Here is a 72,089-nt window from a genome sequence, read left to right on the forward strand (position 1 = left end):
AACAAATAATATAGTTATTGTTATGTGACACATTTAACTATATTGCAATAATACAGAAGAATAAATCATAAGATGAATCAAATCTGAAACCATATATATGTCAATAGAATTGTTAAGAGTAATAGAAAGGCATATGTAAAACCAACCATATGAAAAATAACATTAGATTGAATGAATGAATCTATCCAACCTAAAGTTAGAATTGGGACCTAGTGGCAAAGTTCACTGTAAGAGTGTGTGTGCAGAATGTGCAAGGTAGTCAGTTCCAACCTTAGCAACACTATAAAAGGCAAATGTTAAGAGGGAATGATGTTGAAAATGAAGCAGAATATTAAAATGAGACACTCTCCATCTATAGATACATTTAAGAAAAAACTACTATATGAGTGTCTCTTTGGCAAAATTATAATGAGGAGAGAGATTTAGATACAGTGGATATTAGTCCTGTCTTGAACAATGTACCACATTTGAGACAAAATACCCAATTACCATCATCACCTCTAGTGAACAGAAATGTGAGAGAGGGGCTGAGGATGTAGCTCAGTTTTTGGAGTGCTTGACTTGTATGCACAAGGCCCTGGGTTCAATCTCTAGCACCACAAAAAAAAAAAAAAAAAAAGAAAGAAAGAAAGAAAAAGAAATATGGGAGAAGTGATACAAAACAATTGTGGTGATATCCAGGAGCTATAGCCTTTTCAAGTGTTTCATCAGCTGTGATCAAGACACATAAATACCCAATTATCAAAGCTGTCAATTTATCTCAAAAAAACATTTGTCAGCATATTTTACCAACTGCTGATGCTGACAGATGAAATTCACATTAGCTTGTATTTTAGGCAAAATAGGGAGGAATCCAGTAATCTACTTTTAGCTTGAGTGAGATTTTAGCACTTCCTGAATCCTGTCCCAACCCTGACACACTAGGAATAATGCCAGAACTACCAATTGCTCCTAGAAAAAGTTGTGTGTGTATGTGTGTGTATGTGTGTACTGAATGTCTCAACTTTAACATATTGTGTTTACATTACTATGTCCTGAAGTTCCAAGCTCTGGAACAAAAGGTGACTGAGTACCAGAGACTGAGCACTTTATAGAGAACAGTAGTTGATTTACCTAGAATTCCAGGGGCCAGAAATTCCCAGGTGTGGTATCTGGTTCATCTCTGGCTGCAACACAACATGGCAGATGGCTTCCCAGGAAAGGCAAGTGCTAGAGAGAGCTCACTCCAAGGCTAACCCATTAAACCATTAATTCAGGAATGGTTTAATCCACTAATTCAGGAATGGATTAACCCATGCATGAGGGCTCTGTTTCCCAAAGGCCACACCTCTGAACACTATGACAATGGTAAACAAGTTCCCTATACATGAAACTACAGAGCTAAGGTTTGAGAGGAGTCACCAGCTCAGTCTTTCCCTGGAAGTCTGATGACAGCAATACAAATAGCTATTTTTTGTGGAGGACCTGCCACAGGCCAGGTACCCTGTGAAATCCTTGACAGACACATCTCCCTCTCTTTTTTAAAACAATCTCATGATTCATTAAGCAGCTCATTTATTTTTATTGCCCACCTACTGCATGCCAGAAACTTTCCAGGGCTCCAGGCAGACAGCAACAAGTGAAATCAGTCCAAGTCTCTGTTGCCATGGGGTTGCATCCTAGTGGGGGAGAGAGATGATAGATGCATATACATGAAGTCAGGTATTTATGGGGCATGTGGGTAGAAACCAAGAAGGCCAGGGAATCAAGAATGGCAGAACAAAATGTGAGAACTATAGGGTATTCAGAGAGACCTTGGTGAGGGCAAAGAGCAAGAGACTGAGTCCCAGGTCCAGGCAGAGAGAGCAGCAGATGGCCCCTTCTATGGAGGGATACCCAGCAGCTCCAGTGTCTCTTGTTTAATGAGAGGTGATGATCCCACTACATCCCAACATGGCATCTGCTTCCCAGACCAAACAGATATGGGTGGGGGACAGCTAGGACCACATGGGGACAGCAGCTCTGCTTGCAACCCCACACATTAGGCCAATCTCTTAATGCCAGTACCCTGCCTGGAGACTGCCCAGGGTGGCTGAGCTCTTCTGCTCTCTGGGGACAATGGAGTAAGAGCCAGACACACAGACAGGACAGAGAGGACCTTCACAACTTTCGGGTGGTTTCTTTCTCCTTATCCTACCCCAGAGCCTCAGGCCAAACAAAGAGACACTGGAGTGTGATTGTCAGACAGTACTCAAAGAGTGAACAGGGATTCTGCAAAAAGACATAGAGATTTTTGCCATAGGTGACAGGGAGCTCATTGGCTGGAGCTCCAGGCTGCTCTCCAGGACACCAGGACCTGTGTCTGCCCCACAAGGACTTTGTAAATGAGATTTCTGGGATTGGCACCATGTTTCACCAAGAGTGAAAGTGGAGTCTCTCCTTGTGAAGAGATATTTGAGGGCAGGGTTGTAGTTCAGGTGAGACACTGGTCCAGTATGCCTAAGACCCTGGCTTCTGTGCCTAGCACCACTACACAAATTGATAAATAAAGTAATAAAATAGAACTTAGAAATTGGCTTTAAATGTAAAGTTTCTGAAAATGTTCCCAATGGAATTAAAGCCTCCAGGGGCAGCTTGAAAGGTAGATGGTGGGCAGAGCATTCTTCAGCATGAGGATGCCTCTGTTCCAGGCACTCTAGGCAACCCTGATCCAAGGTTTGCAGGGGCCAAGGGGGCAAGATCACCAGGCAGCCACACCCTTTTCTCTCTACCCTGTGCACTGATGGATATGATGATGGGTGTTATGGTTTGGATGTGAGGTGTCTCCCCAAAGCTCCTGGGTTAATGCAGAAATATTAAGAGGTGAAGTGAATGGACTGTGAGAGCTGGAACTTAATCAGTCCATCCCTGTTGAAATGGACAGGCTGGGTGGTAGCTGTTGGCAGGTGGGATGTGGCTGAAGGAGCTGGGCCTTCCTGCAGCTTCTTCCCCTCCCTCTCTGTCTCTGTGCTTCCTGATCCCACCATAAACTGAGCAGATTTCTTCTCCGGGATCCTTCCCCCATGATATCCTCCAGTCTCTCCTCAGGCCTGGAGAAATGAAGTCTGCCATCTATGGACAGGAACCTCTAAAACCTTAAGCTCCTGATAAACTTCCCCTCCTTTAAGTTGTTCTCATTGGGTATTTTGGTCACAGTGATGCAAAAGCCCATGAAAACACTGGGTATGGCACAGCACATCCATGAATGTGTACACATGTAAACACACACACATACACACACACACACACAGAGGATTTTATGCATGGCATGAAGTTTAGTTATTTTTTAAAAAGGTTTAGTGCTTTACAATCAAAATTGGGTGAGGAAGGATTTCTTCTACTGTGTAGACTTCAGAAAGCATATAATTCTACCTTAACAAAACAAGAAGTCTTATTGATCAGGTGTATAAATAAAAGGAAGAACCTTAAAGAGATGATAAAAGTCAGAGTTTGGTGTATAAACCACAGCTGAGAGGGAGATGATTTCCCCTCCATTTCATGTTGGAGTCTGTTTAAAAGGGTGTCTACGGCATATCCAGGTTTTCAGGCATCTCTGGCATAGCTCAGGTGGTGCTGGGTTGTGCACCTGTGGTCCCCGAAGAGAAATACTGTGGAGTCTCCCAGCCCTCTCTTAATGGCCCAGGGAGCAGTGAACAGTCACTGATCTCCAATGAACATTGGCTTTTTCCTCCTTGTGGTGATGACAATTTCCTACATTGGGGATCACATGGCTTCGAGTTAGAATTGCTTCACCCAGCCCACTGAGGCCATTGGACAAGCCATCACTGTGGGGCAAGCACTGGCAAGAATGTGCTTCTGAGTGGCCTCCTCAGATATATCTCCCCTCCTTTTCCTCCTGGGAGTGGTGATGTGGGTGAGCAGTGTGAACCACATGCATGCACTGGCGGGAACCTTGCTAGAGGGCCAGAGAGCAGCAGGGAGCCTACTTCTGGTCTGTTTCAGCTACTTCTCTAGTTGCTATTGTGTTCCTACTTTTTTTTGTTTAGCAATTTATTTTCTACCCAGATCATAACCTGTTGGGTTTATAAGACACTGAAGTTCAACTTGGACCCAGAATGCTACAGTTTTGCATCCCTCTGTGCCTTCCTTGAGTGCACAGGCTGATGGTCTGGACTAGGGTCTTCACTGCTGGCTCTGCAGCTCTCAGGCCTCTGATCCACACCACCTGCCATCAAGCCTCCAGCTTGACCGTGGCTCTTCTCAGACTGCATATTTATGTGAACCAGTGCTTCATGCTGTCTCTCCTCCCTTCTCACCTCCCCTAGTCCTTCTCCTCCTTCGTTCTCCTCTTTCTCCCCCACCCTCACATCGATTCTGATTCTTTGGGGAATTCTGACTCATGTGTGCACCACCACCACCATGCTCGTACACATACACAAAATGTGCATGATAAGGCCCTAAAGGCTAAGAAAATTTCTCTGTCTCTTGTAATGAAACTAATTTATGCCAAAGCTCTATAGTTTGATGGATGTTTTTGAGTCCCTGTGAAGTCCCATACTAAAACACAGGGCATCTAATGTAATGATTTTGTTGGTAAGATAAGTCAGTTCCAGGACACATGCAAATAGATAGGGAGGAAGAAGGTGCAAGCCCCAAAGCAAGAGACAGCTGGCCCAACGTCTGAAGCAGCACGATGTGGGCCACTGATGAAAAGATACACTTTATGCATATAAATATAAAAAATAGATATTAAATATATTAAGATATATTTATGTATAAATGTGTAAATGAAATTATATAATTAGCATCAATATAAAATATATAAATAGATATGTATTTATTATATAGGTCTATATACACACATGCATATACATACATGCACATGCACACATATGGGTGTGTGTGTGTGTGTATATATATATATATATATATAGTCATTAGATCAGGTTTTGCTTGGTTCCAAGGTATTTATTATGATACTAGCTTCCACCTGGGGATTTCTTTCCGGCATTTCTTGGGAAAATGATATAGGTGCATTTTTCTGAATCCCACATTCTAAAAAATTGAGCTTGGGAAGTGAGAGAAATAAGAAAAAGGATTACAGTTTTCCGCTGAGAACAAAAGAGCATCATTTCACACAGAGATGTTGCTCCTCAAAGGGACCCAGTTGTGCAAGAAGAAAAGACAGCAGGGGGCGCCAACAGGCAGAAGTGAATGTCAGTGTCCTGGTTCCAGCCAGGGAAGGAGAGAAGGGGCCACCATGCTGGCTCTCTTTGGGGTTGTGGGCAGCCATGACCACATGATAAACACATATCATAGGCCCTGTCTGCTGCTAAAGGTGACATCTTACAAAGTAAGCACATTAGTTAAAAACCACCCAGCAATACCTGCAGGTGTGTGCCTATGTTTGTATATTCAACCCAGGCTACAGCTCTCTATGAATAGTACCAAACATACATATGTATCGTACTAATTACACAATTTTATTGTCTCTCATAACAAGTTAAGCACACGAAGAGTGTCAGAAGCATTTTAACAGCAATTGGTGATTTAGGTGGGTATTTAGGGGTACCAATTCTAGTCTTTTGTTTCTAAATCCCTAACATCAATATCAGTCTGGAATTTGAATACCAACAATCATACGAAGTAGCATCATTCAGAGAGCAAACAGGGAGATGCAGAGTATCCTTCTCAAGATGGGACATGTCTTCCTCATTCAGTGCAGGAGACTCTAAGTAAGGAAGCCAGGGAAGGCAGGGCAGTTTTGGCAGTGAGGTTGAGACAGAGACACTGTGTGTTTGTGTGAGGCAGAGCTGTAAGGAAGGAAGGAAGGAAGGAAGGAGGGAAGGAAGGACAGAAAGAGTGAAGGAAGAAAGGAAGGAATGAAGGAAGAAAGAAAGGATGAAGGGAAAGAAAGAAGATTAACTCTCTCCAGGGAGCAAGGAAACCCTTTAGAAATTCAACTTTTTTTTTTTTTAAACTTTGAGTGTTTAGGATTACATAACTGCCCTAACATAGCTCTCTTTTTTATAAGAACATTTCACATTAAATAAAAATTTGCCTTGGAGACTACATTTAAAATATGCTAGAAAATTAATCTTATGGACAACATTATATTCTTAGTTGGAGATATTACCTACTGGATTACTGTCCTGGAAAAGACAGGAGTATTAACAATTATTACACCATACAAGGCATTTTCCCTGAAATATGACATTGTCATACACTTGTCCATTCAATTAGTATGTGCAGTCTCAAAATGTGAGTTGTGGTTAAATGGTAAGTAATAGGCAAAGTGCCTACTTTCATATGACTATTTTGATGTTTTACCACAGACAAAACTTAAGTAAAAACATCCAGTATAGAACATAGGCTTAAAACATCAGTTTTCAATTGAGAATATACCCTAGAAGATTTTTTTTAGATATAAATCTATAAATGCTAAACTCTTATCTGGTCACTTCATCTTCTTTCCTTGAGTATTTCACATAATATTTAAAGAACATACAGTCTTAAACATTATGCTTTCACATTGACCATCTTGAATGTCAAGATAAGATTCAACAGATCTTAACTTTATGAACCATATAAATTTATTCACAATCAACTCTGTGAAAACGCTAAGGCTAGACTCTGGAATGAGGACTTCTTTTAGCTACTGTGCATTTTCTATCTTGCATGGTAATTGCTCTCTAATTTAGAAACTGTGTGATTACCAAGATTTTTTTAAAACAATATTCTATAATTAGAAAGTTACATATAATTTCAAATTACTCATAAAAGCATATATTACATAAGTACATCTGAATAAATGAAGCATGTGAGATCACAAAACAAAAACATGGACCTAAAACTCCTCACACAGCTATTAAAAGTGCTCTAATTACAAAGCAAAATAATTGTCTTTTAGGTCCAAAGCATATGTTCTTAAAGTCCTGTAGCTAACAAATGTCTATACCTTGTTTATTCCAAATTTATGCTGTGCATGCATTATTATAATTTTTTGAAGGATCGTGTGTTGATCTAGTGCTTCATTTCAAACAACTCCCTTAAAAGTACAAAGAATTTTTCTTGTAAAATCCGTCACTAATTGTATTAGTAACATGGTTATATGATGATTTTTGAGCCTAAAGGAGAAATTTATTTAGAATTTTAAAATTCTGTGTCACTGAAAAGGAGAAAATATATTAAAGCTGACCTTATTGTGTAGGAAATAGAAATATTCAAAAGAAATTATTTCTAAGTATTTGGTCATTTGAGGTACTGATCTGTGTATAATAAGTAAAACTTAATTGTATTTGCAGATTTATGGAACTATGCTTCAAAATAAATGTGCCTTGAGAGACAATATTAGTATATTTAGCTTCTACATCTATGTCTAGAAAATTTACATAATATCGTAAAATTACATGGTTTGTGTAAAAATGCTATTCACTGTATCTTTATAGTATTTTGAGGAGATTCATGGATTTGGTATATTTGCTTCAAATATATTTTTTCAAAAATAAACAGAACTTGGTCATAAAGCTTTTTGCTTAATATTATATCATTAATTTATGGTGACTTTATTATTCTCTTTCAAACATAACTATATATAAAAATAGTGGATTTTTTTGGTTTTTTTTTTTTTTTTTTTTTTGGTGTCATGTTATCTTCTGTGGGAAGCCATTCTAATACATGATTGGGTGACTCCCGTTAAGGGTCTGAGGCGCTTTGGCTGTGTCGAAGCTTTCCCAGCCCTTTCCTGATGAGAGAGCCCATCCGTGTGGGGGTGTGCCTAACCACTGACCCCGGGGACCCAATCACTGACCCTGACCTTGGAGTGCAGCCCCCCCAACCTTCATTGGATGGAATTCTCCCCTGAATCTCTTGTTCCCCAATAAAAGGCTACTCCAGGCGTGTTCACTCTCTCTCTCTCTCTCCTGCTAGCCCTGAGTAATCCTTGCTGCCCTGCTGGGCGGTTAGAGGAGCGAACCAGAGAGGGGAGCCCTCTCGGACCTAGCAATAGAAATAAGGTAACTGAGTCTGTGTGTTTTATTTCGATCTCTTCTAACTAACTTTATGCCTAGAACCTCATTAATGAAACCATTGCACAGGCCGCGTGGTAGAATCTTCCAAAATTCCTATCCTTTGTGAAAAACAATGATAACTTTGTAGTGCAGAATTACATCCTTATAAAGCCTATTTTATTTTCTCCAATTTTAATCATGGATCTAAATTTATATTAAAATGCATTGAACATTTTTTACTGTGTATTATAAGCCCATAAACTAAACTAACTATTTTACTTAGAGATCTGGATCTTCAAATATATAAGTCTATTTTACCCACAATGAACTAAATTAACAGTCAAAGAGAAACATAAAATGAGATAAACACCTACAATGAAAAGAAGAGGTGATCTCCAGTGACAAAAGACTTCAAAGAATTTCTGGAAAACAGAAAGTCTGGAAGTAAATGAAGGATGCATTTGAGTTCTAACTACGGCTCCCCAGGAGGTAGATTAAGACCATGACTAGGCATCTTGGAAGTCTATAAGTGAGTGTGCTTCAGATCTGCACAATGGAAATAAAGGGAAGGAAGCACGTATGGGCACACAGAATCTGGGGTTGCAGTCTAATCTCAAAGGAGGCTTCTGCTTACTCAAACTGAACTTTTGGGGCTGTCTTGCACTTTCTTTCTTTCTTTCTTTTTTGAGAGATAGAGAAATTTTTTAATATTTATTTTTTAGTTCTTGGTGGACACAACATCTTTGTTTGTATGTGGTGCTGAGGATCAAACCAGGGCCGCACGCATGCCAGGCAAGCATGCTACCGGTTGAACCACATCCCCAGCCCTGTCTTGTACTTTAATATTTGTTCCTACTTGAGACATGGAGTGTGATTTACATGAGTCTCAAACAGCCTTGAAGGGTCATAGCCAGAAAAACTCTCTTCTACTTATGAAAATATTTTGAAAAGACCACTTTCATCAATTGTCTGGAAAATGGATCCTTCAGTACTAATGGTGCCATAAAGAATAGTTCCCTATAATGACACCACAAAAATTCACTTTTCAGTCTAAGTTCTGTACTTAGTTTATGGTCTGGTGAGACTCTATTCCTGAAAAAAAAAACTTATAAGAAGGGAAAACACTGCAATTAATTACACTTTGACAGCTGTGTAGACTGAATGTCAAATTAATGGTCATCTTGTGTCTCTTCTGCTGTGCATTTAAATCCCCTAAATGTATTTCTTTTGGTCTCTATAATTTAGCTAATTGAGTGAAACTCATACTCATCCCCAAATCATTTGAGCCTCCTCACCATAATTTTCTCAAGACACAACTACTGTACTAGTCCTTTTACAATTCCTGTAGGGCAAGGGAGTACTAAAAAATAGAGAATTGGATCTTCTGTTTTCAAATTGAATCATCTGATTTTTATCTCCATTGCAACATTGAATCAATGTCCTTCTGGTAAAAAGAGTGAATTGGCCTAGCTAGGATTGTAATTTCGCCTCATGCTTTATGTTTTCTTAGTACATAGAATTTAGAGTCCTCAGTTGCAGTTTAAATTTTAGTTGGAATCTTGTTAGACATCTTGTTGGAAAAGTGACCTCTTAAATAATTAAGATTTCTAAAACTGGAGGATGCAGAGGCATGGCGTAAGAAAACATAATTGCCAAGTGGGTTTGGAAGTGATCATGAGTGAAGACTCTTCAAATTTGATATTCTGGTTCCTGGATCTATATAGTCTATCTCTTGGTACCAAAACCTGATATAATGATGTGAAATTTAAGAAGTGTTAGGAACACCATCACCTGTTCCAGAATTCTACCAGGCCAGCAGCTTTTTGTTTCTTTTGTAAATGATAATACAGTGGATACCATGGTCATAGACCAATAGTAATATCTTTATTTTTGTTAAGTGTGGTCTGATTCAATTTTAGGCATGATCCATTGGCACTTTATTAGTGGTGCTTGCTTAGCATTTATTGTCTGTAAAGGCAAAATATAAAAAAAAGTTTGGGTTTTTCTGATTAAAATTATTTCTGCATTAAAAGAGGTCCACTTGTTAATTTATTATGAGAGAATGATGAAAAGAATGATGCTGTCACAAGAACCTAGAGATAGACTTCTCTTCCTAGCTGGTTGGATATTTGGAAGAATCATTTGATAGATAAAATGCAGTGACTGGAAACCACTATGGTACTCAGTCCTCATTCATCCTGTGCATCATCCGAGGCTGGATAAAAACAACAAGTTGTCAATTTTGTTGTCTTGTACAATGTCCATGATGTTTGTGCTTTGGTATGTGATAGCATGAAATCCCATAATATTTATACTGCATTGTCTCTCTCAGAGACCAACCTGATTACTGTACCCCCCAAATTTTATACACTTCAAAATTTCCTTCTAGACCCTTGACCAGGTCTTGATCTTCCTATTAGTTTATATACCTTCTTACCTGAGGAAACTTCTTTTTCCATGTGAAATTAAGGAGGAAGTGTGCTGCCAAGTATTCTGCTCTTTGGAAAGAGGTATTTATTTATTTATTTATTTATTTATTTAATCAATCTTTCAAGGTTAACCCTGAAAGATACTGTACAATGGTGTTATTTTATTTCAGTTTACTTCTAAATGAAGCTAACTCATATTTATTTCTAGTAACATTTTGATAAAGGTTGACTAATTTCCTCTTCTATCTGATTCACAAAAGGGACTTTTACCAAAAGAAGGAAATGAATAGGTGTTGTATCACTTCTTTGCTCTGAAATTGATAGGTGTTTTCTGAGAAAGAGTGTAACTTCAGTGATTATCTTCTTGGTTAGTTATTTGCTTAGTTATTGGTCACATTCTACAAGTGTGACCTCAGGTGAAATGCCAAGGAAGATAGAGAATAAAATAAGTAGAAGCTATCAATAGATTATACTTTTGCAACTGAAGTAAGGTTTTTGAAGTACTATATGACTTGCATATCTCTCTGCCTTCCATTTAAAATCAAAATATAAAATTCATCTTTATTTTTTATGTATCACCAATAAACTTCTAAAAATAAAATTTACATCAAGTTTTTTTCTAATCTTATTAATTATTTCTCTATTTTATTCATTATATAATTTTTTATAACTGATTCTAACTTGATAATCTGTGTCATTTCCTGGTTTACAAACATTTATTGATTTTTGATTCTTTTTAGTTATAGTTGGCCTCCAGTGACTAAGGGAAAGACCCCTTCCTGTTTGCTCCTCCCAGCCCTGCTCCAGACTCTCAGCTTCCCAGACCCTCATGCAAGTGGTTGTAAATTCTTCCAGAAGCTTTTTTACTGTCTACTTTTCAGGACTAAAAAAAATCAAAAATTAAAAAAAATTTAAAAGGCAAAATATAGAGGGAGAAAGCAGCAAGATATTTTTTGATAATTAGGCTTTTAAATTTTTTTTAACATTTGTCTGTTTTTAATTGTGAGTCAGCCACTGATAGTTCATCAAAATAACAGTTTCTTTGCTGAGCTCAGGTGACCAAGGAATATTCACACCCTCAGAACAAAATAAAACACACACACAGACACACACACAAAAAAGCACAGAATTATCTTTAACCTAACTTTTTATATGATGTCTCAGATCCCCGTAACTCTGCACACAAGCTTCTGTGTTCAGTTGAATTGTAACTGCTTTTTGTATTTGGGGAGAGTGTGACTATTGAACTTGAAACTTGAGAGTCTTGGTGGTTTCTTGTGAGGTTAAGTGGGTGAGAGGGTGAAAGGAAAGTGGGGGGTTCTTTACGATCATAACATGAAGTTTCCCCCATAGTCTGCTCTCAGGTGCCAGACCTCAAGTTTTTCTACAGTGGTATACTTTGATTATTCTTACTTCCCCTTTACCCATAAGTTTTAACAGCTGTTTATCAAACTGCACTTATTAAGAACAATTTTAAAAATAAAGTTATAGTTCCCCTTACCAGTCTGCACTTATTGCTTATGGTTTCACTCACCTGCTATGCCTGTTTTTGGTGTCTGAAAAACAGACATATTATTTTCCATATTTTATCCTGTTTCCTACATGTACATGCTGGAAAGAAAATCAGGTCTGGAAATATTCCATTTTGATTGAATGCTATAATCAAGAAAATATTTAAATATGATAAATATATATCCAGAATTTCTCAAGTAGCTATGCTTAAAACAAAGAAAATATTCTGAAAAGAAAAACCATGGTCAGCTTCAAGAAAGCAAGAATAGAACCCAAGTACTTATCATTAATGATGGCTTATAGATGATAAATAAATAATAACCTCAAGATTTAAAGGAAAAATAGTATTCAACCTGTATTCTAAACTGAAGCAGACTGTCCATCAATGATAAATAAAAATAGATTTTCATAAATGATAAAATTCTAAAAAGCTATTTTCTGTGCCTCATTTAAAAAAGAGTTACTCAATATAGAAGAAACATAAAACAAAGGGAACAGAGTTTGTGGACAGAAACAATGGCTCTAACTTGAGAGCTCAATAAAGTTATGCTGATTCTGCGGTAGACCTTGAAAATAGTTGTGTTAGCATATCTCAGTCCTACCTTTAAAATGATGGTTTAATAGTAATATTAGCTAGTGAGTAGTCAAGTGATTGAATGTAGTAAAAGATAGAAGATTCTAGTGATATATTTTCCTCACCACACACAAAAAATTGAATATTAGAAAATACAGGAAAAACAAAGTGATGAAAAAGAAAGCAAAAACCCATTAAACAGAAATAATGGAAAGTCAAGTTCTGCATATGAAACCCAGTAAAATGTGCACTTTTTGTCACATTTAATGGAATAGAAGAAAGTAGTATTAATTTTTCTTGATGGTAAGAACATCCCTCCATGAGCAGCATTCATGTCCTGATATTGGATGTCAGAAAGGCTAGTAAATTAGAGAAAAAAAATATTCTTATTTCTGGTGTGTGTTTTGTGATGAAAACTATTTTAAAGTCAAATTTGTGAAAATGCTTACTGGTTTTTAGCCTTCATAAATTTTCTGTTGACAAAGAATGCAACACATAATTATTTCTAAAACAGAATAACTAACTGATGAAGCATGAATGCAGGGACTTGTAACTATTAAAAAATAGAGTGGGTGTGGTGGTCTGTACAGATGCTGATACTCAGAAATAATAGTGTCCAATGTAGATTAAGCATGAAATCACAGAACACATATCATTATGATTACATAAATGATAATCAATTAAACACTAAAGCCTTTTAATATTTGATTCATTAGGCCTGAAGAGAAAGAAGTGGCCCCATAAGCTAAACTGGTTTTCCTCCCTCTCTCATTATAATTGGAAAAAATAATGGAAACACCGAATACACTGTGAAGGGTCTTCTATGTATACATTTCAAGATTATGGTCAATATCAGACAACTAGTAGTAGTTATGGCTAAATTTAGTTGCCTATGAGAACTTTACATTGTTTCAGATAGAGTGGAGGTGGCTGATTTGTGTGTAAATCTTGGAAACTACTGTTCTTATATGGTCCTGGGGATTGAACTCAGGGGTGCTTTATCACTCATATTCACAGTTCTTTGATATTTTATTTTGAGAGCTCTTCTCACTTAGTTAGCAAGGCTGGCCTTGAAGTTGTGATCCTTCTGCCTCAGTCTCTATGATTTTTGAGATTACTGGTATGCACCACCATATCAGGCCTGGGCACTACCTTTTTATTTTTTACGTGCATCTAATAACAAAATAATTTTAATTATTCCTGCCTTTACTTTTATATAAAATATTTCATATTACCTTTCCAAATTGGTTTTCACCCTCACATTCTTTTCTTCAAAAGGCCAATCTTCATGTTGAGTAGTTATACTATTTTTTTTAACCACAACCAAATATACTCATCAGATTCTATTCCGAGTTAGCAAGTCAATTTTACATATGTTTTAGAAAAACAAATTGCCATAAATTTTTCTGGTCATACTCTTAATAGAAGTACCTTCCTCTTAGTCATCATCAAAAGAAAGATAGGAGGAAATTTAGCAAAGTCAAAAGCTAAGATCCAACAGTTAACCAGTTCTTGTTTCAACCAGGTGTTTATGATTTGATGGTTTTTCTTTTAAATTTCTTCTTCTGATTACTCGGATGGCCTTTCCTATGATATTTAATAGTTCCATTTAAAAGCATTAGTTTATGTAAAAAGTGGATACTAAGAGAAATAAATATCTGGAACAAATTAATCATACTCAATATGTTTCTCATGATTATATACAGCTTCCTCCCACAATTTTGGGATTGCAATTCATAGAACTTTAAATGACTTGCATTTCTCACTATATTTTAATAATCAGCACATGCAGAAATAATTCCTCAACAAATTTATATTAAATAAGTAACAATTTAGAGAAAACCAGATATAATTTACACCTGTGAAATTGAAACAATATATTTGGCAGTTTGCCAAAGAATACTTGGCATATTCAAAGAATAAAATAAAGATTTTTACCAGAATTGTTGCTTTCTTTTATGTGATAGGGCACAGTTTATTTTCATGTTGTTTTCAAAAGACATTGACAGTTTCCTTATGAAAAAATAGTTGTTATTCTTTAACATGAATTTTACTTGATTTTTTTTTAAATTTTTAACCCATTTATTTTGCACACTGAGAGGGTATTTGCTGGGGTCAAACACAGTGAGATACTAATTAATCAATTTTATTTTCAATTAATGTTGCAAAATGCATCTCTGACACATTTGCAATTGTTTTCATTTTATATAATAGCATCATGCACATTCAGCATGAGAAGAGGTTGCTCATTAATTTTGGTATCAATAGTGGGTTAGGTACATTGAATAGATGTTGAGAAAATTACATCTATAATGCTGGAATCTCCCAATTCTTTGTTTTCATTTTTCCTGGGGTGCTTCTGCTATTAATATTAGTATGTTAACTTTAATTTGCATTGTCCATACAGTTTCTTAAAACAAAAGACACTTAGAATTGAGTAAATCACATATAGCAAGTTTATTTCATAAACTTATATAAGACTCAATGAAAGACTTCAGCATTATTAATGTATATTTTATCAAAATTCCATTTTATCACAATGTGACACACAGTATTAAAATTTTATAAAGCTAAAAGTTTTTTAACAATGAATGATAGGCACCCTAAGCAAGTATGTAGTTCCAATTATTCATTTACTGAGCTTCATTCATTCATAATATAATAGTTGACAAAAACCACACATCAGAGTGTCTGTTTTTGAAAATATTTTTTGGTGAATTACTAACAATGCAGCATGCAATTTTTATATATCATTGTTTCATCATACCCACAGCTCACTCACATAGTAAGATTGTTATAATATTTAATAATTTGTAGCTACAATAATGAAATACCACATACCATATTGTATAGATTATATAAATGCTCTTATTATTTCTTCATCCTTTTCACAAATATTTATCAGGCACTTACTATATGCTAATTAGAAATAAGTTCATTATAATTATTTCAGATATTTCAAAAAAAACTGCAAGACCTCATTTGAAAAGAGCAATATAGATTTCAGAAGTAACTACTGTTTCTATAGTGAATAATGTGTATGGAAATCTGCAAAGGTCTTGGGCTATGCAAATATATTTGAGATGCATCAGAGAGTACATATGAAAAAACAGTACTATTTATCATGTTATATAAATGAAGTGAAATATCATACCAAAAGGTTAAAAAAATTAACTTTTGGGAAAAAAAGCAAAAGGGTACACTAGTATTTGAAATAAGGTAATAATAATTTTTACTATAATTAGTTGTTTGAGTCTCATTTTACTCTTTAATTATCTATCCACTTTGTTAAGAACTCCTATAGGTGTTAAACCATATAAGGTACATATATTGTGGTGTGAGGTGTTATTGGAAAATATTGGCATTCAGTGAATAATGCCATCAACTTTCTGTGCCGCAGTCTGGCTGGGCACAAAATCACGAGCCACTCACAGCCTTGTAGATCCAAACCTCAATTCTTTATTCCTGAACTCACACCGGCACTCAACACACATTCTGGGGAAATCCACGTTCTCGGCAAAATTCACGTTCTCCACTGAGCTCTGTATCCCCAAAACTCTCTGAATCCTGCGAGAACTCAAGGATCAGGTGTGCCTGAGGCAGCAGGATATGCCCTATTCCCAGCAGGGTACACTTTAAACCTGGAACTGCCCTAAACCCAAGGAGAGCCCTAAACCCGGATCCGCCCTGGTCCTTGAGCAAGGTCACCTTACATGCAATGTCAATGCAAATGACCTGAGTCCAATATGGAGAGTCCTTCCTCTAAGCAACATTGGGTAGGCTGACAAAGAAATTGCCATGTGTCATTCCTACTTGGCAATGGCTCTCAGCATCTCCCCCCTTCTGATTAATTAAACAACAAGCAATGTGGCTTAAGGACCGTGCCTGGTAGGTTGTCCAATTCAACATATGGTTCTTACCCGTCATGGGAAAAACTGACCTCTAGGCGTCAGCCTCCTGTCTTATGATTTGAGTATGTCCCCCAAATGCTCATGTGTTTGGAACTTAGTTTCAAAGGGTGAGAGTTGGAAAATAGTGCAAAGTTTAAGAAGTGAGATCTAGTAAATTGTGGTTAGATCATTGGGGGAGATGCTCTTGGAAAGGGTTAATGGAACTTTCATGGGACACAAGATAGTTCTTATTAAAGCCGGTTGTTACAAAAAGAGCAAGCCTTCTTTCTGAATTTCTCTGACTTCATTTCTCATTATGTTCTCTATACTTCTCAAATGAGCCCTCACCATAATGCCATCTCAAATGTAATACAGGTGAAGGGGCTGTCACAGGAGCTGAGAAGATTCTGGTACAATGCACTTAAATTTTCAGAACTATGTGCTCAAAAATATTTTTATTTACTCATAAGTTGTAGTTGAACACAATACCTTTATTTTATTTATTTATTCATTTTTATGTGGTGCTGAGAATTGAACCCAACTTCTTGCATGTGACAGGTGAGCACTCTACCACTGAGCCACAATGCCAGCCACTCGGAAAATATTTTTATGCATTTATATCTCTTTTTATACATTGGCCTGTTTCTGGCATTTTGTATAGCATTGTAAAACAGACTAAAAAACTTCCGTGTCTTATTTCTAAAGAAGACAGGTGAGACCTTGCAATGTATTATCAAAAAATTCTGTAAAAGCTTTAGAATAAGAAGTGTTATGCATTCACTGAGTGATCTTTTTTTTTTTTAAAGAGAGAGTGAGAGAGGAGAGAGAGAGAGAGAGAGAGAGAGAGAATTTTTAATATTTATTTTTTAGTTCTCGGCAGACACAACATCTTTGTTGGTATGTGGTGCTGAGGATCGAACCCGGGCCGCACGCATGCCAGGCGAGCGCGCTACCGCTGAGCCACATCTCCAGCCCTCACTGAGTGATCTTTAGTGAGTGATTAAATATCTTTGAGTCTAAGGCCTCTTACTATGAGAGTGAGTAGAACATCTAAGATTACAATTTAAAAGCTCTGGGATACTTTAGATGGTAATGGCTTAGCATTTATGATTTTTTTTTTATGTTTCAAAGGTGATATCTTTTATTTCTTATATTACTCCTGGTGCTTAGGTTAATGTATTGCCAGTTACTTTGGGACTCAAATATGTGGAATTAATTTTGTTTAGTAAAGCAAAAGCAAGAGTTGTTCCTTGGAATATAGCAAAGACTCTATGAGAATGTTTTTATTTTTAATGGGAAGAATTGTCTCATTGCTACTGATCAGAGGGAATTTACACCTTGATGACACCCATTAATCAGAAATGGTCTGAATTGACTGGATCAAAACCATTAGAAAACCATGAATAAAGAGGCAGATTAAAAAAATAGGTTCATCTAGCATCATTTTGAGTCTCCTATTAGAGTACAAATTACAATAATTTTTACCAGTGAAAGGACTCAAAAGACATGTAGCTGAATTTTAAGCCTCCTGTTATCACACAAGTCACCATCAATCATAATACCATTGTAGGAAGAGAAATGTAGATCTTCACAGGCAGAAAAATCAAATACAAAAAGTGCAATTTGCCTTACGCAAAAAAAGACCTCGTTATTTATGTCATACTTTTTAGTTCCCAGGTTCTATATCTTTGGGCTCAATATATTCAACCAGAAGAAAGTGGATTTGTTTTATGTTACATAAGTTAAGAACTGGTATAATTAGATTATAGAGAAAACATATTTTGACTTGGGGTTCAGTTGTTTTAAGTATGATGGCTTGCTCAGAAAAGCAATGCAGATTTTGTCCTCCACTTCACCCAAATTGTATGGAAAAATTATTATTTTTTAAATTAAAAGTGGTGGGCTGGGGATGTGGCTCAAGCGGTAGTGCACTCGCCTGGCATGCGTGCGGCCCGGGTTCGATCCCCAGCACCACATACCAATAAAGATGTTGTGTCCACCGAAAAAATAAATAAATAAATAAATAAAAGTGGAAGCCACAGGCAATCTACAGCAGATATTGAAATGTCATGAGACACCAAACTGCAGTTGTTTTTCTCATTTTTGTATCATTGGTTGCTGTGGGATTTGATTTGAATGTTTTGAAATATAAAAACTATATTTAAAAATAAACATTAATTTTTTTGTGTATTTTAATGTAATTTTAAGGCTCATAGCCTAAGGTCATAGTACACACTATAATTACCTCATATTTTTCTAATGTAATCCCAAGACAAAGGAGTTGCGATATATTTTTCATGAAAAAAAAATTTTTTTTTTACTAAGTAAAATTATGTTGTTCCATGTATCATACTTTTCTAAGCAGTATGTTTAGCCTTAAAATTAAAAGACGTGAATGCCTTGATGGGGCTGCCAAAAGATTTATATTATCTTGTCCTGGTGAATATTGTGGCAGAATATATGGAAGATGAACCAGAAGATTTCTGAAATTGTGTATTTTTGTGGCTGGAAACTGTTGAAAGGTGCATCATTGTTATTAATGAAAAAGACTGACTAAAAACAGCAATGTTACTTAAGCTGTACATACTTGAACAAATTCTTTGTTAAGCAAAAATGCCCTGTGCAGCCAGGGATGGAGGAAATACATTATACTTAGACTCTGGTAATCTCAGTTCTTTTTTTTTTTTTTAACTTCTAATTAGTAAATTTTTCTAGCTCAATAAATCTCTCTATTCCTTTTCTTGCTTTTAAAACCAGAGAAGCAATACTTGTCTTTTTTAACTTTCTGGATTGTTTCCCAGTTTGACTGCAATAAAATATGCAGAAAACTTTTGGAAAATATTACAAAGCATACAAATGGAAGTGAATAATCTTTGCTTTTTGTGACTCTTTTTCTTTCAAATGCTGGTCTAGCTCAAAGTGGGTAACTTATATTTCTTCAATTACCTTTAACTGATTATATGTCCATTTTTCCCCTAGGATTTGGAAGCCAAACTTCATCTACTATTGGTCTCTTGCTTAAGTCTTTACAAGATTTTATTTGTATATTTTTGTGTTAACCCAATTGATTTTTCTTCTCATTTAGTGTAGTTTCATGTATAATTAAGTAGATATAAATGTCTATATTGGAGAGTGTACCATGTCCTCAGTTCTTGTTCTTAGGCATATGTTGTTATAAACTCAGTTCTTCATGAATTATATGTAATGTTAATAAAATTGTGAATGATATTCAATATGATTTTTCTATGGATTCTATGTATAAGAAGGCTTTACCCTATTGTAGCTGGTAAGCCAACATTTTATGATAAGAAACTTAATCTTTACATACAACCTTCTCAGTTAACCTCTTACTACTTGGTTCACAGAAAATGAGACTATAAAACATAGCTCATTGATTATTTTGTCATAAGTATAAGGCCTCACTCAACCTTAACTCCACATCCATTTCTCTGATTCCTGCCCTGAAATAATACTACCTATAGAATAACAATGATGTCAGAATTTACTAATGCACATGAAAACACTGATCACTGACCTCATTCACAGAAAAATGAAATTTCTCCAATGAGGCTGAAGTCTAGAAGGCCATTATGCACACACAAGAAAGATAATGCTCTTCTCTCCTGTAAAAGCTACCTTTAAGTTTGTGGAAATTCAGTCTATTCAAATCCTTAGGAAATTTTAAAAAGTTAAAATTTATAATTCAAGATATGAAAATCTGGGGCTTATTCCTATATCTATATCCTTCTTTTAACTCTTAATTTCACCATAAATACAAACAAAAAAATAATGATCTGACTTATGCAAATTGTATTCCACATTAAGTTTGATTAAAATCTGTAAAAGTATTAAGAGATGCTAGAATATTATTTACTCAATAGTATGTTTTACTGTTACATAGAACATTTAGTCAAGTGGAACACTGTGATGTCTGTCATTTAACAACAGGATGCAATACATGAGTGTTAACATATAAATATTCAGTTATAAACACATATTGTCTACATAAGGTAAATATAGGTTTAAAAAAATGCACTGTAAACCTGGCATGATGGTCCATGCTTGTAATCCAAGCAAATTGGGAAGTTGAGTAGTTTCAAAAGTTTAAATTCAGTCTCAGCAACTTAGTGTGGTTTCAAGCAACTTAGAAAGACAGTCTCAAAATTTGAAAAAGTGGAGAGGGCTGAGGAATGTGGCTCAGTGTTTAAATATACCTAAATTTAAACTGAAATTTTAAAAAAAGTTTAAAATATTACACTTCAGTGTTAAACATCAAAAATAGATTTCACATAATTCTTTTCTCAGTATTCAAAAGTGAAAATAGTAAACACTGATTTAGAAAAACAATTATATTCTTTCAAAGATGAGGTTTCTTTACCATTCATGTATGGTATTTATGACTGATATTTCTATAAAATAACTTGATAATGCTTAATAAATTTAAGCAAAAGTTAAAGACAACTACTTATTTTTTAACTTAAATGAGTTCTGTATTTTACTGATCCTCACATACATCAAGGTGTAATGTATAGATAATAACTTTACTCTCACATTTATTATAAATGTTTCATTGTTATATAAGGCATACATTTTGGACAAAATCTGTTCAATGTTCACTACTAGTATGAGTTTTCAGATGTTCAATGAATTTAAAATTTAAATAACGTTTTGGAAATATTATTTAACTTTTTAGGGTTTCTGGGCACAATGAATTCTCCAAAAATAAGCAGTGTTTAAGAAACATGTGGCTACAATTTTTTTCCCATTTGTATTTTCTCTAACCAGTATGTATCCACAGGTACTAAGTATTGGTGAATAAATTTTGGAGGCATTATCAATTTTCACATTTCAAAACTTTCTCTATTCTACGGTTATTGTGGTGATGATTAAATGTTGTCCCTTTCTTAGAGTAATGGTACAATGGTCTCATTTGTAGAGCTTCTCTCCAGTGTTTTCTGATGTCTAGTAATATATGATATATAACTTAAAATGTTTCTATTCTCCACATTTACATGTATTCTTTTCAGAATAAATAGCCTAGTGGCGATAAGAATTGAATTCTTATTAAGAGATTTGCTGCATTGTTTTAATTTGTAGGGGTTCTTTTCTGAATAAATTCTGTTAATAAGGTTTAGTCTTTTTTAATGTTTATTTTTTAGTTTTAGTTGGACAAAATACCTTTATTTCACTTATTTATTTTTATGTAGTACTGAGGATTGAACCAGGATCTCACAAATTCAAGGCTAGCACTCTACCACTAAACCACAACCCCAGCCCCAAGGTTTAGTTTTTCTTTAAAAAGTTATTATCACTTTATTAACATTTCACATTCACCAGGATGTCTTCTGTTGTGGTGAATAAAGTTTTATTTTTTATCAAAAGTGTTGCCACATTATTTACATATGTAGGGCTATTCTTCAGTGTTAGTTCTGTTATGGTGAATAAGGCCTGTTTTATTACTAAAAGCTTTGCCACATTCCTTATATTTGTAAGGCTTCTCTCCAGTGTGACTTCTGTTGTGGCAAATGAGGTGTGATTTTTGAATGAACGCTTTGCCACATTCTTTGCATTTGTAAGGCTTCTCTCTAGTTTGAGTTCTGCTGTGGCAAATAAAGCCTGTTTTCTGATTAAAAACTTTGCCACATTCTTTACATTTTTAGGGCTTCTCTCCAGTGAGTTCTGTTGTGGCGAATAAGGCCTACTTTTTGACCAAAAGCTTTACCACATTCTGTACATTTGTAGGGCTTCTCTCCACTGTGAGTTCTGCTGTGGTGAATAAGGTTTGATTTGGCAACAAAAGCTTTGCCACATTCTGTACATTTGTAGGGCTTCTCTCCACTGTGAGTTCTTCTGTGGTTAACAAGGTGTGATTGGTGACCAAAAGCTTTGCCACATTCTGTACATTTGTAGGGCTTCTCACCAGTGTGAGTTCTGCTGTGGCAAATAAGCTGTGATTTGTCACCAAAAGCTTTGCCACATTCTGTACATTTGTAGGGCTTCTCTCCAGTGTGAGTTCTCCTGTGGTAAATAAGGTATGATTTTCGACCAAAAGCTTTGCCACAATCTTTACATTTATACGGCTTCTCTCCAGTGTGAGTTCTCCTGTGGTTATCAAGGTGTGTTTTGTGACGAAAAGCTTTGCCACAATCTTTACATTTGTAGGTCATCTCCAAAGTGTGACTTCTGCTGTGGTAAATAAGGCCTTCTTTTAGACTGAAAGCTTTGCCACATTCTTTACATTTGTAGGGCTTCTCTCCAGTGTGAGTTCTTCCGTGGCAAATAAGGTATGATATTCGACTGAAAGCTTTGCCACATTCTTTACATTTGTAGGGCTTCTCTCCAGTGTGAGTTCTCCTGTGGCGAATAAGGTGTGATTTTCGACCAAAAGCTTTGCCACATTCTTTACATTTGTAGGGCTTCTCTCCAGTGTGAGTTCTTCTGTGGCAAATTAGGGGTGATTTTTGACTGAAAGCTTTGCCACATTCTTTACATTTGTAGGGCTTCTCTCCAGTGTGAGTTCTTCTGTGGCAAATAAGGTTTGATTTTCGACCAAAAGTTTTGCCACATTTTTTACATTTGTAGGGCTTCTCTCCAGAGTGAGTTCTGCTGTGGCAAATTAGGATTGATTTTAGACTGAAAGCTTTGCCACATTCGTTACATGTGTAAGGCTTCTCTCCAGTGTGAGTTCTAATGTGGCAAGTAAGGTGTGATTTTCGACCAAAAGCTTTGCCACATTCTGTACATTTGTAGGGTTTCTCTCCAGTGTGAGTTCTGCTGTGGCAATTAAGGTGTGATTTTTGACCAAAAGCTTTGCCACATTCTTTACATTTGTAGAGCTTCTCTCCATTGTGGGTTCCTCTGTGGTAAATAAGAGCTTTTTTTTTACTAAAAGCTTTGCAACTTTTTTCATATATGTAGGACTTCTCTCCAGTATAAATTCTCTGGTGGTGAACAAGGCCTGATTTTTTATATGATTTCTGGTGTAAACTCTCACTTGTAGTTTTCCATATTTTCTTTTGTTGTAAATAGTCAAGATCACAACTTATATATTTTGCACTTATCACTTCATGAAATATATGTTTTAGGCCCTTTTCTGGTGAATATTCTTGGGTGTGATTAGAAGTCATGGCTGAAAGAAACAAAAATTTTAAAAAACCACAATACCTATTAGCCTGGGATAAAAATATTTTGCATACATAACATGAAATTAAGGTAAAATAAGTGCATCAGGAGTGTAGCAGATTAGTAACAGCAAAGTCACCATAAATCCAAAAATATATATTACTTGAATAAAAATGTACAGACAAAATTACCTTGAGAATCCAAGCATGCCACAATAAAAAAAAACAATGATCCAGAAATTAAATCAGTAATGAAAATAGAAAAAAACAAAAAACATAAAAAAAATACAAAGTAGAAGTATAATGATTTATTCACTTCAAAATATTTATGATTACTAATGCATTATTGCAAAACACAAAACAAAAGAAAAAATCTTACTACCAGAATTGAATGTAAAAAAAGAAAATGTCAAGTCAGTTCCAGCAGAGAGCAAGGAAAGAAACCAAGCATGATCTGCTCCTAGAGGCCCTATTTGTTTAAAGGTGGATAATGCCCCTCCCTTTACATCTCATCCTTTTGCACAATTTTGAATCAATAAGAAACAGTTTTAAATAATGAAATTTCTCATAATCCTTTTGGACAAGCTTTTGTTGAGTGATATCCTAATACTTGTCTTTTAAAACGGAAACAAAGATCTAGCCTCTCTCATATTAATATGCATTAAATATTGTTTTATTTACAGTTAATGTGCTCAATATACAACATAAAGTAAATACTCAAAATTGGTCATCTGCATTGAATACACATTTTATTCTCAAACAGTCATTACCAAAAAAATTATGTAATATATGAAGTTCCACCTCACCAGCATGACAAGATCCTATGCCTTTGATCACATGAGGAAAAGCATAGAGTGCTACACTTATGCCAACATGTCCTGCTTGGACTCTAGCTTCATGTATGAAAAATAGCAGTTATAAATGAACATCAGGGACTTCACAAGCTGATTTCCAAGTTTCATTTAACCCTGGATGAGAAGAGTCCATCCAAACAAGAGAATAATCATTCTCAAAAGAGGAGATATATTAAAAGAGGACCCCAAGATACTTGAATTCTAGTTACTTGGGGGGTATAAAACCATTAACAGCCTCAGCTCAACAGGTGTTGGCTAAAATGGGGTTAGAATGTATTCTAGATAATTTTGTTACCTCTTTGATTGCTAAACTCACACAAAACTCTGTAAATGCTTTAGTCTTAATAACAATGTTGCTGTTTTTTGTATACCAGCTGTGGGGAATTCAGTACTGTCAGATCCTGAACTTCTAGAACCCATTACAATATCTTGACTCACTTGCATGAAATTGTTATATACCTGTAAAAATGTCTCATGGTATTCATTGTTGTCTTAGCAGAATAATGTGTCCTTACCATCCACATAGTATTTAATAGGTCACCATCCTGTGGAATTTATTCATAAAAGGTCTATTCCTCTTGATAAAAACTGTAATGATTCAGTAGTTGTGCAAACTACTATGAAACTCGCCTATGCTATCATAAACAGTATTAATCATGCCTCCATGGATGTAAATAGGATTAATGAAGAAAAAAAGGAACATTGTCAAGCCATACTTGACAATCATGCTGCAATTGATTGTGTGTTATTGTTACATCATAAAGGATATCAGAAGTTTAATAACATGTGTTCCTTCAATTTAAGTTATAATAGTAATTTTATTTCAAAAGACTTAGATTACCTTAAAGATATAATTAATAAGGTTCAACAAGATGATGGATGTTTAGACTTGTTGGAATGGCTAACTTCATGTTTACTCAATTTCATCTGGGTCAAAAATATTCATAGGTGGATGTTTACTGATGTTGGAACTTGCTGTTGTCTATGCCTGCCCTATTTTTTGCCCCCATCAGCATTAAGGAGATAAGTAATATTATTTATTCAAAAGGCCTTAAAAAAGAGGGGAGGTATTAGGTATTCTGACCTTGGAAATAGACAGTAAAGTGTGGGGGTGATGGTAACTGGCACCCTGAGTCCCACAGTTGTAATGCCCAGCAGTTTCTCCCTGAAGCTATTAAGACAACTCTACAGGTGCACTATCTAGTTTCTGTGGTAATGTCCTCAGGGAGAAGGGGCTCCTTATTTGTATTAACTGTACCCAATCTTGGTTATCTAGCACTTGGGGTTAGAGAAACACTGGGTTAGAATGTAGTCATGATATCAGAAGCTATGTAATTTGGGGGTATTATATGTGCAGCTGTTAAGAGGGGTGTCCAGTTTTTTTTTTCTTTTTTCCCTTTCACTGTGTGTGTGTCTCTCTCTTCTGTTTTCTTCTTTAAAGGCTTCCTCACAAGATGATTTGAAATGGATCATGCTGTCCCTCACAACAAAAGGTAAGTTTTGGTGGTTAATCTGAATAAACTGGGACATCACTAAAGAAGAAAACAGAGAACAAGGAATTTGAAAATGTGATAAATATAGGGCAGTATGTACTCAATGATTACAATCAAAATAAATAAACCTAAGCTTCTGAAAATTTCTTCTGCTGGATAACTACTCTTTCAACATTTTTTAGTTTGGTTTTCTCCTTGACATTTGAATGACTCAACTGTGTCCCCTGCTATGTGTAGTCTACAATAGTTTACATCACTAAATTATACTAGGTACTACTTATCTAAAGTGAAGGATGTATAAGACAAAGAAAGAGACAGATTAAAGAGTAAAATTATATATATATATATATATATATATATATATATATATAGAGAGAGAGAGAGAGAGAGAGAGAGACAGAGAGAGAGAATAAAATATCTGTATAAAAATGCCCTTTTTCTTTGAAACAAAAATCTGAAACTCATTCTTATTGAGAAGTTCCCAGAAGATACTCTGCAACAGAAGTATATTAAATAATAATTATTAATTAAAAATTTTAAAGGGAAATTAAACTTACCCAGGAAGGCAAAGTTTCTATAGTTCTCTAGCATCACATCTCTATATAAATTTTTCTGAGCAGGCTGAAGGCATTCCCACTCCTCTTCAGTAAAATCAATGGCTACATCCCTGAATGTTAACAGTTCCTAAAATAAGAATAGGCAAATAAATAACACATTGACCACATGAACATTTGCACAGTCTGTAATGTAATTGAAGTTGAAATGAGAGTTAGTAGACTATCATGTAGGTGGTGTTTTGGAACACCATGATACTATTATCTACTTCTGCAGAAAAAGTGATTTAAGTTCAAAAAAGTATATATACTCCACATTTATGAAACATAATATAAAACTCAGGCATTACCCTAAAAACATATATTTTCTAATTTTTTATATGATGATCTAAATTATGTATAATATTCAGATGAGAAAATTATGGTAATTAAGAAAGGGAATCCTCAAATTCTAATTGTACAACCACTAATCAGACATTTACTAATGTGTAGAATCTTATTTGTTATTTCTCTGATAGAGTTGGCTGTTCTGAATGTGTAGTGAGATCTCTAGTAATTCCAATACCAATGAAATGTAACAAGGTAGACAGACCACTTAATGGAAATATTTAATAGTTTATTTAAGTTCAAACATTTTATAGTATTTATGTATGTTATTAATATAAAAATAGCAACAACAATCCTGTTTTACTTTTCCATTTTATAATTTAACATTTTTAACATACTATATATATAAATTTTATATGTACATATAATATGTTAACTATATATATATAAAACTTATATGTATATAAACTTTATATATATAAATTTGAATTTTCCTTTTTATAATTTAACATTTTTAACATACTATATATATATATAAACTTTGATCGATGTTTATATTGTATGATATTTATATAGAATATACATATAGCTCTTCAAACAAATATAATTTGTTTTTTATTTTATTGGTTCTGTCTAGTTCTACTTGACAGTAAAATCGATTTTTATGGTATTATGCAAGCATGGGATATATCTTATCCTAATAAAAATTCTGTTCTTGTTGGTGGATACGATGGTAGTATTCACTTAGAGATATATATTTTATATTTCTATCCCTGTCCCTTTTATTTATTCATTTATTTATTTTTTGTTTACTATTGTGCAACCTACTGATCTTCTTTGCTTTCCCTTCCCCACTTTATGAGCTTTAGATTTCACATATCAGCAAAAACTTTCAATCTTTGGTTTTAAAGAAATGGTTTGTTTTACTTAGCATAAAATCTCCAGATTCATCCATTTCCTGGCAAATGTCATAAAGTCATTCTTCTTTATGGCTGATTCATAGTTTATTGTGTACATAAGGAACAGGTTTTTATCCTGTCATCATTGAATGGACTAATTCATCATTGAATGGTCGGTTGGTTTTATAGCTTAGCTATTGTGAATTGTGCTGCTATAAACATTAATGTGACTGTGTCAATGTAGTATGCTGATTTTATGTCCTTTGGGCATATACAGTGCAGTCGAAAAACTGGGTAAAATTGTGGTTCCATTTCTTTAACAATATCCATACAGGTTATTATGTTTCACTTAGACCTCCATACAGCTGCAAAAATTGGAATTCGTCTATACCTGAGGTGAAAATAAAACATACAAAAAATTAGTAATCCACAAAATGATTAGAATTTATTATCGAATTATCCATCCCAATAAAAAGTAAAATTTAAAAACTAAAAGTAAAGAAAGTCTTAAGGAAAAGAGCAAAATTAGAAGCTATTAAAGATAAACATAACACAGAGTTACCAATATCAATGTTGGTGCTTTTAAAAAGCAAATGAGCTCAGTCTAGTGAAGGACAACTGTAGTTCCAGTGACTGAGGAGGATAAGAAAAAAGGATCATAAATTCTAAGACAATATTATATATAATATTGTCTTATATATATTGTATTGAGCAACTTAGTGAGGCACTTAGCAACTCTGTCTCTAAATAAAATATTAAAAAAAAGGACTGAGGATGTGGCTTTATTGTTAAGCACCCCTGGGTTCAATATTCAGTACAAATAAAAAAAAAAAGCAGATACAATTAAAAAAGAAAGCACTAGCAAATTTGAAAATTCAACAAATAAAAATTATATCAACTATATAGTGTATAATTGCAAATATAGGCATATATAATGATTTCTCACTTTATGGAAATACACTCTGGAAAATTTATCCTAAGAATCTTGTGCAATTTTCCAATTCTCTGATTGCAATGACAGAATCTAGATGGTATATACTAGTACATGGCTAAGATATTTGCTAGATCCATGGTTGTACATAAAGTCTACTGTTGACCAAAATACCATGATGCCACACGATTGATGTTATGAAGTAAAATCAATCAGTGTAAACCTCATAATAAAATAAATGGTGGAACTACAGTAAACACCAACAACAAAACTCTTAAAACTTGCTAGGATATTGGGAAAACAGTGTAATAATAAAATGCTATTTTATCCCTTCACTCATAAAACATAACAACATATTTTGACACGCTAAATGGTGAATATAAGTTATTAATAAATAATACTGAAATATATAAGAAAGTACAAAGCTCAAAAGTTTACATACAAAAGATAGGGTTCATATGGTGGTTCACACCTGAAATATCTACTATTCTGGAGTCTAAGGCATGAAGTTCAAAATTTAAGGCTAACTGAAGAAATTAAGCAAACCCCATCTAGAAATAAAATTTAAAACAGAGCTGAGCATATGCTCAGCATTAAGACATTTTGGTTGAATCCCTAATATCACAAAAGAAAAAAAAATAGTTTTTGTTTTCAAAATTATAAATATAATAGGCTTAAACTTATGAATCACAAAATATTAGTACAAAAAATATATTCATCAAGTGATTACATTAAAAGGTGCAAAACTGACAAGGTAATAAAAAACCCTATTTTCCTCACATATAATCAAACGCTTATAAGAAGAAGAAATAATACAGATTGCAAAAGAAAAACAGGAAAAATTCTTTAAGAGTTACTTTTTAAAGGATATATCTAAGTGTTCAATAATCATAAAAACTCAAAATCTTTGGAAATTAGGTAACATTGAATAAAATCACATCATATAGATGAATTAAATAGTATTGATGAATATGTGGAATAAATGCATTCACAAAAGAGAAAATAATTAAGCTTTTATTACCTATTTGTAGAAACTGTTTTGTAATAAAATGTATATGATACACCCACACAGGAAACAGAGACTAAAATTACAGCAACTGTACATGAGAATACAGCCATATTCTTCCAGAGGTGAAACCAAGGGGCATGGCTAAAGAGGAAGAAACAATTATTAAATTTTGTAAAATGTAAATTCTAGGAGCTACAATTTTTGTTGATGTATTATATCCAGTTTGACAAATACTATAAAATACCATGTATGTTTTATGCTGATGTCACATGAATGTTGCATTTCATATGCAAGTATGTTTACAAAAGGAATATGCAGTATTTGAGAAAATAAAAATACAGAAAAGAACATAAAAGACTCAAATATTCAACATATTTACAAAGGATAAAACTATTATAAAAATGATCATTTTCCCCAAGGTACCCTTTAATAATAACTGGTCAAAATTTTACCATTCTTTACTTTTTGTTAAAGAAGAAATCAAAGCAAAAACTTCTAAAATTTTCCTGGAAAGATAAATGTATATAAACTTAGGCAAGAACTCTCTCATATATAAGAGCAAATGTGGGCTGGGGATGTGGCTCAAGCGGTAGTGCGCTTGCCTGGCATGCATGCAGCCTGGGTTCAATCCTCAGCACCACATACAAACAAAGATGTTGTGTCCGCCGAAAACTGAAAAATAAATATTAAAAAAAAAGAGCAAATGTACTAGTGATCATTACCTGACACTAATGCATGTTATAATATTACAAGAGTGTAGTAATTTTAAGACAAAGAAATCACAATACAGAAAAGTACATAGAGCAATTCATATGTATGCAAATATCTTTTTATTGTTAATTATTATAAGTATATAAATCAAAACATATCAATAAAATATTTAATGTGAGTGAATGCTACAATCCAACCTCAAGGGACTTGTGTGCGGAATGTGTGTGACATTGGAATTATACACAAGCATCCACCACCAAACAGCAGATATAAAGAGAGATAATTTAAAAAAAAAATAAAATAAAAATAAATAAAAGCAGAATATAAATCTCCCTCCATTTCTGGATACACCAAATAAATATATACTCCTGTTTTGAGTCGTTCTTAAAACTGTAAAGGAATTAGAGGCACACACATTGGAAAACTGGAAAAAAAAATATCTACCAAGAGATGAGTAAAATGCACTTGAAGATTTTCCTGATTTGAGCAATATGCAAAATTACTGGAACAAAATGCCCAAATCCAGTGTTAATACAAATAAAGGAAGATTGATTTGAGTTTGAAATATATTATTTAACTCTAAATTGACTGTAGTTTGAATGCTAATTTATCTGTACACACAGAGGAAGGAATAAGACATACATGAGTATCAACCCCAGGGGGGAAAAAATAAGTGGTTTTCTATAGCCATGCAAGATCCATGGGCTTTATTCCATTAGACCAGAGTGGAAGAGGTGTTAAATCTTAGGGGAATCCCTTAATCCTTTAGAGGGATTTGCCAACATTCTCTAAAAATGCAAAGAGCTGTTGCTGACAGTTGAACTTTTATCTAGACAGTACCAAAAAATTAACAGGGAAATACAGACCACCACTGAAACCCAAAGTGGCAGTTTAGCACTTCCTGAGCTCTCTCACCCAGCTCACGTTACTAGTAACACCAGACCTAACCAATTCTTTCTGTAAGTAATTTGTCCCGATATTAATTTTTTACATTCAATGGACTACATCTCAAACCTCAAAGCATTGAAAGCACTGGCAACTGTGCAAGTGCAAATCTCCTTAGATCAAAAAGGAGTGGTTTCACATTGGTGTGCAAACATTGTAATGAGCTAAAATCTCTAATATTAGTGAAGAAAAATTATTAGAATCACAGATCCCTCTTTATTTCTAAAATAGGTGTACATCAATTTTTTTCCAGTGAACATAAGAGACCCTGGAATCTAAAAAGCTTGCATCAGAATTTTAGTGCACCAGCCAACTATAAGATCTTCTGCAGCTTGAGAACAGCTGTTAGAATGGCTACTCTGAAAAAGTGGAATAGTAAGTAGTACTCCAATTATATGAATATGGAAGAAAGAAACACTGTGCTAGACTATAAAATTAGTGAAGACATTTTTTAAAAAATGGAAATTAAGAGTTCTCTCAGTTACTTCTTTGACAAACTAAACCCTCTACATTTATACTGCTCTTGAACAAGAAAAGCCCCAAGTACTGGTCTGGGCTTACAAGAGGCATTAGATGTGCCAGCTGTGGGATCCTCATATTACATAGTTCTGAAACACAGTTCCAGGAAAATACTAGAGTATGGAATGAGAATGCTCTCATATACATTCCACAAAAGGAAATCAGAGCATAAAAACACTCTGAAAGGTGGTCTGCCCTTGGAGACACAAAGCAAGAATAGAAACACATGATTTTTCCAAGATCAAGGGATTCTTCTTTACTTTTCCATCATGTAAAATCCTCATAAACAACAACAACAACAACAAAAAAAAATTTTGCTTTTGATTTTTTTTTTCTATGGTACTAGAGATTTGAAACAGGAGCATGTTAATTCTGGGCTACATACCCGGCCACGTTTTAAAATTTTGAGACAGGTTTTTCTAATTGTCTAAGTTACGATGTTTACCTTGAAATTGCAATCTTACTGACTTAGGCACTTGAGTCTCTGGAATTAATATGCATGCATCATTGCACTCAGAGAGAAAAAAATACTTTAAAGTCTCATCCAGTTTTTGGTATAACAATTGAAAATACCATGTTCATTTGAAATATAAGATGGGTAAAGTAAGTGATAATACTGCAAAAATGTAACTGATAATACTGGGAAAGAGGGAAGTTGTCATTGAACAGGAAGCTAAAGTTTTATATATAAGTACAATGCACAATACTGGTGCACAAATTTAAAATCACACTCAGCAACTGTCTGAAGATAAAAAAAATTAATAATAATAATAATAATAATAAACTACCAGGTATGTAGCTAAGTGGTACAGCACCTCTGGCTCAATCCACAATACCACAATCTCCAAAAAGGAGGATAATGAATTCAGGAGGAAAGAAAAACTGAGATACCTATAGAGTATCTCACCCCCCTCCTGCAGGAAAAAAATATATGGAGTTGTGATTGTGATGGTCTCCCCACTCCAGAATCCACAACACAATCTGAGAAGATTCGGAAATATTGCCACAAATGTTCTCACATAGAATTTAAGGTAGGGCTGAAGATATTCTATAGGATACATAGGACTTCCAGGTCTACTGTTAATATATGGTCCAGTTGACTGGCCAGTGGAGACTCATAGCTGACCTTTCTCAGAAGACGCAGGACTGCAGAAACCAAAGATTACACTAGGGATTCTAGTCCACCATTGCCAGTTCCCACCATAGTCAGTGCAGCCAGATTCAACCAGACTCACCATCCAGTCTCAGGATTTCACTGCACACTCATCATTTACTGTATTTTTAGGAACCACATGTCCTCTCTATAAATCACAAAGTACCTATACAGGAGAAAAAAATCAGGTGCACTGAACAAAAGTGAGGGAGCCTAGAAATGGATACCCACTCTGGCAGACTTTACACCAGATGGTTAAAACTTGCTTCTCTTTACTGAAATGTGTAGTTTGGACAATACTTATATAAGGGCTCCTGATTGGACACAACTTATGTCTTCATATGCTCAATCTGAGCCTAGTGAGTTTTTTTGAGAGACAGGACATAACCTTAAATCCAGAAATAAATGATGTCACAATTGTAGGGTCTTGTCTGTACATTTATTTATTTATTTATTTATTTTCGTTTGAGGCTCTGGAAATTGAAATCCAGATCCTCAGACTGCAGCAAATTTAAGGCAAGGTATCCTTGGAGAAGTAAAATCTAGCCAACCCAGAAAAGCATTTGCATTTAAACTTGCATATGAGGCCTTTTGAATTTGTAGATTATACATGCAAATACATTATTTATGGATGGAAATAATACAGTGACAATCTTGTAAAATTTCAGTTCACTTCTCTTGTATGGAAACAGATTGAACATTAAAATTATATGAGGTGGAAAGATAATTATTTTTTTAGAATTCATATAAAAATAGTAAAAATTGAATTTTATACTATAACCCAAAATTTCTACTATGTGAAAATTACCATTATGTATTTAAAATATTACTAATAAAGTATATGTATTTTGGAACAGCACCCTCAAAACTATGTCAAGACTACAGAAAATCTCAGTTCACAGAACCATATTTGAGAGTTATGCTTCTCCTGAGTTCAGGAAGATGAAGGACATGATCACTTCTTTTTAAGCTACACGTGAAATATACATTTTTTTAACCAATATTTCTCCTGAGATATAAAAAAACTAGAGAGAAACTGCCCTGATTGACAGCAATGAGATTTAACCAGAAAGAGTATGGGGTGTGTGTGTGTGTGTGTGTGTGTGTGTGTGTGTGTATTTTCCCCCAGATCCAAAGATTTGAGTCTATTATTTAAATTGATTAATGGTATATTTCTTATTTTATGACATGGCCTTAGACCCAATGGCCTGTCTATAACATTTTCTTTTCTTAAGGGTTGGGGAATAGCATGTTAAGGCAAGTAAGCCAATCCCCCTAAACCAAAGACCTAATGTTTTCTCTGCTAAGTGGATGGTGATCCACAACGAGGGAAGTGAAAGGTAGCATGAAAGAAATGAAGAAACTTTGAATAAGACAAAGTGGAGGGAGGTGATGGGAGATGGTATAGAGGTAGGTAAGATGGTGGAATGAGATGAAAATCTTGTTGTACACAAAGTAGAGTTACATGGGTTTTGTAACTGTACTTTCTGTACAACAAGAGAAATAAAATTTTGTGCTCCATTTGTATACTATGAAGTGAAATGCATTCTGCTCTATTAGCAAGTTAGAACAAATTAATAAATTAATTGATTTTTAAAAATTCAGGAAAGAGACTTGCCTTTCCCTAGATCTATATGTAAACATATGTGTGTGTGTGTGTGTATATATATATATATGTGTGTGTGTGTGTGTATGTATATATATGCATATATTCTATATATAACATGCACTAATTTAATGTATAACATTTATGAACAAATTTTTTCATATTTTTATCGATTTTTTAAAATAAATGACAACAGAAGCATTACAATTCTTATTCCATGTATAGAACACAATTTTTCATATTTCTGGTTGCATATAAAGTATGGTGATACAAATTTGTGTCTTCGTACATGTACTTTTGATGATGGTCTCTATCACATTCCACCATTTTGCTAATCCCCTGCCCCCTTTCTTTTTCTCCCACCCCTTTTCTTTATTGAGAATCCATCTATTTCTCTCATGCTCCCCTTCCCTACCCCATTAGAATCAGCTCCTTATATTTGGCATTTTTTTTTAAATTGGCTAACAACACTTAGCATAATCTTCTCCAATGCTATCCATTTATCTGCAAATGCCAGATATGATTATATACCTAGAAGACTCAAAAAGCTCCACCAGAAAACTTCTAAATGAGTAAATAAATTTAGCAAAGTAGCAGGGTATAAAATTAACACCCATAAATCAAAGGCATTTCTGTATATCAGTGAAAATCTTCTGAGAAAGAAATGAAGAAAACTACCCCATTTACAATAGCTTCAAAAAAAAAAAAAAACCCAAAAAGATATTTGGGAATCAACTTAATGAAAGAGGTGAAGGGTCTATACAGGGAAAACTACAGAACCCTAAAGAAAAAAATCAAAAAAAACCTTAGAAGATGGAAAGATCTACTTTGCTCATGAATAGGCACAATTAATATTATCAAAATGACAATGCTACCAAAAGCACTATACAGATTTACTGCAATTCTGATCAAACTCCTAATGGCATTCCTCATAGAAATATAAAAAGCAATCATGAAATTTATCTGGAAAAATAAGAGACCAAGAATAGCTAAAGCAATCCTTAGCAGAAAGATTGATGCAGGTGGCATCACTATACCAATCCTTAAACTATACTACAGAGCAATGGTAACAAAAACAGCATTGCATTTGGAAAAAAAAAAAAGACTGAAGACGAATGGTACAGAATAGAGGTCACAGAGACTTACCCACAAAATTATAATTATTATATATTAGACAAAGGTGTCAAAAATGCACTGGAGAAAAGATAGCCTCTTCAACAAACCACTATCTCTCGCCATGCACAAAACTCAACTCCAAGTGTATCAAGAACCTAGGAATTAAACCAGATACTCTATGTCTAATGGAATTGAACACAGGCTCTAATCTTCATCATGTGGGATTAGGCCCCAATTTCTATAATAAGACACTGATAGCACAAGAATTAAAACAAATAATCAATAAATGGGATAGAATCAAACTAAAAAGTTTATTCTCAGCAAAAGAAACAATCCGTGAGGTGAAGACAGAGCCTACATTTTAGGAGGAATATTTTACCCCTCACACATCAGATAGAGCACTAATCTCTAGGGTACATAAAGAAATCAAAAAACTAAGCAAATAATAATAATGATGATGATGATGATGATAATAACCCAATTGAGAAATGGGCCAAGGATCTGAAAAGAGAATATACAATCAATCAATATATATATATATATATATATATATATATATATATATATATATATCTGATTGGTTTTGGTCCTCCCTTTTCAGGACCAAGGACAGTTCTGGTTCAGTTTCTAAGGAAGGGAGACACAAGCAAGAAGTATTCTCAACTCTCCCTTATAAATTATCAAATACAATTATCTATGTCATTTTCTAAACATAGCTGGACATGGGAAATATAGGTTTGGAGCTGAGAACATTTTTATTAGAAACACAGTGTGTTTCTAATAAAGAGAAATATAATTATTTGTACCACATTGAACCACAAGAGAATTGGAACTTGGAATTCAGAAAAGAAAGATTTAAACTTTTATACTTGGGAATGTGGATGACATAGATGCCTAAAGTTATTACAAGTTTTTGAAAGAAAATTTATGTGAGTGGCAGATAATTGTTAATCAATTAGTATCTGCACAGTGTCTCCCAGGGCCTTTGTCAGCTGTGCACTACAGAACATACAGATATTCATAGCCTCCATGAAGAGCATTATTCATCTGTGCCCTCTAAAATTATTCTCATTGTACAGATGAAAAAACATGGGTATCTGTATACTAAATGGAAATTCAGCAGCCCACAGAAAACTACCCAAAGACAGAACTGTATGAAATTTCTTCAAAGACCATCAATGTATTATTAGCTTCTAACACAGGGATGTCAGTCGGTGGAAATATTATTTTCTCTCCATTCTGAAGAGAGTGCTTTGAGAATACATTTCAGGGGCAAGACAAATACTTTTTTTTTTTCTTTCATGTTAAGATACTCTTCAGAAACAGAGCTCTCAAGACAGATTTCTTAGAAGAGTAAATGCCTTGAGATTACAAAATGAAAAGAAACACATCAGTGGCCTTGAGTGACTCAGTAAGGAAATAAATCTAAAGGTTATTAGAAACTGAAAAGAAAAAAAAGTAACTATTTCTAAAAATAGATATATTCATTAGTTGCTATCTCCACAACATATCATTAAGTAAACAACAAATTATGTATGAATATTTTAGGATTGGCCAAATTTCAGTCCATATGATTTTATATTAAACCCCCAAATCCAGATAATAGAATTCATGATTCACTGCCAAAAATATTCCAGAAGAAAATTCTTTAAGGAGTGGATATTTAGTAAATCTGTCATTTAACAATTTAATTACCATATGATTTTAGGAAATTTACTCATTTTGCTGCAGCCATAGTGTAGAGATATTTCTTATTTTTTTTTCTTGTAGTAATTTCCAAAGATAAGCCCTAGAATCCACTTTACATAACCTACACTTACAATCATACAAGAAACCTATAATAAATAATGAGGAAAGAAAAAATGCAATTTTAAAAAATAATTTAAACCTTTTTCTTTTTCTTGAAATCAAACTCTAGCTGCATTTTTTGATCCATTTTCTCATCTTTTAAGCCAAAAAGATATAAAGGTCAGAAATTTCAATGCAAATTTATACAAGAGGTATGTTTATTAACTATAAAAGTTCAAAATCTTTACAAATTAAAGAAATGCAAAATAAAAACCCATCATGGGAAAATTAAGTAATATTGATGAACATTTAAAACAAATGAATAATCATTACCTCAAAAGAAGTTTAAATTAGTATCTATTTGTGAAAACTATTTTGCTATTGAATATACATGATACTCCCCATCACAGAGACTTACTGAAATTAGAGCATATGGGACCTTGATAACATATAAGTATGCAATGGTACTCATGCAAACACTTGAAGCCCAAGGGCATGGCTCAATACAATACACATCTTGGAAGAGATAAAAAATAATCTGTAGGAAAAAAATGGTCACTAGGGCCAGTCATAGTTCATAAAATATCCAGTCTAAAACACAGCAGAAAACACTATATATAAATTTTACATAGGTGCCGTATGCAAGTGGTATTTCACATATGTACATTTTTAGAAACAAAATGTGTAGAACTTATGAGAAAATAAAAGTCACAAAAAGCACATAGAAGACTAAATTATACATCCCATGTACACATGATAAAACTCATCATTATAAAGGTGATAATTTCCCCCAAATTAACCCACAATATATCTCACAAAAATTGCTATGTACAAATATGAATATCACAGTGAAGTCTATTTTTATGTGTATTCTGTAAAGCAATAATTTAAAAAAACTATAAATAAATATACAATAGAAGAAAGTATGAGAATAGGGAAATGGGAACTACTGGATACTTAAGGTGGAGCAAATTATATTTCATGTTTTATGGTTATGTCAAAATAAACCTGACTATTAAATACAAGAAAAATGTAATAATAATAAAAAAGATCAACAAGTTTACTTTAAATGAAATAAGAAAGTAAAGCATACATTTTTAAAATTCATCTACAAAATTATAAGTAACTTTAGCCAAAAACCTTTTTAAATATAAGAGCAAAAAAAGAAAAAGAACTTATCATAACCAAGTATTCATATATATTGTGAAACTATAATATTACAATAATCATCAAAGAATCACAGTATAAATAAGATCCCCATATGAATACTTATGCATGTAAAAACAAAGTCTAGATAAATCAAACCATAACAAAAATAATCTTAGCAACTTAGCTAGGACCTTTCTCAAAATAAATTTAAACATGTTAGGGCTGTTTACTGGTGAAGAGTCCTTTCTTCCCCAATGCTGAAGTATAACACCAGAGAAGTACACCAAGGCAAGTTTAGAGTGGAAAATAGAAGCTTTATTAAAGGACAGTAGAAAAGACTTCTCCCCAGAGGAAAAAGGGGACCCAAGAGGTAGAATCCATGGAAGGGTTTTTTGTTTTGTTTTTTTTTTTTAAGCTAAGGTCTTTTTAGCTTTTTTATAGCTAAGGTCTTCCTTCAGCTATCCTGCATTCCTGTCACATTCTTGCCCTTTATTCTGTTTTCTTGCAGTGATGAAATATAGGAGGGAAGGCCCAAAGTGTGGAGGACAGGTGGGCAGAGGGAATAATCTGGGCAGGAAGGGCTTTTGGATTAGCATCTCCATGTTTGCTGTGAGCTGCTTCATTAAAATTTCCTTGGGATGGGCTCAGGGCCTTGGGCACATTTTCAATTCCCCTTTTCCTGGACTCCATTCTCAATATGGTGTTCATTCTTGATTTTACTGGATATTAGACCCAATTTATCTAACTACACTAACTACCTATCTGCAAATCTGGCATCATTACCAAGGATATGGCTAAGCAGTACAGTATCCCTCAGTTCACCTAACTTTAACAAAATAATAATAATGAAGAAAGCAAAAATAAAAGAATGTCAAAATGAAAATTAGCTGGCTCAAGAGGAAATTAGGTACCCGAAAATGACAGCTCCTGTCCTGCAGGAAATGGCCCTTGGAGATTTGATTTTGATAATTATTCCACCTGTCAATCTCCAGCATCTGGGCTGCAGGAACACCCCTGCCACATAGTATTTTATGCAGGTGCTGAGGATGCCCTTTGAGCATAAGGAAGGCAGCAAAGAGTCTCTGCCACTGACATGTTCCCCACCTGGTTGGCCAGTAGGACTGAGGACATAGTGGCCCAGTGGAGGAGTTAAGCCTGCAGACTTCAAAGACTGCCCAGAGTCCCAATCTGCTAGCTCCTGTTTACAACACAGCCAGTCTTGTGATTCCAATAGTCTTTCTGCCCCAGCCTCCCTTGCTAGGCTAATGTACACTCACCATTGCCTGGTTCTCAGGAGTAGGACTACTTGGGATCCTCAGTTCCTGTACAGCAGAACAAACTGTGACTCTGAAGTGTGAGACTAAAATGGAAAAAATGGAGGACTCAGGAGATAAGAAGTGATAGCCCACCCTCCTCCTCCCCGATGACACACAGGATTGGACAGTTCCTACAAAATGCTCTTGATTGGAAGGAGCTTCAGATCATGAACACTGAATATGAGAGAAGTGAGCCTTTTTTTTTTTTTTTTTTGAGTGACAGGGAATATTATCCAATCCAGACATGATAAGGGTCATTGAGTGCTGCTTTTTTTTTTTTAGTTCTTTTTTTTTATTAGTTGTTCAAAACATTACATAGCTCTTGACATATCATATTTCATACATTTGATTCAAGTTGGTTATGAACTCCCAATTTTCCCCTGTTTACAGATTGCAGAGTCACATCAGTTACACATCCATGTTTTTACATAAAGCCATACTAGTGTCTGTTGTATTCTGCTGTCTTTCCTATCCTCTACTATCCCCCCTCCCCTCCCATCTTCTCTCTCTATCCCATCTACTGTACTTCATTTCTCTCCCTTGTTTTTTCCCCCTTTCCCTTCACCTCCTCTTATATGTAATTTTGTATAACGATGAGGGTCTCCTTCCATTTCCATGCAATTTCCCTTCTCTCTCCCTTTCCCTCCCACCTGTCATCCTGGTTTAATGTTAATCTTCTTCTCATGCTCTTCCTCCCTGCTCTGTACTTAGTTGCTCTCCTTATATCAAAGATGACACTTAGCATTTGTTTTTTAGGGATTGACTAGCTTCACTTAGCATAAATGCTCTAGTGTCATCCATTTCCCTGCAAATGCCATGATTTTGGGAAGAAACCCCCTAAAGTAAAAATGCCCAATAAAAACAACACATAAGAGGCTGGGATTGTGGCTCAGCAGTAGAGTGCTCTCATTCCATGTGCAAGACCCTGGGTTCAATCCTCAGTACCACATAAAAAATAAATAAGTGAAATAAAAGTACTGTGTCCAGCTACAGATAAAAAAATAAAACATTTTTAAAAAAAGAAAAACATAAGGTACAAGGTGAGAAACTAACCTCTACCTCAGAGCAAAGACTGTCCAAGGAAGGGGGCATGACTCTTGTCCTTGAAAAGACACACAGAGCACTCCTAGGCTCATACCCACCCTGCTGAGTTGTTTATCTAAAAATAACAGGAGAGATCTGCTGTGCCTGGTGTCCCTGACTCAGTCAGGTTAGGTGGGGATCCATAGCAACCCCCTAGCAGCCACCAATCAGCATGAGACAGGGAAAATACCTGAGATGCTAGATGACCTTCCCAGTACTTTATGGTGGTTGATAACATTTTGGGAAATCATATATAGTTCAGCACATAATCCCCTCATGGCCTAAGCCAATCTGTTCAAATGAATCCCCATCTTGTACTAACCAATCACCCTTACCCAACTTGTTCCCACCAGTGAATGGACTAACCATGTTTTAGAGTTGTTTATGATTTTCCCAAGGTGTGTGATGATTTGCTAAGAGATGTTATGATGTATGTGGGGTACCTGCCTTTCCCAAAGAGTTATAAAACTGCTGCAAACCCCAGACTCAGGGCCTGTAAGCCACCAGTTGCTGTGTGTGTGGAGGACTGAGCTAGCTCACAATAAACACCTATTTGCTGCATACATCTATCTTGGTCTCTGGTGGTCTTCTGGGTGTCCCGCATTTGAGCATAACAGTCTCTCCTGAAACCCATGGGAAAAGAAGACAGCACTCCAGTTCTCTAGGACTGCAGTTTTATAGCACAAAAATTTGCAAAATGGGGGGTGTTTGAGACCTTACATGGACAACAGGATTTTGACAAGCATAGTACAAAGGCATGTAGTAGGTTAATGGTCTAAATGGTTCAGCACTTAGGGAGTAAGTTTAGATCACAACATCAAAATGTACGATGCAGGGCTGGGGATGTGGCTCAAGCAGTAGCGCGCTCGCCTGGAATGCATGCTGCCCGGGTTCGATCCTCAGCACCACATACCAACAAAGATGTTGTGTCCGCCGAGAACTAAAAAATAAATATTAAAAATTAAAAAAAAAAAAAAGAACGTATGATGCACCACTAAAGTTTCAGAGTGAGTTGTTATTTGGTCAGGGAAAGCCAGAATTTATGAGTCATCACTAAAGTTTCAGGGAGGGTTGTTATCTCATTGGGGAAAACCAGACATGGGTGAGTTCAAGGCACTGGCAGGCATTTCAAGCAAGTTTACAAATCACAGTAATTTATAATGAAGCAAAAATTAACTTTTCATGCCTTTGTGATGAGATGGCTTCCAATATTAAGAGGAAATTAGGCTGGATTTTTCACTTGCTATAGCCATAGCTTTTAAAGTATATGTTTCATACTTTAACAAGCATGAGCATTAAATTATTAATATTAATTATTACTAATTTTTTAAAAGAGTGAGTAAAATAAGAACTAAGATATTTGTTATTAAATGCATAAAAATTTTGATTAATATATTGATAATATAAACGTGGAAAATTTTGACAATGATAAAAAGACATTTAATATAAGGGCTTCAATACTATAAGTCCCTCATGTTCAGTGGGTCAGTCCTTCAATGATTTTTTTCATTTTTTTAGGTCATTTTAAATTACACTTCTGCAAATGTTTGTTAAGTATACAAATTTAAGATTTTGTATTTTGTAAAGTAGAAAAATGGCAGATTTGAGCTCCTGTCAGGATTTTAAAACTTATAAGCCATGTGGGGCATCTTAGCACTTTTTTTTTTTCATATTTGCACACAGTCCAATTCTAGAGAGGAATGAGTTGGAGATATAATCTACTGTCCTGAGCAAAAGAGAAGTTGCCTTAGGCTATTTCTAAATCTTTTAACTTTTCTAACTTTTCAGAATTTTTTGTAATTTAAAAAAATTATTTAAGAAATGAATTGCTTTAAATTAATCATTTATTTTTCCTGCATTATTTTTCACTTTTTTTGATTTTTTTTAGAAGAACTAACAGAACAGAATTCCAAAAGTCTTCCATGTAAATTTAAAGGTATGTGTCTAATGATCAAGATAGAAAGCAGAAGCAAAACATCATCTAGTTTGATGATTCTGCCTCAAACTAGAGAATTACTTATTTATATCTGCCATTATTCACTAGGTTCCTGAGGTTGCAGAAATCACCAAACAACAAAGAGAAAAGTCTTATTAGTTTGTTTTTCACAACCAATTCAAGTTAAAATACACTAGAATCAGTGTAGTTTAAGACCAAAGTGTTTCTAAATAATAAAAATAATATGTATACATAGATATATAAATAAATATAAAATAAAGTATTAGATAGATTTTTTTTTCCTGAATAATCATCTTGTACATATTTCCCTTTAGACACAGTTCTGAGAACAAAGTGTCACAAATAAGACATGGATCCTACATTGCTACACAGAGTAATTGAGGCACATACTAAGAGCTTGGTATAAAACTTGGCACAGAGACGTAAATAACTATAGAACACCATAAAAAAATTATACCTAAATGCTAAGCAGCAAATTCATAGTCTTTAAGTACATGAAGAGACAAGTTATCATAGCAAATTTTATAACTCAGTTGCTGCTAATATACAGAAATAGAGATATTTATTAAGAAATGGTTTTATGCAGATTTTTATTTTAAAAAGGGAAAGATCAAATAATGTACGTGATTTAAACATGAGCAATAATATTTTTCTGCATTCAGTACCTTTTTCTCAGATATATGAATTATAATTAATTCCAACCAGTAAAATGCAGAAATAGTGTAAAGATTATTCACTATGAGTAAAACTACTTAAAACGAGAACCAAAACTTCCATTCCTGTCCAAATGTTTATTCCCTGACAAAAAGACTGCTTCTTTTGAACCATTTCTGTAGATATGATTGTTTTGTAATAAATATTTTGGTGATTTTTTTTGCATATTACTTAATATATTTATGCTTCACATTTTATCTTTTTTCCTATTTTACTACCTATATTCTGAAAGAAAAAATTTCTAACTCCTAAACTCCCTTGATATTAGAGCTATCTTTTAATTTTTAAGCTTATATTATTTCTTTAATGAATACTGTGCTTTCAGGAAAGAATGACTATTATTATGCACCTGGCTCATTTACAGGAGTTTTGTTGTGTTCTTTGGTTTTATTTACAGTGAAGTTAAAAAAAAGGGTTAATGTTGAACCAAAACACAAAGAAAAGACCACCAACTCAAATTTTAAATCAAATTAAATCAAGATTGTATCGTGTACACAAAAGCTGGCCAGGACTGTCTCTTACAAGATCCCATGCTAGAGATCATCCCCCTGACCTTCTGGAAAAAGTTTTTACAGCACAAAAGGTTACAAAGGAAGTGGGTGTCTAAGGTACTTACAGCTAACAAGATTTTGACAATCATAATACAAAGGCAGATAGCTGGTTAAGGATCTATATGGCTAACATTTCAAGGGAGGGAATAAATTCAGCTCCAGACATTAGAATTTATGAGCTGCCACTGAGATTTAGAGAGAATTGTATTTTGGTCAGTGGGAGCCAGGATTTATGAGGCATCAGTAAGGTTTTAGAGAGGGTTGATATCTGGTAAGGGATAGCCAGGCATAGGTGAATTCAAAACACAGGTAGAAATTGCAAGCAAATTTAAAACATCAAAATATTGTCAGGCCAAAGAGAAATTTTAGTTTTCTTACAGAAAACAGAAATAAACTTTTTACCTCTGAAAGCTCTAAGATATATATATATATATTTGTATTTTCTCACATCTAATGGCTTCTGGCATTCCTTTGTTTGTGACCATAAATGCTTCTCTTCTGTGTTTATGGGGCTTCCAAAACATAAAATATAGATAAGCCCTTCTCATAGGGAAGATGTTTCTAACATAGCAAGTAACTACCCTTTAACCCACAGGGTCTGACAACCATATTATAGGATATGAAAGACCTCCAATATCCTTGTTCTCCCAACCATTGTTTGCAAAGATTGACAAAAGTCAATTCATTACACAATCTGCTCTGCAGTCCAGAACAGGTGGTAAAAGAGCCCCAAAGTGAGTTTAGGACAGGGCTTTACATGACATAGCTGACAAAATCCTAAAAACAAGAGAAAACATAAATTCAGAGAGAACCATACCCACATAATCTCATTTGACAGAATTAAATTTATAAGAACAGAGGACAGAGGCAAATCTAAAGGGATTTAACTATATTTTCTTTTTCTAAATTGCTATTAATATCTCCCACAATTACAGAGTTCTGGATCCCTCAGTTACTCCTTTATCATTGCCTTCAACCTACAATGCATGAGGCACACTGAATTTACTCTCATACTCATGTATTTAGCACTTATTTTTTCAATAGAAACGCATATGTACATGAATATATTTTTCCCACATTTCCAAGATTCTACCCTGAAAATTTCTGTGATATCACTTCCCTGAAATGCATTTTCATTATTTCATGTCAGTTCATCTAAGTATTCCATATCATGCGTTGGAAAAGATGAGACAACTCTAAGGCCCTTCTTATTTGACTATTTATAAACTATAATTAAAGGTCAATCTTAGTACCTCCACAGAACTTAAGTCTCATTCACCTTTCTCATTCATAGTGTTTTATTATTTAAGTAGGTAGTAGAAATTTTATTTTGAAGAAGAGTAAATGATTTAAAGCCATTCAGTGTACTTTACAGGATCCCAAAAACCTACATTTGTATTTCTTAAACAAGCTTATCACTGAAAGATCTGGATTACACTCCAGGTTGGACACTGATACTATGCTTCCATGGGAAATGGTTTCTTGGTTGTGAATATTGTCCTTTCCCTTTCCCCTATAGTCTTGGAAATGTGTGAATTGTAAACTTTTAGAATCATTATTTTCAACACACTTAGCATGGAACCATTTAATAATAGGAGACATCTACATTCTGAAAAAAAGAAGACCCTTCACCAAGCCCTAAAGAAGTGATAAAATAATCTCTGGAAAAAAACAACAGTCATCCATTAGATTATTTTTTAAAAAATACTAAGAATAAGTTTAGTTAGCAATACATTACTGTACTAGGAAAAGTGATATAAATGCAATTTTTAAAGTTGTTTCTGACTACTACAAAGAGAGTATAAAAAGCTGGGTACATGGACTGGAGTTGTGTCTCAGTGGTAGACTACTTTGCTAGCATGTGCAAAGCACTGAGTTTGACTCTCAGCAATACATATAAAGAAATATTTAATTTTGTTTTATTTTTTAAATACATGACAGCGGAATGCATCGCAATTCTTATTGCACATATAGAACAATTTTTCATATGTATATTCACATCATAAGTATGTTCACATCAATTCCTATCTTCATATATGTACTTTAGATAATAATGTCTATCACATTCCACAATCCTTGCTAATCTTTACACAGCACTCCTACATTAGCTACTTCACATAAACTTGCCTCAGGGATTTAATGCATTAATCAAATAGATTTTCTGCAGCCTATGCAGAAAATGTTGGAATGGCTATTATAAAAATCTAAAATTGTCATGTATGGTGGCATATGCCTGAAATTCTAGAAGCTATGAAAAATGATGCAGGAGAATTGTTAGTTCAAAGACAGCCTCATTAATATAACAAGGCTACAATCAACTTAGTGAGAGCCTGTCTCAAAATATAACATAAAAAGTAATGTGGATGTGTCTCAGTGATATGTACCCCTGGGTTCAATATTTAGCACCAAACCAAACAAAACCAAGTAAATATCTCATAATTAATAGGGATTTCAGGGAACACAAATATGTAAAAATGTTGCTGACAATATAAAACCAATAAATATATTTTTTATAAAAGTGTTAAGGTTCTTTAAAAGCCCAAAATAAAAATGCCACATAATCCACTAGTAATAATTTGGGGTAGCAGTGCAAAGTTCTACATGCCTGAACTCCCAGTGGCTTAGGAGGATAAGAGATAGAAAACTAGGGGTTTATTCTCAAGTTAAAGTCCAGCCTCAAGAACTTGGCAAGGTCCTAAGAAACTCAGTAAAACCCTCTCTCAAAAATACATAAATAAATAAAAGTGTTGGAGACTGGGTATGTAGCACAATGGTAAAGTGCCCTGGGGTTAATCTCCAGTATTTGAATAAATAAAAAGATATAAATAATAATTCTTGGTAAAAAAAAAAATGTCATACAATCCACTAATAATAACTTTAAATATATATGTAAAGGAATTTGAATCCTTTTGCTAAAGATATTGCCACATGTCTATTTTTATTGTATCTTTAGTCACAGTATCTAATAAAAGGAAACAAATGAAGCACCTTTTAGACAGAAAGTATATCAGAAATGCCTTCGAGCTGCAAAGCATCCAATTAGTCCATCCCTTCAGAAGCTCACACTTAAAATTCAAACTGGTCCCTAGAAGGCAAGACTCAGAGAGTGGTATTTTCTAAATACTCCAAAAAAAATGGAATCTCTGGAAATCTTGTTTCAGATATTCTAAAACTCAGAACTAGATCATATGGGAGGTCAGAATGAGAACACAACACATAGTAGATTCTTTAATGGGAAATCTTAACTCAGACACTGTCATAACTGAAAGCAGTGTTAGAGATAAAAAATAGATTCTGTTTCACTGATTTCTGGGTTATGGATTCAAATCAAACATATATTAGAAAAAAGTTAAGGATACTGGTTAAAATCTATGTAAAACAGGTATTAAAAATGTACCAGGGGCTGGGTGTGTTGGTGCAAGCCTGTAATCCCAGTTGCTGAAGAGGCTGAGGAAGAAGTATCAGAAGTTCAAAGCCAGCCTTAGCAAAAATGAGGTGCTAAGAAACTCAGTGAGATCCTGTCTCTAAATAAAGCAAAAAAAAAAAAAAAAAAACCTGGGGATGTGTCTTAGTAGTCAAGTGTTCCTGAGTTCAATCTCCAATATCCCCCATAAAAAATGTTCCAGGGGGCTGGGGCTGGGACTCAGTGGTAGCTCACTTGTCTGGAACATGTGAGGCACTGGGTTCAATTCTCAGCTACACATAAAAGTAAATAAAATATAGGTCTAACAACAACTAAGAAAAAAATATATATTTTTTTTAATAATGTACCGAGTTATTGACATGGACTTTGATCTAATTTGCTGTGTACTTTAGCCCATAAGATTGAAATTGGCCAGGCATGGTGGTGCATGCTTGTAATATCAGCTGTTTACAAGACTGAAACATAAGGAACATGAATTCAAAACTGGTCTCAGCAATGGTGAGGCACTAAGCAACTCAAACCCTGTCTCTAAAATACAAAATAAGGGTAGGAATGTAGCTCAGTGGTAGATTGCCCCTGACTTCAATCCCTGGTCCCCCCCCCAAAAAAAATGAGGCTGAATAAATAGCTCAGCTTGTAGAGTGCTTGCATTCTAAGCATGAGGCCCTGGGGTCAATCCCCAGTACAGAGAGAGAGAGAGAGATTGAACTTGCATGTAATTTAAATTCAAGTTAGTCCCACTTTTATTTTTCCTGCCACACCAGAAGAAAAGAATTTCCTGAAATGTTTGGCATGTTTCTGTGGGTTATTTATTTATTTATTTTTATGTGGTGCTGAGGATCCAACCCAGGACATTTCACGTGCTAGGTGAGTGCTCTATAGCTCAGCCACAACCCCAGCCCCTTCTGTGGGTTATTTTAATAAAATGGTCTGGCCATAAATAAGTAAACAAACAAATACATTAATAAATAAATAAAACATCAATTGATGACCCATTACAGTTTTTAAAATTTATTAATTGGGACACATAAACCTCATTTAGGAGAGATTCATTCTTTTTAATGTCACCTAATTTTATTCTGCTTTCTTCTCATGATGTGAAAATCTCAGAATGATAAATTAAAAATGCCCTTCATTTCTTGTAGAAAAACATAAATGATGCATCCAATTAAAATAAAATATGAAAAAATAATGATTGATAATGCTGAAAGTGGAGTTTTGAGATGAACCAAAATTTCTCAGTTTGCCAATTGAATCTGGGTGCTTGTCTCATAAATTTTGAAGAAAAAAAATCTAAGAAATAGAACTCCCACTATGTGATATGAGGAATGATACCAGAAAAAAAAAAACTCATCTTGATGTGCTATCTTAGAAGTTTACTAATGGTTTTGGGCAGAACCAGGAGCATAATGCATTTAGAATAGGCTTTGGAAAAGGCATCCTGACTACCACAGGGGTTCACTTTCATTCTTTCTGTGACCAATTCTTTTCTGTTCAAATTCAATCAGGAATCACCCCTGGGACAAAGGACTTTGTTGAAGGTGTTCCCACAAGTGGGCTTCAAGGTCTATTACATTTGAAATAAGCCTTAATGGTGCTCATTAACATATCTTTCAGTTAGCTTTGAGACCCATTATCCACATTACAAGGTCATTATACTATCTATTCTATTCTATTACTTATTCTCTGTGAACAGAGAACCCTAGTTTTGGATATGAGAATAGAGAGCTAGAAAACTAGGGGTTTATTCTGAGACCCATGGAGAGCTAAACTGAAGTTCTGGATTTCAGATGTTTGTTCTCGATTTGAGATACTGCTTCCCCTACATTTAAAAATCTCAGGACTCATGAAGAGAATGAGTTAAAAGCCAGCATCATCAAATTTGTGAGGCCCTGGGGCTGGAGCTCGCCTGGCATGCATGCGGCCTGGGTTCGATCCTCAGCACCACATACCAACAAAGATGTTGTGTCTGCTGAAAACTGAAAAATAAATATTAAAAAATTCAAAAAAAAAATTTGTGAGGCCCTAAGAAATTCAAAGGGACCCTGTTTCTAAATAAAAATATTTTAAAAAGGGGTGGAAATGTGAATCAGTGGATGAACACCTCCGAGTTGAATTTCTGGTACCAAAAAGAAAACAACACACACACACACACACACACAATAAATAAATATATAAACAAACAAACAAACCCTCATGAGTAACAAGCCCTAAAATCAACAGCCTCTCTCATGCATGAGTACAACAAATGGATTTGGGGTCCTCTCCTGATAATTATCTCAGTCTTCACTATGCAATCTGGAGTCATGCTGGACTCATGGGACATGGAAGCCAACAAAGGGCTTTAGAAAGAAGCTGAAAACACGATACAATTATGGAACAACATGCCCAGGATTTCAACTGTTGATGTAAGCCTCACTAGACTAGTAAGAGAGAGGTGAAGGCTAAGCTGCTACAGAGAGACCCTCTGGCCACAAGACTCTGGAGAGGACCAGGAGGAGTCCCAAGCCAGGACTGCCAGTTTCCACCATTGCCACTCCTGTCAGCCTTAAGCCACCTTCCTCCGCAGTCTCAAGATACAAGGCACACTTACCATTTCCTGGCTTTCAGTGTTGTCAGCGGTCTCCCTGTGGTTTGTTTTCAGCTTCTCCATAGCACAGAAACCTGGGCTCCGGATCCAGGACAGAAAGCCTAAAAAAGAATGAAAAAATGGCCGGCTCCAGACTGGAAGGGAAGGGAAGTTCGTGGAAGCCCGCCCCCTCATCACCGGCTGCGTGCGGATTGACAGTTCTCGCCTAAGAGACTGATTGGCCAAGGCTTCAGGCACTGCCTCCAACCTGAGCCAAGTGGGCGCAGAATCAGCCTGAATGACAGGCGGCTCCATTGTCACTGTTAAAGAACAGGAAACAGCTGGTGTCTGTGTGGCTCAGGCGGTAGCGCGCTCTCCTGGCTGTGCGTGAGGCCCAGGTTCGATCCTTGCCACGACCTAACGTGTCTGCAGAAATACACTCCTTCTCTATCTTTTTTAAAAAAGACTACAGATCAGGGCTGAGGATATAGCTTAGTCAGTAGAGTGCTTGTTTTGCTTATATAAGGCCATGGATTCAATGCCCTGCACTACACACATACAATCCCGCCAAGAAAATGAATTAAGTAAAGGACTTTGGGGCCTACGGTTATGGTTCAGTGGTAGAGTGCTTCCCTAGCATGTATGAGCCAACCAACAAACAAACTACTGATGGTAGTGTGTCCATCTACAACAAAAAATATTCAAGAAAACAAAAAGGCCCCAGGCCCTGGCCAAAGAAAAAAGTGGCAGCAGTGGCATAGATGATTTGGAGAAGTAGTCAAATGAGTCATGTGCAGCTGCTCTGGCCATGGGATGAATGGTTTCTATAGATCTGACAGCAAAAACTGATGCAAGTGTATGAGAGACTACTAGAATGAGGAATTGCAAGATAATCAAGAAGTCTAGGAGTCCAAAGTACATCCAGTAGAGTAAGATCTCTGTATTTTGAAAATACCCATCAACCTTCTCCATTGTGATGATTGAGTCTGGGGAGAAAAAGAAGAATGAAGGCTTTCAAGTCCAGTCAATGGATGATGCATAAAATGAAACAACAGCAGCCAATGGCTCCAGTGAACAACTGGCATGGCCAGCCCAGGTATCCAAGTTTACCCCATTTTACCTGTTAAGTAGAACTGGTGGACTTAAAAAATAATTTACCCAGGTTGCAAGAGAGCAAGATTATTATTTTTTGTCTGTAAGAATTAGAGATAAACAGCATTCTGTGTTGCACCTTAAGAATGGAGAGGTTAGCATTGCTCCTTACAGTAGAAGTTGTAAAATGCTCAATGCCATGAGGCATTTAAGGACAAAAAAAGACTAAGTATGTTAGTACCTGGCCAGGCTTCCAGAAGGCTGTATTTTTAGCAAGTAGCCAAGGTCATAAGCACTTATATTCAAGGGGCTGGGGATGTGGCTCAAGCATAGGGCACTCGCCCGGCATGCGTGCAGCCGGGGTTCGACCCTCGGCACCACATACAAAGATGTTGTGTCCACCGAAACTAAAAAAAATAAATAAATATTAAAAAACAAACAACAAAAAAACCCCACTCATATTCAAGCTATGTACTCAAGGTCAAAAACATTTGTTTGTGAGCATGTTCTTACATCAGTAAAATGTTGTTGATGTGCCTTCTTTGTCTGACCTGCATAAAAAAAAAAAAAAGTTCTATCTAATAATTTGGGGGGCTGAAGGATAGAAGCTAGAGGCTAGAGGCTGGTTATGGGCTATTGCTGCCTTCAAAAGTAGCATGCCTACCATCCCAAAAGTTCCTCATATCTTCTTTCAACTGCTTGAGCCCCAAACCTTGCTTTTGTTATATGAGCCCCTGCACAACAGCCACAGATGTGAAATCATTTTTAATTTGAGACTATCACAAATCCTCTGCTTTATGCAAGGAGTATTGTGTTGTTTTGCAGACATACTCCTAGATAAAATTCGTATAGTGGAGATTTAGTATATTATTTATTTTAGATTACATATATAGCCTTAATGTTGTCTAGTCCTCACTTTTTTAATGTAGTTTCATATTCTCCATTTACAAAACTTTTGTGATACAGATACAGTCCTTTTGTTGCAGTTTCCATAGCATCCTGCATTTTCATCATGACTGAAATGAAATATGCCTGTTTTCAAATTTCTCCTGATAAGAAATTTAAAAAAATATTGCTTGTTCTTGATTTTTCAATTGAACTTTCAGCAATTTCCCTAGTTTATTTTAAATCCTTGCTATAAGCTTTAGAAGTTTTTCTCAAACATATTATCCCCATTGAATAAAGAGTTCATCAGATGTAAAAATTTTGTTTTTCTTTTTTTAAATTCTTTTCTTTCTTTCTTTCTTTCTTTCTTTCTTTCTTTCTTTCTTTCTTTCTTTCTTTCTTTCTTTCTTTCTTTCTTTCTTTCTTTCTTTCTTTATGTTTTTTCTCCTCTGAAGGATCATTAAGATCCGAGCCCAGATGGAGGGGATCCACATCAGTGAGGAGGCGCTCAACCACCTGGGGGAGATCGGCACCAAGACCACTCTGAGGTGAGGCGGTGGCCTCCTGGGCCCAGGTGGAGGCTGCCCAGGCCTCAGGCCGTCTCTGAGCTTCCAGGTGTGACAAGTCCCGGGACACGGTGGCTTAGACTGCTGAGTGTCTGAGGTGGCTTGTGAAAGTTAGATTGATGAGAGAGGTCCCCCTTGTCCTGCAGCTGACGCTCCCTCTGCAGGAGGTCACTAACTCTGCCACTGTCCTCTGGGACACGAGATGGACAGAGCCAGAGCCTGGGCTCCGTGGGGGCCTTGCCAGCCCAGCCCCTCCCCTGGCCCCTGGGTCCTGTCCAGATGCACGAGGACAGTGGGCTCTCTAGACCAGGAAGGGTGTCCCCGACAGTCTGCGAGGCCCTGTGTCCCATTTCCTCGTCCCCCACATGTCCCTGGGGTCCAGCTGAGCCTACAGCTGAAGCCGCCTTGACTGGGTGGTGGCTTCACTGAATTTTAACCTCTCTGAGCCGGAGACACACAGGGCCTTGATTTTGTTGATTCATTTTGATGTGGGGCTGAGGAGCAAATCCAGGGCCTTGCAAGTGTTAGGCAGGTGCCCTACCACTGAGCCCTGTCCCCAGCCCTCTTTTACATTTTATTTAGAGATAGGGTCTCACTGAGTTGCTCAGGACCTCGCTAAGTTGCTGAGGCTGGCCTCCAACTTGCCATCCTCCTGCCTCAGCCTCCAGAGCCCTTGGGAAGCCACTGTGCCCGGCTTGAGGAATTTCTAGACTAGGGTGAAGATGTGAGGACCAGAACTTATGTCACACTGGTGGCCTCCCTGATGAGGCTGTGACTGTGATGTTCTCAGTCATGGAAGCTCTGTCCTTTTCTGGCTCCACAACAACCAGCCATAGCCTGGAGGGGGCCAGCTGGCAGAGTCCTGTGGCGCGTGGACCTGGGGGGGATTTCTTCTGGGCCCGGCTGGACTCCTGACCCAGCTGTCCACTGCAGGTCCTTGGTGCAGCCGCCGACTCCAGCCAACCTGCTGTCCAGATCAACAGGAAGGACAGCACCGAGCAGGAGCCCATGGAGGAGACCAGCGAGCTGTTCATGACGCCAAACCCTCGGCCAAGATCCTGGCTGACCAGCAGGACAAGTCCATGAAGGGACCCGGGCGGCACTCCATGGAGACAGCGTCCCCACAAAGGCATGGCCTGGGCAGGGCCTCCCCTCTCCCGTGAGCCCTGCGGTGTGGTTAGTTCTGTCTGAAGAGCTTTTTTTGTTTTAAATTATAACTTTTGGGATTGCTTTGGTGGAATCCTCCCACCCCTGAGGTGTTTTTAAATAAAATCTTAAATGTTATTTGAATGACACCACCCCTACCCCCTCCATCTCCCTCTCTCCCTTCCTCTCTCTCCCTCTTTTAAACTTTTTTTTAGGGGCAAAGAATAACTGGGATTAAACCCAAGGACATTTTTATTCACTGAGTTGCTCAGGACCTTGCTGAGTTGCAGAGGCTGGCCTCCAACCTGTGTTCCTCCTGCCTCAGCCTCCCAAGCCACTGGGATGACAGGTGTGTGCCACCATACCCAGCTGGCCATATCTTAATTATTTACTGTTGTTATATATTTCTTCCAACATGGCTTGGGCTCGAGGCTAAAGGTGTGGACTCTGGGCACTGTCCCCAGGAAGGGTGCCTCCGTGTCCCCCACTGTGCGCTGTTGGGATTTCTCTCAGGTCAGGCCCTGGGACAAGCTCACTTGTCGCAGGGGACAGCAGGGGCCAGGGTGAATCCTGAGCTTTACCTCCACCTCTGCCCACAGTCTCCTCATCCACTCTGTCCCATGTCCCCACACCCTGGCTACTGAGGTCCTGCCCATGTGGGGGACGCCTCTGTGTGCTCATGCACACTGTGCTTGGCTTATTGGTAAGGAACCTTCTGGAATGGCCAGCTGTCAGGGGCTGCCCCCTCCCACTCACTCAGTGGCCCTCTAACCCTGAGGTGGTCAGTGATGGGGATACGCTGAAGGGACCAGGAGCCAACAGAAGGCTCTCAACGGCCCAGCTGGACCAGCCTGAGTAACCAGAGAGAGTCATTCTGGGTTGTCACCCAGTGAGCAGTGACGTGAGTCACACTGTCATCAGAGGAACTTGGTCAACACAGGGGGCTGGGCTCGGCCACCTGCGGGCTCCATGTCACTGAGGTAAATGTGCAGCCCAGGACACCGAGCCCATGACGCCGCCCTCCACAGGTGGACTGGAGAGGAGGGACCATGTGGGGCTGAAGCATCCCCTCGACCCAGCCAGGAGGTGGCGGTCAATGCCACAGCAAGCGCCTCGGCAGACACAAGGGTACGGTGGACTCCTCACACCCAGGGTCCCATCAGGCCATGAGCTCAGCTGAGGGACAGGAGCAGAGCACCTACCAGTCCTCCCCCAAACTGTTGAGGTCACCAAGGACAAGGGCCATTGAAGAAAAGGTCACAGCCCAGAGAAGCCTTTAGAGATGGGACACCAAGGTCCCTGGCTGGGATTTTAGGACAGAAAAAGGGGCATTAGGTAAAATGGAAGGCAGTGGGTGCAGGTGGTGACTGGGTGCCAACTACAAAGGATGATAGGTGACACTCAGGAACGCACTGCCACTGTCACACTGCTCTGCAAATCTAAAACTGTTCTAAAATTCTAAGTTCCCCCCTTGTGGCCCTGGGCATCGAACCAGGGCCTCACATGGTTGTAAAAAGTTTCAAGAAGCCGTTGCAGTGGGGCCGGCCTGTCATCCCAGCAGCTCTGGAGGCTGAGGCAGGAGGATTGCAATTGGAGGCCAGCCTCAACAATTTAGCCAGGCCCTAAGCAACTCAGAGAGACCCTGTCTCTAAATAGAATATAAAATAGGGCTGAGGATGCGGTTCAGAGGTTGAGTGACCCTGGGTTCAATCCCTGATACCCCCCCCAAAAAGATGGAAGCTGACTGGCCATGAGAGCCCAGAGTGCCCTAGTGCGTGGAACTGGCCTCACTAAAGTCCTGGGTATTTGGAGATTGTGGTCTTCAGATCTGACCTCTAAGGGCAGGTTTTGTCCTGGCCCCTCCTCTGACCCAATCCCCAACCTTTCCCAGGAACAGGCCAGAGGCCGCACTGACAGCAGGCCCCAGCTGTGGGTTGGGACAGAGATGCCCTGTGACAGCCTCAGCCACTTCCAGGGACCAGCTCCCCCACCCTTCACCTAAACATCACAACCATTTTTGAGGCTCAAGCTGAAATGGCGGAGGGGTCTTCTCATTCCTGCTCCTCAGGTGTCGGGAGGTGGCCCGCTGGCTCTGGGCAGTGGTGGCCCTGGGTGGGCAGGTGGGGTGGCCGAAGGGCCTGATGATCACATTTATCTCCCAGAGGAAGTTTTGACCCGTGGCCCAAGGCGGGCAGTGTCTCCATCCATTACAGGCAGGACACAGCCCAGGCAGGAGCAGGGGACTTGTCACATCTTATTGCGCTGACACACCATCTAGCGGCCATGACAGCACCCCCATTTTTTTGCACCATTTCAGCTTGAGCCTGAAAAATGGTTGTGATGTTTAGGTGGGGGGGTGGGGGGGACTGGTCCCCGGAAATGGTTGAGGCGGTCACAGCTGGGCCCAGGCTCTTGGGTGCCTCCCAGCACGGGATTGGGTGGCCCATCAATCCCAGCTTCCTGCCCGCTCTCAGGGGCCCCTGTGGGAGTGGGAACCCAGAACAAGAAAGGCTTTTTTTTTGGCATCAGGGACTGAACCCAGGTTCCCTTACCCACTGACCCCCGTCCCCAGCCCTTTTTATATATGTTTTTAGAGCCAGGGTCTCACTGAGTTGCTCAGGGCCTCTCTAATTGCTGAGGCTGGCCTCCAAATTTCAATCCTCCCACCTCAGCCTCCCCAAATGCTGGGATGAAAGGTATTTGCAATCCAGACCGGCTCCTTTCTGTTACTGAGCCTCGGTTCCCCCATCTGTAAGATGGGCCTCCGTCTCCTATCACTGGAGGTGTGTGAACATATCCCATGGACCTGGGAGGTGATGTTTGATCAGCCACCCAAGCAGCTCGGATTTAGAGGAGCCCCCAATCCGGGTCCCTCCAGGAAGAGGACCTGGCAATCTGTCAACAAGGAGACCCCCCTTGCCGGTTCCATCCTCTCCTCCCAGTCGCTGGGCTTAGAAGAAAAATCTCCATTTGGGGGATAAGAACCGGAGGCCTGAGGAGGGCCCCAGAGCCTAGGATCAGACCAGGGGAAGTCACTGGCTCCACCCAGTGTCCCCACTGGGAGAAAGACCCTGGGCTGCTGCCAGGGCTGCAACGAGGGGAGGGAACAGCGGCCTTCCTCAGTCCCAGGCCTCGGGGAAGCAGAGCCAGGGACGGAGGGCAGAGGCCATCCTTCTCCCCGCTCACCCATCGGTCAGCACCGTTCCTTGTCCCCTTCCCAGGGCGATTCGCCAAACTGACACCTCCCACTTGGAGGACGGTGGGTGGACGGCCTGGTGCAGGAGGCCGCCGGGGGTCCTCTGTCGCCCTCATCACCATGGCAGCCGGTGATTAATGGGCGGTGTTGTGGAGGGTGATGGGTGCGGCTGTCACTTTGCCCAGCTGCGTTGACCTCCAGCCGCCCCTCGAGATCAATGGGCGGCGGCTGGGCCAGCGAGATATGATGGACCCATGGGCGCTCGCCAATTGCCTGCTCCGTTCACCTGCTGTCAGCCTCGTGTGATTCATGGGAACACCGGCAGCTGTGGGGAGGGACGTCGCGGGACCCTGTGCGAGACGCAGGGGACGCAGGGCGGCTGTGGGCCTGGGGACACGCAGGGGGACCCCTAGAGCTCTGCAACCGGGCTGCGCTCATCCAAGGACCCAAGGGACTTCAGCAGGGGTGGCGGCAGGGGCGGGGCAGGGGCGGGAGCGCAGTGACAACCAGGCAGGCTGCCCGACCCCACCCCTGCCTGCGCGAGACTCAGCCACTATCCTTGTCCCCTGTGGACCCCTTTCCCCATTGCCCCAGCCATTGGAGAACCCCAGATCCCAGCCAGGCGCCTGTCAACCCAGGCTGGAGGCTGAGGCTGGAGGATCGCAAATTCGAGGCCAACCTCCGAACTTAGTGAGAATCTATCCTAAAATCGAAAAGGGCTGGGACGTGGTGCGGAGGCCAGCGCCTCTGGGTTCAGTCCTCAGCACCCGAACCCTGTCTCAGGGGTCTCCACCACAGGGGCGAATCCCACACCCACTGCACTCGCACTCGGCCACCAAGGGGCAGCTCTGGCCGCAGGCCGCCTGCATTCTTCACCCTAAGAGGGAACTTGGTGCACTCAGGACGTGGAGGCGACAAGCTGCCAGGGCCCGGGGCTCCCGCGCACCCTGCCCGACTATGGTGCATTCCTCCAGGAGACCCGGGAGACCCCTGAGGTGACCTGTCCCCTGGGCATCGTCCCTGCAAACCAGCGGCCTCGCGGCTGCCCCCGAGCCTAGCGCGACAGGCCAGGCCACAGAGGCCAGGGAGCGTCCCGCAGAGGCAGCTCCACCAGGCGGAGGATAGCCCCGCCCTCCCTAGAGGAGCCGAACTGCAAGCAGGGACTAGGTGGGGATTTCGGCCAGGTCGTCTGGGCCTCAGCCGACCCGCAGCGGAGACTCGCTGTCCCCTCCTGGCGGTTCTCGGGGGGCTCCGCCACCGCCCAGCAGCGATGCGAGGCCGGCTACCGCAAGGCTGCAGCTCCCCGGCGCAGACGCACAGGCACAGCCGGTCCCGGCACCGCCCACGCCACGCCCACCTCACGCCCGCGCCACGCCCCAGGGCGTGGCCACACGCGCCCAGCTCCTGCACCATCCTCTCTGCATCAGGACCACAGCAGAGCCTGGCGAGGTGCCCCAGAGGCGCACTTCTGAGCCTGGCCCGGTGACTGACTGACTGACTGACTGGGGGCCAGCGGGCCACAGCCGGCTCGCCACCCGCTGCCGGGTTGTCTGTGGGTCCCTGCGTGTGTTCCTCCCTCCCGCACTCCCTGAGCGTGGCTCCACGCGCTAGGCACGCGCAGGTGTTGTGTGTGGCCGGCCGCTCGCCATTGCCCAGTCCCACTGCATTTCCAGCTGGGGCGCTGGGCCTGTCAGGGTCTCTGGGGTGTCCGTGGGGGGGCGGGGGTGCCTGCTCGCGTCTTCGCCCCTGGCTCTCTGGGCTCCCGGCTAGGCTAGGCTAGGGGAGCGCGCGCGGCCGTAGCTGGGGATTCTCGGCCAGGCGAAGGGCGGGGTGGGGTGGCGGTGCGGGTGCCGGGGGTCGGGGGTCTTGGGGCTTGGTGAGAAGGGACAGAGGCCAGGCCAGGGCGGGGCTCCGGGGAGGTGGAGCCAGGTGCGGAGGGGCAGAGCCCCTCTCAGCCCCGCCTAGCCCAGCGCCCAGCGCCTGCAGCGAGGCCCACAGGCCTGGCTCTCTCCAGGGACGCTAGGACACTCCAGGCGACCCGGCGGAGCGGAGACCAGGCCTCGACCATCCCTGTGCACCCTGACTGACCTCCCCCACCCCTCACACTCGCGGTTGTGGGGTGGGGGGGCGGACGCCTGCTTTTCCCCAGAACACGGGGCCCACCCGCAGGGGCCGCTCCCCCACCGGTTCTTGCCACACCAGCAGAGCCTGGCCACCCAGGTCCTGGGAGTGAGAGAGTCCATCCAGCGTCTCTCCCTGGGTCCTTCTCTTGGCAACTCCTCTGCCGGATCCCTCCTGTGTCTCTGCCTCCCTTCCCACCGCCTTCCTCCCTGAGTTCCCCGTGAGTCTGTCTCTTCACCCATATCTATCTCTCTCTCTCTCTCCCTCCCTCTCTCTCTCTCTCTCTCTCTCTCCCTCCCTCCCTCCCTCTCTCTCTCTCTCTCTCTCTCTCTCTCTCTCTCTCTCTCTCTCTGTCTTGGACACATCTCTAGGGATGCCCAGGGTTTTTCCCTCATAGCAGCCTGAGGAGACACCAGGCCTGGGGACCCTGGTGGGCCACATATCTATGGACACCCGGGGTTCCCTCTCAGAGAAGCCCAAGGAGATGCCACACTTAAGGACCTTTAAGGCCAGGAGTTTTGGGACACTGGGGGTTCCCTCTTCTCAGAGAAGACAGAGGGAGATGCCAGGCTTGGGGAAACTCTTGACCACATCTCTAGGGATACCTGTGGTGCCTTCTCCTCATAGCACCCTGGGGGAGACACCAGGCCTGGGGACCAGGGTGGGCCATGTTTCTAGAAATGACTGGGATTCCTTTTCCTCAGAGATGCAGGAGGAGTCACCAGGCTTGGGGACCCTCATGAGCCAAGTGTCTAGGAACATCCCAGGTTTCCTTCCCTCAGAGCACTATGAGGAGATGCAAGACCTGGAGACCCTGGTGGGTCACGGCTCTAGGGACACCTGAAGTTTCTTCCCCTCAGAGCTGCATGAGGAAACACCAGGCCTGGGCACCATCTTGGCAACATCTGTAGGGACACCTGGGGTTCCTTCTACTTAGAGCAGCCAAGGGAGATGCCAGGCATGGGGTCCTTGGCCACATCTCTAGGGATGCCTGGGGTTCCCTTTGTTCAGACACCAGGCCTGGAGACCCTGATGTACCACTTCTCTAGGGACAACTGGGGTGAGATGCCAGGCCTGGGGATCCTGGTGGGTCAAGTCTCTAGGGATGCCTGGGGTTTCTTTTCCTCAGAGCAGCATGAGGAGACACCAGGCTTGGGGACCCTCGTGGGCCAAGTTTTTAGGTATACCTTAGGTTTCCTTCCCTCGGAGCACTGTGTGGAGACACCAGATCTTCAGGCCTCATGGGTTATGGCTCTAGGGACACCCAGAGTTTCTCCAACTCAGAGCAGCAAGAGGAGACGCCAGGCCAGGTGACCCTTTGGACATGTGTCTAGGGATGCTAGGGCTTTCTCTCCTCAGAGCAGCCTGGGGAGATGACAGGACTGGGCACCCTTGTGGGCCACCTCTCTAGAAATGCCTCTGGATTCCCTCCTCAGAGCAGTCTAAGGAAGATGTAAGGTCTGGGGACCCTAGTGCACAACAACTCTAGAAACATCGGGGTTCCCTCTCCTCAGAACAGCCTGGGAGAGATGACAGGCCTTTGGTCATATTGTCTCTAGGGACACCTGCGGTGCTTGCTTCTCTGAGCAGCCTAGGTGAGACACCATGCCCGGGAACCTGTTGGGCCATGTCTCTAGGGACACTCAAGTTTCCCATTCTTCAGAGCAGCATGAGAAGTCAGGCCTGGGCATCCTCTTGGCCATGTCTTTAGGGACACTCAGGGTTACCTCTCCTTAAAGCAACCGAAGGAGAGGCCAGGCATGGGGACCCTCTTGGCCAAGTCTCTAGGGATACGGGGTTTTTCTTTGTTCAGAGCCACCTGTGGAATATGCCAGGCATGGGGACCCTGATGGGCCATTTGTCTAGGGACCCTGGTGGGTCAAGTATCTAGGGAGGCCCAGGGTTTCTTTTTCTCAGAGCAGCGTGAGGAGACACCAGGCTTGGAGATCCTCATGGGCCATGTCTCTAAGGACACCCTAGCTTCCCTTTCATCAGAACAACGTGAGGAGATGTCAGAACTGGAGACCCTGGTGGGTCACATCTATAGGGACACCTGGGGTTTTCTCTCAGAGCAGCCTGAGGAGACGCCAGGCCTGAGGACCCTGGTGGGCCACATCTCTAGAGACACTGGGTTTCCCTCTTCTCAGCACAACCAGGGGAAGATGCCAGACCTGGAAAACCCTTGTGGGCCACAACTCTAGAGTCTGTTGAGGGTCCCTCTCCTCAGAGCAGCCAGAGGATTAGCCAGGCCACATCTCTAGGGATGCCCAGGGTTCCCTCCCCCCCCCAGAGAAGCATGGGGGAGACATCAGGCCTGGGGAAATGCTTGACCACATCCCTAGGGACACCTGTGGTACCCTCTCTTCATAGCAGCCTGGGGGAGACACCAGGCCTGGAGACCCTGGTGGGCCACATCTCTGGAAACGCCCGGGATTCCTTTTTCTCTGATCTCCATGAGAAGACACCCGGCATGGGACCCTTGTGGGCCACTTCTCTAGGAAAAGCCCGGGTTCCCTTTTTTTTTCAGAGCAGTTTGAGGAGACACCAGACCTGAGACCCTGTTGGGTCACTACTCTAGGGAATCCCGGGGTTTCCTTTCCTCAGAGCAGAATGAGGAGACACCATGCTGGGGGAACCTCTTGGGCATGTCTCTAGGGACACCAGGGGTTCCCCTCTCAGAGCAGCCTGAGGAGATGCCAGGCCTGGTGACCCTGCTGGGCCACATCTCTAGAAACACCTGGGGTTCCTTTTCCTCAGAGCCGCAGGAGGAGTCACCAGGCTAGGGGACCCTTGTGGACCAAGTTTCTAGGTACACCCCAGGTTTCTTCCTCTCAGAGCAGTGCAAGAAGACTCCAGACCTGGAGAACCTGGTGGGTCACATCTCTAGGGACACCCAGAGTTTCATCTCATTAGAGCAGCATGAGGAGATGACATGCCAGGGGACCCTCTTGGACACCTTCTAGGGATGCCCGGGTTTCCCTCTCAGAGCAGCACAAGGAGACACAAGGTCTGGGGATCCTCTTCAGCCACATATTTTGTACATCTAGTGTTCCCTCTCCTCAGAGCAGTCAGAGGGAGATGCCAGGCTTGGGGATCCTCTTGGCCACGTCTCTACAGGTTCCATCTCCTAAGACAGCCTGGAGGATACGCCAGGATTGGGGACCCCGGTGGCTCATATTTATAGGAACGTCCAGGGTTCCTTTTCCTCAGAGCAGAATGAGGAGGCACCAGGATTTGGGACCCTCATGGGCCAGGTCTGTAGGGACACCCTAGGTTCCCTTCCCTCAGAGTAGCATGAGGAGATGACATACCTGGAGACCCTGGTGGGTCATGTTTGTAGGGACACCGGAGTTTCTTCTCAGAGTAGCACAAGGAGACCCCAGGGTGGGGAACCCTCTTCTACATGTCCCTAGAAATGCCCAGGGTTCCTCTCCTCAGAGCAGCCTGAGGAGACACCATGCCTGGGGACCCTGGTGCACAACATCTCTAGGGATGCTGGGGTCTTCTCAGAACAACCTGGGGAGATGCCAGTCCTGGAAACAATTGTGGGCCATGTCTCTAGGGACTCCCCAGTGTTCCCTCTACTCAGAGCAGCCTAAGGAGACACCAGGTCTGGGGATCCTCTTGGCCATGTCTCTAGAAACACCTGGGGTTTCCTCACAGAGCAACCTCAGGAGATGCCAGGCCTGGAGAACTTTGTGGGCCACAACACTAGGGACATCCAGGGTTCCCTTTTCTCAGAACAGCCTGAGGAGATGCCAGACCTAGGGACCCTCTTGGTCTCCTCTCAAAAGATGCCTAGCATTCCTTATCCTAAGAATAGCCTGGGGGAGATGACAGGCCTGGGGACCCTCATGGCCAATGCTCTAGGTTCTCCTGGGGTTCCTCTCCTCAGAGCAGCCTGAGGAGATACCAGGCCTAGGCACCCTCGTGTGCCAGGTCTCTTGGGACACCCAGAGTTCCCTCACCTCAGAGTTGCCTGGGGGAGATGCCAGGCTTGAGGAACTTCTTGACCATGTCTCTAGGGACACCTGGAATGCCCTCTTCTCATAGCAGCCCGGGAGAGATGGCAGGCCTAGGGACCCTCTTGGGCAACATCTCTAGGGACATCTCTGATGGTCCCTCTTTTCAGAGCAGCCAGAGGGAGATTTCAGGCCTGGATACCCTCAAGGACCATGTCTCTAGGGACACCCAGAGTTCCCTCCTCAGATCAGCCTAGGGGAGACACCAGGTCTGGGCACCCTGGTGGGCTACATCTCTTGGGACACTGGGGGCAGTGGTCCAGTACAGCTGGCAGCTCCCAAAAGCTGCTGGGGCTTGGTCTGAGTTCAGGTTTTCCCAACCTTGTGAGTGGCCACCCTGGGCTGGGATTTCACTGCTTTTCTTCAAACCCCTGATCCTAAAGTGGGATTATGTGACACTGTGTCAAAGACCACTTCCCAGAGGTCTCTGTGGTGGCCTCTTTCTGGCCTCTGCTCTTGGGTGCAGGAGGGAAGCATGGATCCATGTGGCTGCCTGGCCCCTGTCTGCAGCAGGCTTGACCTGGTGGGGGACAGCTGGGGTGCAGGGAGGTGGCTCCTGAACTCCCTTTTCTGCTTTCTAGAGGTCCCACTCCTCCTGGTGCCTCAGACAACACAGCCAGACCTAGTGACAGCAGTGGGAACAGGTTTCACCCAGTAATTCCTGGGGTGGAGAAAGAAGCAGGTTCCCCAGTAAGCCTAGGTGGCTCCCTTCCCAGTGGAGCTTCTCCCCTCCTAGCAAGGTGTCTCCAGATCCCAGGGAGTGGTGTCACCACTCTTACCAGGTTGTCTCCCCTCCCACCAGGGTTTCTCCACTACCAGGGGGTACTCCAATCCCAGGAGATCTCTCCCCTCCCAGCAGGGTATCTCTCTTCCCTAGGGGGGTGTCTGGGGTGGTAGGGCGGGCATCTCCCTTCTCAGCAGAGTATCTCCCCTCCCAGGGGGCATCTCCCCTCCCAGGGGGTATCTCCCCTCCCATCAGAATGTCTCTCCCCTGGGGGAAGCATCTCTCCTAGAGGGAGGCTTCTCCCCTAGAGGGGGTGTCTCCCCTCCCAGCAGGGTGTCTCCCCTCCCAGTGGGCACTTCCACTCCCCACTGAGCTTCAGGTGAGTATGGGGGGGGCTGAGGGTGGGGCCTGGGTGCCATCTTGGATGCTTTATCACCCTCAGGTTGAGGAAGGAGCTTTCTCAGAACTGAGCAGAGGAACCCTGACTGCTGGTCAAGATGGGTTATTCCACAGGGAGGGCAGAGCTCCCCTCTCCTCAAGAGCAGCCTGAGGAGACGCCAGGCCAGGAAACACTGTGGGCCACGTCTGTAGGGATGCCCCAGGGTTCCCTCTCCTCAGAGCAGCCTAAGGGAGATGCCAGGCCTAGGGACCCTCATGGGCCACATCTCTAGGGAAACCTGGGGCTCTCAGTCCTCAGAACAGCCCAAGGAGACACCAGGCCTGGGGACCCTTGAGGGCCATATCTCTAGGGATGCCCCAGGGTTCCCTTTCAGAGCAGCCTGAGGAGATGGCAGCCTGGGGATCCTCTTGGCCACATGTCTAGGGATACATGGGGTTCCCTCCCAGAGCAGCCTGAGGAGATGCCAGGACTGGGCATCCTCATGTGCCAGGTCTCTAGGGACACCTTGTGGTTCTCTCCTTATAGCAGCCTGGGCAGATTCCAGGCCTGGGGACCTTCGTGTGCCACATCTTTAGGAACACCTGTGTTTCCCTCTCCTCAGAGCAACCTGGTGGAGACGCCCGATCTTGGGAACCTCTTGACCACATCTCTAGGGACACCTGGAGTGCCCTCTTTTCATAGCAGCCTGGGGGAATCACCAGACTTGGGGACCCTGGTGGGCCACGTCTATTGAACGCCTGGGCTTCCTTTTCCTCAGAGCTGCACGAGGAGACACCAGGCTTGTGGACTCTCGTGGGCCATGTCTCTAGGGACACCCCAGGTGCCCTTTCCTCAGAGAAGCCCAATGAGACGCCAGACCTGGAGACCCTGGTGGGTAATGTATCTTGGGACACCCGGGGTTTCCTCTCCTCAAAGCATACGAGGAAACGCCATGTCAGGGTCCCTCTTGAACATGTCTCTAGGGACTCCTGGGATTCCCTCTCAGAGCATTCTGAGGAGATGCCAGGCCTGGGGACCCTGGTGGGCCACATTTCTAGGGACACCTGCGTTTCCTTCTCAGAGCAGCCCAAGGAGACACAAGGCCTGGGGACCCTCTTGGGCCATGTCTTTTTTACACCTTGGGTCCCCTCCTCTCAGAGCAGCCAGTAGGAAGTGCCAGGCCTGGAGATCCTCTTGGCCACATCTCTAGAGACACCTTGGGTTTCCTCTCCTAAGAGAGCCTGGGTTTGAGGCCAGGCTTGGAGACCCCAATAGGTCATGTCTATAGGAATATCCAGGGTTCCTTTTCCTCAGAGCAGCACAAGGAAGCATCAGGACTTGGGACCCTCATGGGCCAGGTCTTTAGGGACACCCCAGGTTCCCTTCCCTCAGAGCAGCATGAGGATACGCCATACCTGGAGACCCTGGTGGGTCATGTCTCTAGGGATGCCCAAAGGTTCTTCTCCTCAGAGTAGTATGAGGAGACCCCTGACCAGGGAACCCTCTTGACCATGTCTCTAGGGACTCCTGGGGTTCCTCTCCTCAGAGCAGCCTGGGGAAGACACCAGGCCTGGGGACCCTAGTGTGCAAGTCTCTAGGGATGTTGGAGTTCCCTCTCCTCAGAACAATCTGGGGAGATGCCTGGCCTGGGGACCCTCATGGGCCATGTCTCTAGAGAAACCCAGAGATCCCTCTCCTCAGAGCAGCCTGAGGAGACACCAAGCCAATTCCCAGTACCCACTCCCCCTCCCCACCAAAAAAAGAACTAATACTGGTATGCTACTGTTAACTGAAGTCATATACATATACATATATATATACATATATATATGTGTATACATATATATATGTGTATATATATATATATTTTTTTTTTTTCTCAGTTCTGCCTCTTCCTGTTCCAGGACCTTATCCAGGACCCCACACAATCCTCTTGGGGTTGCAGTTTCTCTGAGTTTCTTTGTTCTGATGTCCTTAACAATGTTGAGGAGTGCCTGTGAGGTACTTTTTAAAAATTTTTTTCCTTTGGGTGTTTTCATATTTAGCCTGGGGCAATGGGTCTGAGGGAGTCAGGTCACAGAAGTGGAGAGCTACTCTGACATCTCATGTCCTCAAAGTTAATGTCATATTAGTTCTGACTGTGCTCATCTAGGTGAGTTAGTGCTTTTCAAGTTTCTCTATGTGGAGTTACTGTTATTTTCATGTCCACATTGTATTCTTTTGGAGGAAGCCACTATGCAGAGCCCACACTGAAGAGGCAGGGAGTTAGCCCCATCTCTTTGATGACTGAATGTCTGCTTCAATTACCTGGAATTCTTCTTCACAAGTGGTTTCTAGTGAACCCCATTTGTTTGTCTATTTGGTTATTTATTTATGACAGTGTGATCATCTGGATAGTTGTTAGGCTGTTTTTTGTTATCCTTTTTTTCCATAGTATCTCATTGCTCACTTGATTCCTGCTTTAGCCATTGGGAATTCTTTCCTTTGGGAGCTCTTTTGATTTTTTATCTTAAAGTTCTTTCTTTTTTAATATTTAAAAATTACTCTGACATATATTTACTATCTTAGTCCTAATATCAGCTATTTATTCAAAGAGTCCTGGCTCCTGTGATTTGAGAGTGATATTAATTTTTTTTTTACCTAGCAGCTGAAGATGCTTATTGCATCTTGACCCTCACAACTGACAATGCAAAGTGTGTGTGTTCTAATCTTTACATACCTCCTAGTTATAACTATGTTTATGGGGAACCATCTGGGCATATATTAAGCTAGCTGTAAGTTTACATTGATCTGTAATCAGTGATAATCATTATAATAATCAGTCATAATCCATTATGACAGATCACTCTGCCTTCATCCCTTGCTTATCTGTAATTTCTCACCCCATCAGTGGGAAATCTAGCTCCTAGTTTCTGCTATGAAATTAATTTATTGTTGCATTATGACAATTAATTCATATATGTTCCAAATTACAGGTTATGACAAAGTAAGAGATATACATTTGACCTCTGCCCCCAGTTCCTGGTGCAGCACTCCTAAAATCCTCATATTTCCTGAGTGATAGAGGTCTTTGAAGCATCCTTTGTTATAACATTGGTTCTTTGACATTGTTTTCTTGAACAACACTCCCAAATCCTACAGAATCTCCTGGGTGGCAGGAGATTCTTTTGCTCTAATAGGACTCTTGGTTGGCCCCAGAAAGTTGGTCATGAGAGAGACCAAATGATGACTAAAACCTTGGAACTTTCAGTATCCCACCCATCCTCTGGGAAAGTAACTAGAGATTAATAATCCATCATGCCTACAGGATTAAGTCTCCATAGAAGTCTCTGTAATAGGTTGTTCTGGGAATTTCTGACTTGCTGAACATATCCAGGTTTAGGGAGGATGGTGCTCCCCAACTCCATTTGAGTAGAAGGTGCTGTTTGGGTATCCTGTTGGCCTTATCCTGCACATCTCCTCATCTGACTTTAATTTTGTCTTTTCTAGAATGTCATATAAAGTGGACCATGCAGCAATTAGCCTCTTCAGACTGGCTTATTTCACTAGCAGCATATCAGGTAGGATGCATCTGTGTCTTTGTGTAGGTTGATAGTTCATTCATTTTTACATTTAGCTATGGAAGGACTTTCTGACTTATTATTTGATGAGCATCAAGAGAGCCACTATGCATAATTCCTGCTAGTTTTGTCAGGTTATAGATTAGACTTGTTTTGTTTTGAAAATAAAGGGCACATTATTTTCCAAAGTGGCTGTGCCACATGTTCTCCCAACAATGACTGAGAGTCCTGGGGTCCCACATACTATAGCTGTTCATGTACTGCCATTTCTTAGAGTTTAGCAGTTCTAATAATTGTGCCATGCTACCTCAATATTGTTGTAATTTGTTATTCCCTAATGATATGCTATGCTGAGCATTATTTTGTATAACTATTTACCATCTTTTTATTTTCTTTGGTCATATATCTGTTCAGATATTTACTCATTTTAATTAAGATTTTAGTTGTTGGTTTTTAAGAATTCTTTGTGTATTTCAAGTACAGCTTTCTTTTAAGAAATGTTTCTGTAAATAATTTATCCCAGCCTGTGGCTTATCTTTTTGTTTTCACTTTCACAAGTAGAAAATCTAACTTTTGAATGTGTAGTGCTAGGGATTGAACCCAGGGCCTCACACAAACTAGGCAAGTGCTTTACCACTGAGCTATATCCCATCCCTTTTTCAATTTCCCAGTCTGATCTCGAATTTGCTATCCCCCCACCCCCACATTTTCAGTAATTGAGATTATAGTCATTCAATACTGTACTTGGTAAAAATTTAATTTTATATAGTCCACATTATCATTATTTTTCTTCTCTCAACTGGCTTTTGGTATTGTGAGTTGAAACTCATCACCAAGAGCTGGGGAAGTAACTCAGTATTAGAGAGCATTTCTAGCATGTGTGAGGCCCTGTGGTCAATCCCCAGTACTAGAGTGCACACACACATACCTTCATTATTACATCTAGGGTTATATAGATTTTCTTCTGTTTCCTTATAGAATTTTTCAGTTTTCCCACAGTTTAGTCATGAACTACTATGAATTCATTTTTGTAAGAGTTTCAGTTTGTGTCTACTACATTTATTTTACTCAATATAGTTTCTCAAAACCTGTTCAATCATCATTTTTGAAAAATCATGAGTAATGTGTTTTATTTTAGTTTGAAATCCAAAATCATGGCCTTGAATAATCTGGATACAGTACTGAAATTTGTCCATTTTTAAAAAATATTATTTTTTAGTTGTAGTTGGACACAATACTTTTATTTATTTATTTATATTGGTGCTGAGGATTGAGCCCTGGGCCCTGCACATGCTAGGAAAGTGCTCTACCGATGATCCACAATCCCAACCCTAAAATTTGTCTATTTTTCAGGAACATAAGGAGAGGGTGTACATGCACCTCTGAAATACAGTGTCCTGCGCTGAGCCCTAGCAGCCAGCTAGGCTGAGACATCATAGCTGGGACATGATAACTATGCTAGAGCATGCAAAGAAAATAAATATACACAGACACAAGATGCAGAGGCAGGAAAGATGGCTTCTTGTCCAAGCAGCCATGTTTACTTATACCAATAGGTTACATTAGGTTATTAGTGACATAACTACATCATTGTTTATTGTATCAGTAAGGTTGCTTATTCTACAATCTGCAATGTTAGGTTTCTAAGTTGCAGCCCTGAGCCTAATTTATTTTCAAAGCTAAATAACCAAATTTTTTCTTTATAGCTGTACTATTAAGAAAAATTGCAGAGGTAATGTAACAATTATAAAAAATACATGTGCTTTTTTATATTTCGCTTTTAATTTTGAAGGTTATGAGGATGCACTTGCTTGTAGCAGGAACAAAAGCTGGCAATGTTCCTATGATAATAAATAAATCCTTATTCTCCTTCCTGATGATATAATTGCAAGAAATGAATAAATGCATACACAAAGATCTTATTTCAGCAACATCATGTGATGTCACATATAAGAGTGCAGTTCCTAGTTAAAAGTAAATTGAATGGATCCAAATATCTTAAGAACACGTGGTTACATAAAGTTAATACAATTATAAGTTATGCCCCTATTCTTAATATATATTTTTCTAGGTATTTAAATAAACTATAGTTGTTAACTTATAAAATAATTAGCATATATGTCTAATTGTTTAGTTAATATATGTTTATCTAATTGTTTTTCTTCAATAGAAAACCCATAATTTACACATTTCGTATACATGCATGAATCTGATGCTCTGCCTTTTAGCTGCAGATATTTGAGATAAGTGTATTTCAGTATATATTTGCTTTCAAGAGGTCAAACAACAATTAAGTTATCTCATATTATTATACAAACTGTATAAGATGATAAACAGATATAATTCTGTCTACAGAAATATGCAAGTACTTTAACTATATTTTCTTTTCTTTTTTATATTTATTTTTCAGTTTTCAGCGGACACACATCTTTGTTTGTATGTGGTGCTGAGGATCGAACCCGGGCCGCACGCATGCCAGGCGAGCACGCTACCGCTTGAGCCACATCCCCAGCCCTTTATATTTTCATTAAGATATTTCTTCTTATCAAGGTATGATAACTTGTTTTGTTTTCAGAAATTGTTCCAAAGTAAAACCAGGAAAAGTTTTATTTTTTTATTTTTTATTTTTTTTTTAAAGAGAGAGTGAGAGGGCTGGGGATGTAGCTCCAGCAGTAGCGCACTCGCCTGGCATGCGTGCGGCCCGGGTTCGATCCTCAGCACCACATACAAACAAAGATGTTGTGTCTGCCGAGAACTAAGAAAAAAAAAATAAATGTTAAAATTATCTCTCTGTCCCCCTCTCTCTCACTCTCTCTTTAAAAAAAATGATAGTTGAATAAAATTTAAAAAAAAAAAGAGAGAGTGAGAGAGGGGAGAGAGAAAGAGAGAGAATTTTTTTAATATTTATTTTTTAGTTTTCGGCGGACACAACATCTTTGTTGGTATGTGGTGCTGAGGATCGAACCCGGGCCGCACGCATGCCAGGCTAGTGCGCTACCGCTTGAGCCACATCCCCAGCCCCCAGGAAAAGTTTTAAAAGGAAAAGAAGATGTTGTGTCCGCCGAAAACTAAAAAATAAATATTAAAAAAATTTTAAAAAAGACTATATTTACTTATCTAGACAGTTGTCAGAAAAATATTAAAATAGATTTTCCCTATTCAGGCCAGTTATTTACATAGAATAACCACCAATGTATTATTGCCTTAATATTTCTACAATAGAAGTTGGTACCTTTTCTAAGTGGATGGATTGTGCATGTCTTGTCAGTACAACACAAGATATCTAGAAATAATGGGTATATTTTAGGCTGGTCTCCTAGAATGGACAAGAACAATTGCATGCGGATGTTATAACTCCTAGAAACTTTAAACTCTTGGTGAGATGGCATCCAAAAAGATGTTTTAATGTTTGACTCTTATCTTCAGAATATTTATATTACTGACAGACCTAATAAACTTCTTAAATGTGAGAATTAAGAGGAAGGATGAAAAATACAACTTATATTATTGTATCACTTGTTATTGCCAGCTAATATTTCAGATCTATTATATGCTGAAATTAATGTTCAGGCTTTGAAACAGGTGCATGCCAATTAACCAGATCTAGGCAAGCTCTTGATTTCACAATCCTCGAATTTACTACTTCAAATACACAGTATTGCAGTGAATAAAATCTGAGTCTAGAAACCAAGATTCTATACTCTCAATGTAGACTTCAGCAGACCTATGTATCTTGTCATTATAAGCATCATTTTACACCTCTCCATGTACAGCTTAGCAGTCATTCATGCCCTGACATCATAGAAACAAAGGTCTCTCCTTCTTTAAATAGATTCCAGAAGCCCTGTGATTCCTGCCAACATGTAATCCAAGACTCTAGCTCTGCATACAGATACCTAAAGCCTTGCCATCTTGTCATTATGGAAACCAGTTTTCTTCTCCCCATCTCTCATTATAGAGTCCAGCAGATTCACTGGCCTGTGTGTGCTGCCACCATAGAACCCAAGTTCACCAGCTCTCCACACAGGATATAATAGTGCTGGGAGACACAAAATTATTGAAATCCTATGATCTGACTCTCCACATAAAGCCTAGCAGCCCTATGAGGCCCACCTTCATAGAACTTCAGTCCCCTGCCATCATAGAACCAAGTTCCCCTCTGTCTACATAGAGCTCAGTTGAATTGTGAATTCTGTTATAAAATCTCAGTTCTCTG

The 72,089-nt window shown here is 39.5% G+C and overlaps 1 protein-coding gene across 1 annotated transcript; it reads right to left on the reverse strand.

The window, feature by feature from the left end:
* Positions 1–20,729: 20,729 nt before the first annotated feature.
* On the reverse strand, positions 20,730–50,331 carry LOC144256666 (uncharacterized). The gene is given in 4 exon segments (XM_077802040.1): positions 20,730–22,050; positions 22,052–23,522; positions 26,419–26,545; positions 50,207–50,331. Coding segments are annotated over 4 exon segments (1,905 nt in total). The 5' UTR covers positions 50,267–50,331; the 3' UTR covers positions 20,730–21,803.
* Between the last annotated feature and the right edge of the window lie 21,758 nt (positions 50,332–72,089).

The sequence above is a fragment of the Urocitellus parryii genome, chromosome 8, assembly GCF_045843805.1.
Source record: "Urocitellus parryii isolate mUroPar1 chromosome 8, mUroPar1.hap1, whole genome shotgun sequence".
NCBI classification, from domain to species: domain Eukaryota; kingdom Metazoa; phylum Chordata; class Mammalia; order Rodentia; family Sciuridae; genus Urocitellus; species Urocitellus parryii.